This window comes from Chionomys nivalis, chromosome 21, assembly GCF_950005125.1.
Source record: "Chionomys nivalis chromosome 21, mChiNiv1.1, whole genome shotgun sequence".
NCBI classification, from domain to species: domain Eukaryota; kingdom Metazoa; phylum Chordata; class Mammalia; order Rodentia; family Cricetidae; genus Chionomys; species Chionomys nivalis.
Genome location: NC_080106.1, coordinates 24069550 through 24126996, shown reverse-complemented (window position 1 = coordinate 24126996; position 57447 = coordinate 24069550). Strand labels below are relative to the sequence as shown.

Below are 57447 nucleotides of genomic sequence, written 5' to 3'. Positions count from 1 at the left end.
ATGTACGTACAGGCAAAACAAACACGTAAAAAATAAAAATAGAATTTCATTAAATTAAAAATGAACATACAAGGCAGACATAATGGCTCATGTTATAATCTTAGCACCCAGAAGGCTGAGGCAAAAAGACTACTGAGAGGTCAAGGCCAGCCTGGGCTATGTAGGAAATGTGAAGCCAATCTGGGCTATACAGTAAGACTCTACAGTAAGACTCTACAGTAAGACTATGCAGTAAGACTCTACAGTAAGACTCTACAGTAAGACTCTGATTCAAAAAAGAAAAGAAAATGAAAGAGAAAACTAACATCGGGTTTAGATGTAGAATTTATTGGCTGCCACAGAACAAAAAAAAAAAAAATCACATTTCTCTCCAAAACAAGTATTCTGATTGAGCAGAGGGGCAGGTGCTGGACTGTTCATTTGCAAACTAAAGATGTCCCCACGCCAGGACTGCTGGCACAAGGGTTCCTGCCTCTCGGGTTTATGCTTTATCCCCGTTGGACTGTAAGTACTGATGGATGGTCCCCTTAGCTGCTATCTCTCGTACTACAGAAAGGGCCCAAGAATTGGCCCAAACAGGAGGGATCATCAGCTGGACTCTTGGCCCTCTCTGCGGCCGACTGGCATTCCAGGCACCCACAGAGAGGCGAGGCAGAGCAGGACCATCTGCCACTCACTCGTCGGCAGCCCACCATGCTGCATTTCTCCAGAGTACACGGTAACCGTTCCGAGTCAGCACCCAGTCTTCTCCAGATGCACCCCACCAACTCCAGTGCAATCCCACTCTCCCCAGAGGAATGGTCTTCCTTTCTCTTGGTCTCGACTGGTTCAAGCAGCAGCTGTATCTTTTGTGTGCAGTGACGGCCCAGCAAAGCTAAGGTATTTTCTGATCCACTGAGATGTCTTCATGCTCTGTGGTCCAAGACATCCGCTCAGATGGAAACACACTTTAAGATTAAGGCCACTATGTCTCTCCCCCTGGGGCACAAACACTCAGTAATTCCAAAGGCCCTGCTCTTCACACAAAGGATGGAGAGTGATGGGGACTTAGGAGCCCAGCTCGCTGCCCTTGGCCTCACTCAGCACAGGGCAAAGGGTCCAAGTCCCAAAAGTCTTTTTTCTGACACAGAACGGCATGAAACTGGCAGCAGTCTGGGGAGGGCCTTCATCCTCAGAGACACTGGCACTGTCCAAGGCCAATGCAGATTCCCCTGTGGACACTGAGGGGCAGATGACAAACGGGAAGAGGCTTCAGCTCCTTCGTGCCAAGAAACTCTGGGCTCTGGCCAAATTACAGAGGTGTGCCAAAGACTAGTCTTGTTGGTTCTCCTTGAAACTTGCCCAGGAGTTAAATGGGATGGAATCCATACTGCCAGCTCTTCTCACAAAGAGGAGGGGTGGGGGGCTGGAGCTCAAAGAAGTAGGACTCAGGGGAACAGCTCAGGAGGAGGCAACCTAAGCCAGGTGTCTGAATGGTGCCAGCTCCACTGGGCACTGGCTATATGACCTTGAAGAGTCCCCACACCTATCCGAGCTTTAAATCCTTGCCTGGGTGGAAGGAGGGCTCCCTTGCCCCACTGGCGGCCTGATGCACAGCAGCTAAAACAACACCAGAACGTAGCAAGTGTTTTTCCAAAGGCCTTCAGCCTCAGGAAGCCACCAGGAGGGGCACCTGGGGGAATGTGTACTGCAAGGATCTGACGACAAAAGCCATTTGTCCCATAATGAAAAAACCATAAAGAAAATAGATTTGACCATGTAACAGACCCTCCTGAGAGTAGACGCTTTCAAATGCTCCTAACAGCTAGCCTGGCCCTGTTAGGCTATTCCTGGCACCGTCTTCTAGACTGAGGCCATGTCCAGTCCTACGGGCCATGCTTCCAATTCTCTGGAGTTAATATCCGGGACCGGTTTTGTTCAAAGAGTTCTAACATTTTCTCCAAGTCGTGGTCCGCCTCAATTACCTGGAAATAAAGCAAATAGGTCACAGGCTACACTGAGCAACTCCTTCCTCCCTGGGGAAGAGCAAGAGGCTGAAAGGTCACAAGGGTCAAAACCACATAGCTCCAAGTCCAGGACTCTACACTCTCAGCTGAATTTTCACCCAAGAATCCATCCCGGCATCAGTGCCTTTTCTCTTCATTGGAACTGGGTGTTGGGGCTGTGCTGGGAACTAAACCAGGGAATCAAACATCTAGAAAGCCTTCTGACCCCTTGCTAGTTCCTTAACCCCCTCAGGTTTTCTTTTCACAGGGAAGGAAAACAAACTCTGAACGTTCCCACGGTGCAGGTGTCCCTTGCTGCAGCCCTGCCACCTGCTTCTCAGGGCCAGAACATCTATGTGGCCCACAGCCTGCGGCCATAAACAGAAGCTCAGCGTTCCCTTCTGGACATGTGACTGCTTCAAGTGGTAACTGTCTGCCTAAGGAAGCAGGAAGAGCAAACTGAACACAAGGCAGAAGCAGTAGGACCTATGATAGGAGGACACTGTCACCCCACTGTGCAGTCACAGAGTTTGGAGTCAGTGGCAGTGGGGCCCTTCCACACCCTCAGCCCCTCCCGAGCCGTCACTGTCAGACCTTCTGAAGACGACGAGTCACCTAACCATCAGGAATGGGCTCTGTGTCACCCACCAGCAAACCAGGTCCAGAGGCAGCTCAGGCACTCCTGTGCAGCGAGGCTGGCTGTGTGGGTGACATGTTACTAAGGTAACCAGTCTTTTCTCAAGTCTGAGCAAGTCCCTCTGAGACCTGTCCAGAAACGGGGCAGAGAGAGAAAGAGCTCTTTTCCATGGTATGGGCGACATTCTCTGGGCTTTCTCCCCGTAGGAAAGTCTCCATTCCTGGAGGGACACTGACTTACCAGAACAGGGGCTGCAGCTGGGAAAAGGCTACCAGTGACCAGCCACTCCTCATAGAGGCGGTGAATAGCTCTCAGGTATTCCTGCCACAGAAACACAAAGGCTGTGGGGAGTGGGAAGGGAGAAAAGCCCACCCACCAAAGGTCTCGCAGGCCTACAAGGCAGGTGAGAATTCTTAAGGACTATTAGGAAGTGAATGAACAAAGGACCCTGTAACAACCAACATGGCTGTATGAAAAGCCTGCGGCTTAAGTGGCCAGTGCATCCCCACCACCCACTGGCCTTCCCTAGTCGAGTGTTAAGGCACACCTCCCCACCTGGCACCCCGCTTCTTGCCACTTCTCTAGTGGGAGACCTAGGTCCACCATGAAGTATAAAGCTACCAATGATAAGGTGTACCACCACTGAGCGCCACTATACCTTCCAGCTGGCTTATCACCAAGAGGACTGAATCAAACCTCTCCCCTTACTCAGCTCTCCCTGCCGACCACTCATTACAGAGACTGTCCAGTCCGTAAGGACCACTCCTGTGGGCAGCACAAGGGGGAGGAGATAGAGGCCTCCAAGCCCTTGTTACCTCCATGCTGGGAAGCCCTGCCCACTTACACTCTCAAGCATTCAGCCTGTGTATGCTAGCTGCCCGGGCACCTTCTCCAGCAACTTCTGCCCTCCATCCCAGAAGCTGGCCTACAAACCATGCTGTCGCCTTCTCATACGCACTGGTCTCCCCCTGGGTACTAGGAGGCCAGCTTGTCCTAAAGACCTTGTCAAAACCATTAGTTCAGCTCCTTGCACAGTGGCTTGGAAGGACGCCAGACATGACATTTCTTGGGAGAGCACAGAAATGCCAAGTCCATCACAGCACGGCCTAGGCTGTGGCTGTGGGTGGGCCAAGGCAAAACTCAGCTGGGATTTAGGGATTAGACAGGCCTTTCAGTCCCCCAGCCCAGCGGATCTTGAGTCTAGAGCACCACGGTGTCCCAAAAGAGCTTCAAGGAGAGCCATACACATAAGGTGTGCAGTCCAATGTTACCCAAGCAACTCCTAGGTGCCCGGCCAGGAAACATGTTGAAGGACAGAGGAAGTAAGACCAATCTAAAAGTGCTCACAATGTAAAGAAAATTGGGAACAAATATTGTCAGCATGCTGCAGGTGTCACTGTGAGAGGCCTAGGGGCAAGAGAAAGGCAGTGGAAGGAAGGTCGGGGAAGTGACATCACAGCTAAAGAGGAACTCCTGTACAAAGGCAAATGTGCATATCCATGGTGTGTGTGTGTGTGCGCGCGTGCGCGCGTGTGTGTGTGCCTGTGTGTGTGTACACTATGTGAAGACAAACTACTGTACAAGGGCAAATGTACATATCCATGGTGTGTGTATCCATCCATGTGTGCATGTGTGTACATGCATGTGTAGAGTTTGCCCTCAGCTCTACTTCCTACTTTTTGCTATAGATAACCTTGATGATGTTATGGTGGGCAAGGAGGGGAGGGCCAGCAGAAGAGGGGAAGTGGCTCTAGCCTCTTACCAGCGGAATGACTTTCTCCTCTTCCCTGCACCTCATCTTTAATCTCTGGTAGCAGATTTCAGGAGTGGTTCGGAGATAAACTAAGATTTAAAAACACAAGTGGCTCTGACTGCCGTGCTCCTGGTCCTGAGCGAAGACAAGGACAGCACAGGGCTGGGTGGAGAGGCTATTAGTAAGAGCAGGGGCCTTGGCCCAAGCCTGCTCAGTCTCCAATCCCCTTTATCATGAAGCTTAAAGGAGTTCCATTCCTAGACAGGGTCCAGCAAGCCACTGGCATCGGTCACTCTCCAGTTTCTGTCCCTGCCACACAACACAGAAAAGCCATCAGATCAGAACATATCAGGGGCCTGGACATAGTTGGCCCAGGGGAAGAAAGTTTAAGGAACCATGGCCAGAGTTCCTTCACAGGGAGAAGAAATTCTGCTTGCCTTTGGGAAACTGTGATGGAGAAAGAATCATGATGGTGGAACCTCACAGATAGACTCCAGCTAGACCCAGGGATCCTCCAGGGAAGGGACAGGGAGAGCCTGCCTTACCTATCAGATCAATGGAGACATCAATGTTCCTGATGATCCAATCAAACCACTCAGACAGAATCACATAGTCAACCTCGGGCATCTTTCCGCTGCAAGGAGAATACAGAGGTTTTTATTTAGCCATGTGCTGTGTCATTTCCCCAGAGGACCCAGGGGTGGCTTCTCTTTGCAAGGGCACCGCCAAGAGCACACTGCACAAATGATGACCACGTAGTACTGGCAAGCCCCTCAGCATGTGTCTGATCTTCCACCACCATGCGCTGGCTGTAGTACTGACTGATGGAGAACGCTTTTGGAATTGAACTCCAAGCAGATTAGAGTACTTTAGTCTGTTCTCTGAGCAATGAGGCAGAAGGTTCTGGAAGGATATACTTTCATAACTATTTTGTCATTGTAACCGTTCCTAAGGAGAAAGGGAGTAAGTAAGAGCATGGGACGTACAGAGTCAGAGCCTGAGTGTGCTGAGGAATTTTATGTCGACTTGACAAGACCTAGAGTTATCTGAAAGGAGGGAACCTCCATTGAGAAAATCCTCCATAAGATCCGGCTGTAGGACATTTTTTCAATTAGTGATTGATGGGGGAGGGTCCAGACACCGTAGGTGGTTCCATCCCTGGGCTGGCAGTCGTTGGTTCTATAAGCAAGCAGGCTGAGCAAGCCATGGGGAGCAAGCCAGGAAGCAGCACTCCTCCATGGCCTCTGCATCAGCTCCTGCCTCCAGGTTCCTGCCCTGCTTCAGTTCCTGCCCTCACTGATTTCAATGATGAACTGTTATACAGAACTGAGAGTGAAATAAACTCTTTCTTCCCCATGTTGCTTTTGGTCATGATGTCCACCACAGCAACAGTGACCCTAACCAAAACACAGAGACACTCAATCACCTCATCATGGGAGCCAGCGACGGTTCCACAGTTCACAGTTCAGCTGAAAGTACCTAATGCTCCAAAAACAAAATCACAGGCTGTGTGCTGTGGCACCTGCCTGTTAGCCTAGCACTTAAAAGGCCGAGGCAGGAGCATCTCGTGATTAACAACAACCTGGGCTACGTAAAACTTCAAAGTTCCAGACTAGCCTAGGCTGCATGAGACACATTAAAACAAACCTGATACTTAACTATATTGTTTCCTATTGTTCTGATAGGGCCTTATGGGGCCGATTCCAGCCCCAGCTTCACCCTCAGTCCCACCTGCTCTGTTAATTGTGAGGCTAACCTGGATCCCAGTGTTTCTGTGGCCTAACCACCTCAGGGGAGGTGGGAGGACCTGCCTGTTGTTCCCATGTGCCGGGCGAGTCAATGCCACAACCCCAGCTGAGCCTCACTCCCTTCCTCTCTTCCTGACCTTGAGAAAGGAGGACCAGGCAGTGTGGTAAGATCTTTGCAGTCAATGTCTCAGCCCACGGGGCTTACTACTCAACGGCCTGTCTTAGGATGCTTCCGCACCGCCTCCAGCTTGGCATTACAGCCCAGTGCCCAGTTTCAGAAATTCCTGTTTCTGAGGCTCACATAAAACCCCAATGTTCCTCTTCCACAATTTACACAAAGCTCTCAGGCTGCTGTTGGCACAATTGCACTCACTCTGCCTCCCACCCTCACTGGAAGAGGTGGGCTTCTCCTTTGGGGTGCTCTTCACTTCTTCAAAACCTCAAAGGCAAGAACACTTAGAAATTTTGCTTTGAGGCAGTGGTGGCGCACGCCTTTAATCCCAGCACTTGGGAGGCAGAGGCAGGCAGATCTCTGTGAGTTCGAGACCAGCCTGGTCTACAAGAGCTAGTTCCAGGACAGGCTCCAAAACCAGAGAAACCCTGTCTCGAAAAACCAAAAAAAAAAAAAAAAAAAGAAAGAAAGAAAAGAAAAAGAAATTTTGCTTTGAGGAGATGTAGAGCCCCAATGCATGTCTGTGGGCTTTTCCAGAAATACAAACCTTCGATTACAGACTGCAAAGCCAGGTCCCCACCCCGAGGTCCTCAGGAAAGGATCCAAGGATTCCTAGGGAAACGATCAACCCAGCACTGCCACGTCAGTCATGAGTAGACCCCATCTGTGGAAGGGCTTCCCACTACCACCATTAGCAAGTCTCTCCCTTGGGCATCTCAGGAAGTGGGGAAACACAAACTTCTGGCCTACAGTTGATACCCATACATGTCAGTACCCAACTGAGCTCCCACAGGTAAGAACCTAGTTCTATATTACATGTGGTATAGGCCAGAAAAAAACAGATTGACAATTCAGACATCTTAGTTATAACTGTATTATCCACCATGTGAAACTGGCATGTATTCTTAAAGAGCAAATGAAGACATTCAGATAGTCATATGGGATGATATATAAGCTGGTCACTGACGCCCAAACTGTTTCCTAACTGACACAGGACACATTTACAGTTTTTTATTTGCCTGTTTGATTGGTTGGTTGTTTTTTTCTGAGACAGGATTTTTCTGTGTAGCTCTGACTGTCCTAGAACTCACTCTGTAGACCAAGCTGGCCCCAAACCTGGAGATAAACCTGTCTCTGCCTCCCAAGTGCTAGGATTAAAGGTGTGCCACTTTGCACAAATCTGGATCTATCTGCATCTTTGTTTTTTCAGCACCTTCTGCCTTCAGTGACTACTTCTCATACAGCAGGATGAGATGGGGTGAAGGGCAGAAAGCCCTAAACAATCTCCTCTCTCAATAGCACCCCACTATGACAACCCAGTGTACTGGGCATGTCGGAATTGCAAGAAGAGTGATCTTATAGGAACCCCAAATTCCCTTCTTCCTCCCATTGGTTCTCTGTAGCCCTGGTCCAAAAAACTTTGGTGTGGGAGGTCTTCTGTCTATGTGTTGCTTTTATTGGTTAATGAATAAAGAAGCTGCTTTGGGCCTGTTGACAGGGCAGAGCTTGGGTGGGCAGGGAAGACTAAGCTGAATGCTGGGAGAGAGAAGTGCAGAGTCAGGGAGAAGCCATGAAGCCACAGGAGACAGACGTGCCGGAACTTTGCTGGTAGGCCACGACCTTGTGGTGATGCACACATTAATAAAAATGGGTTAAATTAAGATGTAAGAGTTAGCCAATAAGAAGTTAGAGCTAATGGGTCAAGCAGTGTTTTAATTAATACAGTTTCTGTGTGGTTAGTTTGGAGCTGGGCAGCTGAGATGAATAAGTGGCCTCCTTGCAACAAAACTTTTCTCCATGAAAACAGAAAGCCTTTGGCTGACAGCTGCCCCACTTTCTGCCTGGAAATAAACCTAGGAACCTTTACAACAAAGATAGTGCAAAACCCCAACCAGCAAACCAGAGGCAGCATGTATGAAGGAAACCATAGGCTGGGTGCAGGAAAGAAGAAATCTTGCACCATAAACCCTGTCCTAAGGACAACTCTCAGAACTCAATCTTTTTTTCCATAACAGAAGGTCTACTCCCCAGGGAAAGGGCCAAGGTATAGGAATGGTGGACTCCTTCAACACGTAGTGGCTGGCATTTGCTGGACCTCATTCCTTACATCATGCTCCTCAACCAGAAGGTGGCTGACAAATCCAGAGATTCCCAGGCCCGGCCCAGCAGGACTAAGGAAACTTGTGTATCAGTAGGTTGCCCAGGAAGAGATGGAGAGACATAGCAGACTCAACCACACAATACATGGGAGCTCAGGACCAGCAGGAGCACTGCCCCCTGAAAAATACGTGTATGAAAGAGAGCAGGCACTAAGGAACAAATTGGCTGGAGACCAAAACCATCTACCAGGAGTGAACAAGCAGTAAGCAAGGTCCTCCCGACTTGTTTAGATTAGGGCACTAAAGAACAGACTGTATCTGCCCTCAAAAAGCATAAGATCCATCTGGGGACAAGTAACAGCAATAAAACCATCATGTTAAGTTGAACCACATGAAACTGCCACTTTTATATATTAAAATTAGACAATGTTAGCAATGCAAATAAATGTCTTAAATACTACAAAGGAAATCATTATTAAAAGTAGCAGGGGGGGAAGGGCTGTGTAGCTTAGCGGTAAAGTATTTATCTGTATATACGACAACCTGGGTTTGATCCACAGCACTACACAAAAAGCAAAACCAAGGAGCCTCTACCCATTTATACAAGATCAGGGAGCTGGAGAGATGGCTCAGCAATTAGGAGTAGATGTTCTTGCAGAGGACAGGTTTCGATTCCCAACACCCACATGGCGGCTCACAGCTGTTCACAGCTCTAGTCCATGGGGATCCAATGCCTTGTTCTGACCTCTGTGGGCACCACAGATAGACACACATAAAAAATAAAAATAAATAAATAGTTTTAAAAAGAGAGAGATGGTCAGGAAGGGCTGGTGCGGACCAATAAGGACAGCTGTGGACGGGAGGGAGGGCTCTGGGGAGCCAGGAACATCCTGCACAGGATCAGGACCAGCTCTCAGGAGGTGTCCACATCACTGGGAGCTGGGGCACTGATAAGGACAGGGAACCACGCACACACTTGACGCCAAAGCATTGGATGGTCCCCTAGAAGCCTTCCAACTATCAAAAGACTGTGCCCATGAGGACAGAAGCCAACTCTGAGTGAAAAGTCACAAACTGCATAAACACTGGGCAGGCTGACTACTCTAGTCTTCCCAAATCTTCATCCTCCCAGTAGCCTTGCACTGTGCCAGGGGCTCCTGTGAGCACAGGACCGTGGAGTATCAGCAAGGGCGGAGCAGCTGTGCAGTGCTGGTCTATCTCCACTTTTGCTCTACGTACCGCAGGCAATGAAAAGCCCATGCTTGCTTCTGGTCCCAAAGGGGATGGCAGGCAAGAGGAAGAGAAATGCGCTCCCCTGGTTACCCTAGCCAAACCCATTCTAACCAAGCCCATTCTAGTCTAGCTCATTCCCAGACATTTTACTAAGCTCAGCCAAGGTAAAGGGAGCCACCTGGAGGACCTCCCAAGTGATCTGGCAATAAAGGAAGGTGGCTATCACTACTGGGTTTTGTGGTTGTTATATAATATTATAAAGCAACAGAAACTCATCAGTACTGTCGGTACCATATCTATCAGGTGAATAGGCAAACTCCAACATCAATGGTATAAGGCTGGGGAGATAGCTCTGTTGGTCAACTGTCTGTGTAAGCATGAGGACCCGAGTTCAACTCCCAGATCCCATGTAAAAAGCTCAGGCATGATGGTATCTGCTTGCAAACCCAGCACTGGGCAGTAGAAACAGGCAGATCCCCGGGGTATGCTGGCCAGCCAACCTAGCCTACTCAGTAATAACCAAGCCAGTGAGTGACCCTGTCTCAAAAAAGCAAGGCAGAGGACTAGAGAGATGGCTCAATGATTGAGAATATCTATTGCTACTGCAAAGGACCTGGTTGGTTCCCAGCACCCAAATGGTGGCTCACTACCATCTATAACCCCAGTTCCACAGGCCCAACACCCTTTCCTGACCTTTGTGAATATTAGGCACACACATGGTTCACATGCATACATGTAAGCAAAAAACCACTCATACACTTATAGAATTAAATAAATCTAAAAAAAAATAAAGCAATATAGATAGCTCCTGAGGACCAACACCCACGGTTGGCCTTTGGCCTCCACACACACACACACACACACACACACACAAAATCAGAGGTTTCATAAATGATAGACTATATAAACTACAGTACCTTCTATACAGGTTTTCTACAAAAATGTATCTTGCGCTGTAAATTGACCTTTCCATCAACCGTACAGGCGACATCTAAAGGAATGGAAAAAGTGATTTACTCTCAGGTGAAGCAGAGGAGGCTTCAGGAAGCCCTGAAACCGTGCCCCACCCCTCTTGCCCTTGCCTGTGTCCCTCCCATCTTTGCTGACCATCAGGCTGTGAGGAGAGGACAACAGGATGGCAGAAGACATCATGTGCCATGAGGCTCAGTGTGTCTCCCTGCACCCTGACCTGACCCATGCTGAAGTTTAGAGGACAAAGGACAGCAAAGGTGGCAGTGTGGGGGAGGGGGTGGGGTGCTGCCAGCAGCACTGCTGCACCTCTGTCACAGGAGGGGAGACTCAGCTAGGATACGGAACATGCTAGCAAAGCTGACAAGTACTATCCAATTGACGCAGCCTGGTGAGTGGAGCCCTGAGACAGGGAACTTGTTTACTTGAGGACCAGAGTGTCTGAGGCAACCCCAGAAGGCTAGGGTTGGGGAAGCATTCTGGAGACTCTGCCTGCTGAAGCTGGGCAGTTCTCTGCCCAGCAGGGAAGAGGATGACTGGACATCACCTTTCTGCAAGTTGCTCACACCCTTCATGAATCTCTTTCCTTCAGCTACAACGCCCTTTGGGAAGCAGAACGGACTTCTACCCTGACACCTGTGGGCAGACACAGTGTGGCCCACAGCAGCACAGGTATTCAAACCTACAGCCCACTCTCTGCCCACCTGTCTGCTGCCCAGGATCTGTGCACCTGTCGTTCCTTCTGTCCTTTCACTGCATGCTGCTCCTATCGTTCTTTGCCTGTTTTTTCTGGCTCCCTCTTCAGCCACCCTCTCTCCTGCTCAGTCCAATCAGCTCTGTCTCTGCCTCCTTAGCAGGTGTCAGCTGTATCCCATGATATTCACACCATTAGCTATAACTCAGAGTGCCCACTTAGGCAAGGCAGGGCAAACCAGGGGGAACGATGCTAACTGTAGGTGTTCTGCTCTCTATCACTGAAGGAAACATCTGGGGAAGGAGAAACTCATTTACATCTGTCGATCTGAAAAGACTGGTATCAACAGAAGAATGGTAACTGCAGTTGTAGGTAACCAGACTTGGCTCCAACCGCTCAGCCTAATGACGATGCCAATGTCTTGTTTCCTACATGGAAAGGCTCTGGCTGTGTATAAAGCTTTGCCCACAGGTGTCTGTCACTCATGGTCCACCTCATCTCCTAAGACACTCTGCTCCTGCCGACACAAGGGCCTCAGCAGCCCTGTATGTCCTGTCCTGCCTCAACACCTGGCTGAACAGCGCTGGCCATCTGTTACCCAAGGTGAATCAGATTCTTTCAAGAATGTGAAAGCCAGACTCCACGGCGGTCTGATCAACAGTTCTCAAACATGCATTCAGGAGTCCTGGACAGCTGGATAAAGCACAAACTGCAAGACCTCAGCCCTAGATTTTCTGACTCAGTAGATCTGGAGAGGGGCTAGGAAATGTGTAAGTCCCCAGGTGACAGTGCTGCTACACCCTGATTAGATGATGCTAAGTCTACCGGTGGTCAAATCACAAAAACACGAGCTCAGGAGGCATCAGGAGACTGGCTGTAGTCAGAGAAGACTGTATGGAATGAAATACCAACAAATTTTGTCAGGAGACTTCCCTCTCAGACAACATCCTGAACTTGAAGGATGCTTTGCTTTGTTTGATAAGTTTGGAAGTTAGGTCTGTCTGTACCTGAGGACAAGTGTGCTGGTCCAGCATGGTGAGTTGCACGTAGGTCTGCAGTGTGAGGCCCCATCGACTGGCATTGTGGTACATTAGGCCCTGCAGAACAAAAGGCAAGGCACTTTGCATCCAAGTGGCAAATGCAGGCCCCAGGTCTACCAGTAACTGAAAGCCATTTCCAGAAACCTACATGGGCAAGGCTGGGGCCAGAGGTGGAATCAGGACAGATGAAGGGCTCTCAGAATAGGGTGACAGAGACACTTGTGAATGCAGTTACAACAGCCAGACAGAGATGCACTGTGCTCCCCAAGGAAGAAGCACTCAGATATTCACAGAGTTGACTTTGAGTTTCCCTGTGATCTACTCTCCATCCAGCAGTCAAAGTGAGCTTGTTAATGTCTCCCTCTGCTCCAACCCTTCTAGGGACTTTGCATGGTATTCAAATCAAATCCAAACCTCCATCCTGGTCCACAGGCCCTAGAAATCCGCAGCCATCCTCTTGTCTCTTACCCTTCTTCCTCTGGCCAATCAGCTTATAGCCACATGTGCCTCCTTAGTGTTCTACAAACATGCCAAGCAGGGCATTTGAACCTGCCTCTTTACTCTTCCTCCTGATGTCTGCAGGACTCCCTCCCTCATGCGTGGGTCTCTGCCCAGATGCTACCTTAACAGAGAAGCGTTCTCCTGCTACCCTACGTAAACAGAGGCAGCCTGCAATCCTGTCACCTACACACACACTTGGACTCCGGTCGGCTCACTAAGAACTCTCTGCTCCTCCCTCTGCAGTGTGATATATAGTCATCAAAAAAGATGCTTCCTTTGGACTCCCACCTTAAGCTTTATGGGGCACATAAGGAAAATTAAATCAGCCTTTGATCACTCAACAGTCACCAAATCTCTAAGGACAAAATTAGAGGAAATCTGTCCAAGCTCTTTCTATACTAGACACGTCTCTCCTGGGCTGAAGAGCGCTGTGCGAGACATGAAATGAAGGCCCAGGTTAGTTGATTCTGTGGGTTCTCTCTGGAAAGCTTTCGCAATCTTGTGGTGTCCTAGATCCCTCTGGCTCTTACAATCCCTCCTCCCCCTCTGCCTCAGGGTTCTCAGAGCTTCACATAAGATTTGGCTGTAGGTCTCTGCATCTGTTTCCATCCGTTGCTGGGTGAAGCCTCTCTGATGACAATTCACCCACATTCAGCCATCCCATTCTTCTTTCTAACTGTCTCCTCCATCCTCACACTGATATTAGTGCCAGCAGACCAGAGGCTTCACGTTGCTCAGTGCCCTTGTATGCAGAGCAGTGTGTGCCATGTAGAGGGCAGGTGATGAGTGCTCGCTGACTGAATGAGCAAGCCGACACGAAAGGCTGGGCAGTGCAGCTGCATCCTACCAAACAGCAGCAAGCACAGTAGACGCAGGTGCTGCTGCTGTGGAAGTGAGTCTAATGAACTCCAGGAGGTGCTGTCTGTCAGAGGACTGCAAGGCACTGCTCAAACTGCAGTTGTCTTAGCTGGGAGACACTAAGCACACCTAGAACATGGGATGGAGCCCAGATCCAAGACCCCTTTCTTCATCCCCTCTGCTAGTGTCTGCTTTCTGTCCATCATTTTCAAGCAGGCCACATGGGGCTTTCTGGGCGGAGGGGAGAGAAGAGGCACAGCACAGCCCTGGCGTCCAGGCCCTACTTGGGAGGGAAGATAGGTGGCTTCAGGGTAAACAACGGGGGATCCATTACTAGATAATAAAGCCCAAAGCCAAATCAGAGGCTTATCTAGAAACACGATGACCTAGAACTAGGTTCAAGGAAAGCTGAGCCACTTGGAATTGTTAAAGACAGCTGACAGAATTCCTGGTTTTGTGCACGCCCACCCAAGCCTTAGAAATCTCTGACTTGCTATTCTCCTTTCTTGCGAATCAGCTAACAGTGGAGACAAAGAGCGGGTGTGCTTGGACTCGGGTTCCAGCACCGCCACTCCTAGGTACTCACAGGGAAGCTGGCAGTTTGCACAAGAAGCAAAGCACTCACCAGGGGATTGTGGCCTCGGACATTTCTCCACTTGAGCACAGGCTCCATTAACACCTGCGAGGAAAGAACACACACTAACAGCGCGCCATGTTTAGAAGACAGACAGACGGGCAGGCACTACTGTCTGGGTGCCAAGGGTGGGCCAAATGAGCTAGGCCTCTGAAAGGCCACAGCTCCCTCTAGGTGGGGTCTTCCTGTGACTTCCAGAAGTGACCCTGTAAATAACTGAGAACCAGCTCAGTCTGCAGTGGGGCGGGCTTACCAAGGTCAGCCGAGTTCTTCCCAGCTTGGAGACAAACAAGGGTGGCGTCCCTGGAATTCACAGCCTGAGCTGGAACCTGGCCCCATGTGCACTACTGTATGGGTCAGGGCTTTCTACGGCACAGATCCAATTATATAAATGTAGAAATTGACATACAAGAAGAAATTCATTAGCAAAATTGGCTCATGTAATTATGGAGGCTAAGAACTCTGCCTTGTGACAGGTTGTCTAAAGCTGGGATCCCAGGGACGCAAGCAGCACAGCTCAGTCTAGATCCAGGGAAGTTATTGGTGTAATGTTAGGTATGAAGCTGAAAGCCTGGGACCTGGGGCTAAGTCCCAAAGTCCCAAGGCTGGGAAGCCTGAAGTTTTGATGTCCCACAGCAGAAAGAAGAGAAAGGAAATTCTTTTCTTTCCTTTTTTGTTCTATCCAGGTCCTGTAGCCAATTATAAGTCCTCATGCATATTCCCTACTTAAAAATCCACCAATTGACTATCAGTCTCCCCTGGAAACACCCTCTAAATGTGCGCAGAAATCACGCTTCAGTAGTCCTCCAGCCTCCTTATTCACGGGGGAGTGCACAAGATCACCAGTGCACGCCTGAAGCATCACATACAGCAAGCCTGGTACCTGCCGTCTTTCTCCTATGCTAGACAGAGTGACGATTCACACGGGACAGAGTAAGATGGCACGAGGTTTCACAGGGCACATCCAACTACAACGCATAATTTAAATTTTATAAATTGTTTAAATCTAGAATGTTATATTTAATATTTTTACATCCTAGTTGATATTGGGTAACGGAAACCACATCTGAGTGTGGAGGCTGCTGTAGTCTTTAATGTAGTCAGGCTGCTACCTAAAATTAACTATCACCCCATATAAATTTTAAACGCCGATTATCTTTGCTTTCCTCCTCTCAACAGAGGTAACAATGCTGACCTCAGAGAGGTTTTGCATATAAAGCATGCTAACATGGTGCATTGGATGGATATTAGCTTTTGCTGCTGCTTCTGTTGTTAATTGGCCCCAAGGTCGATAGTGAGAACATAAGCACTTTGCAAGTTCTACTGAGAGGTTCACTACTCAAGACAAGGGCTGTGATCCTACGTGCTGGTCTGATGATTGATGAGAGACATCAGCCAACACTGACAGCTACTATTAACTGCTGAGAGGACACAGCCCCAAACCAGCAAAGAGGAAATATACCTGAGGAAACTGGCAAACCTCCCAAGTCTCCTTGCCCAGTGGAGTCACACAGGACACAATTTTCCCAGCAATAAGTTCTAACAGCTCGTGCAAATGCTGTCTACCAGGGAAGCTGGCCTAGACATGGGGGTTCAGGGACATCACAGGTACACATTAGGACCTTGACATTCAGCCACAGATGTTCCTCTAGTTACAGTGGGGCTATGTCCTGACCTGAAAACAGAGCAGGCTGAAAATGCATTAACTATACTAATCTACTGGGTATCACGGTACATCACAGTATGGCGTCTACTGAATGTATTCTGCTTTTGCAGCACTGTATAGCAAAAACTAAAAATAAATAAATAAAATCCGAGGTTGACAAATCATGACTTGAGAACTATCTGAGGTCCAAATTGAGAATGCTGTGATAAATAAATGCCCCAATCCCAAGGACTTAGTATGAAACATACAATGTAAGCAGTTCATTTATCACATTAACACTGACTTCCTGTTGACACACTAATATCTGGGGTGTCTCAGGGTGCTCTTTTTGCTCCACTCCACGAGGCTTTTAAAAACGCTAGATCACACGTGCGGACTGCACTGGCGGCTGACAGCATCCTTCTGTTTGACGGGGCTATCTGTGCCCTGCATAACTTATCCCACTGAGGCATTTCAGGTTTCTTCAAGCCCAGTGTGGGTGCCGTACCTCGACATCTGCTGTATTGGAGAAGAACTCCAGGCATGTTGTCTTCCCACTTGCAATATTGCCCTCCACACAAACCTGGCAGAAGACAGATGTGCATTAGGAATGGAAATCAAGCACCCCGAGAACAGGAAGGAACCACTAGATTAGGGTAAACAGCCCAGTTGGTCCAGTCTAGGAATCCCCCAAAGTTCCACTCAGCAGTTACAGAAAAAGCATCCCCCGTCCTGCCCTCTACTGAAAAATCAGGCGATCCATCCACACCAGAGCCAGTCCCTCTCTTTTTGTTAACAAGCTGGGAGTCGACCCCAGAGCCTCACACGTGCCGATCAAGCTGTCTACCACTGAACTACATCCTCAACCCGATCCAACGTGCCTTCCCTTATATCACCTGAGCCCACACACAGCTTGTCTGCCCAGTCCAGTCCTGAGCCTTTCCCTAGTCTCACCCTTCAGATTGCAGTATGTCAGCTACAAAAATGACTCTGTAACCCGAGTCTTATCAATGGCTCTGAGGTTGAAAAGCATGTGTATGCTGTCTAGGATCCAACCCACTGACTTGTACAGAGAAGCCGCTCTCAATCACTGACTGGTATCAGCAAAGAAGAGAAGAAAAATAGGAGCAGAGACTTTTACCAGAGGTGTGCAGCCTCTGCCACTATGTTTAACCTCCCTAGACACTGGGAAGGGGATCCAAATGTTTTTCACAGAACAGAAAACTGAAACTCGCAAAAGGGGTTCAATAAGTGAAACCAGACTGAGCCTACACCCTAGACATAATGGCTGCCACCTAGGGAGGCATGCCCAACAATTCCAAGGCTCAGCCTGGCACTCCCGGTGATACAGACCGAGTGGTGTTGGCTCCAGCAGATCACAAGAGGTGCACAGTTCAGCATAAGACAAACTGGTCCTTACGAACATTCTTACACATCCTCTGGGTCACTCAGAGAAGTGCGGACTCTATCAGACAGTGATACACACAGCCTACACACACAGGCTGGAAGTACCCATAGATATGTGATGATCTGCAAAGGCAGTCATCCTGGCAGGTGGGTGGAATTTATACCCAAGCCCACAGGCCCCTTTTCAGGACCTTAGGTGGCCCCTGTCACATTCTACCTGTGACACCTATCACAACAGGCCCCCACACCCAATATAAAACTCTCCCTAGTAAGTACACTGTTGATTGGCAGAAAAGGTCTCCAGCCTTGAACCTAGCAAGTACCCAGAAATGGACCATGACACTTCCCACAGATGCCAGGCCACCCTCTAATCCCACGTCCATGCCAGTTCATCCCTTTAGGACCCAGAGTAAATACAAAAATGAACCCAAGGTAGTAGGGGGCAGGCAAGAAGAAACTCTGCAGGGCACCACCGGGCCTTCTGTTGCTGTTCTTCCCCGGAAACTACTTTTCCTCTCCCCTCGAAACCCAAAAGGAACTCGAGCTGGACATCATTCATTCATTACAAGGACTCCAGTGTTTCAGAGACCATTGGAAAACAATTGCCCCTATCCCCACCAGAAAACCCCAAAAAGATGGTAAATGTAGGCTTCACATGTGCTCAGCCAGCACCCCACCCGCTCCTACAATCCTTCACAATAGAGCAAGCAATATATAAACAGGAACACAGAAGGAAAAAACATCAGGCAAAGGAAGGCTTCTATTTTCATTTGTTTGTTTGTTTATTTATTTAAACGAGAGCTCACTCTGTAGAGACTGGCCTGGAACTTGTAATCCCCCTGCATCAGCCTTCTGAGTAGGATTACAGGCATACGCCACCACACCCAGCCCAGGCCCTTCTTTTATGGATGTACAATGTGTGGGCAAGTACATGCACTCACGAATGTGCACCCAGAAAGCAGACTTCGGGTACCCTCCTCTATCATTCTCCACCTTAACTGCTGAGGCAGGTCTCTCTGAAACTGAACCATATCAAACAGCCACACTATGGCCAGTGAATCCTTGGGAGTTTCCTGTCCCTGCTTCCCAGCGCCGGGATGGCAGGCACATGCCTTGCTTTTTATTCAAGGGCTGGGGTCCCCACGCTTACACAACAAGCACTTTTCCCATTGAACACCCCCCCCCCCAAGTCTCTGCCTGGGTCCCTTTTATTTGTTTGTTTTGTTTTTCGAGACAGGGTTTCTTTATGCTGTCCTGGTTATCCTGGAACTCACTCTGTAGACTAGGCTGGCCTCAAATTCAGAGATCCGTCTGCCTTTGCCTTCCGAGTACTGGGATTAAAGGTGTGCACCACCACCTCCTGTGCCTAGGTCCTTCTTAAAGTAATGTCTAAAAACATTTTATTAGGGGTGTATGACCACAGAAAAAATTTAAGTCATCACATAGAAAATATCACCCATAATTTCAATGCAAAGATACAAACACCATTTCCTCCTGGCTTGTTTCCCACATGAGGCCTGCTATGTGTCTAGCAATTCATAAGCTAAACCTAGTCCCAAGCTCACAAGGGAGGGTAGGAAGGAAAGGAATAGGATTACAAAAAACAGAAGGGCGTGCTGTCAAAGTACACAGACAGTCTCCAGCCACATCTGACTAGGATGCGCGCCTACCCCACGTCTCAGTCTGGTGCTGAGAAAGGAATTTACCTCCTGCTCGCTAAGCACACGCTACTAACTGAAATCCGCCCCCACTCTCATCCTCGCTTTTTTAGTTATTTAGAGATGGATAGCGTCTCGTACTTGTTTCTTCATGTGGGCACATAATGCTTTCCTCTCCGGCTCAAAAGATGAAGACATTCTTCTACACTGGAGAAGGCATGCAAAGAGGAACTTACCACTGCTTTTTTCTCTTTATCATTTTCTCTATCTTTATCTAAAAAAGAAAGGAAATTCGTGTTTCAATTATCCATTCTTCTCTGTGCTAATCTGATAAATAACCACAGTCATGTTTAGATTTGTTTCTTCTCGACTTAAAAAATGTTTTACCATTCTCGGGATCCTCTATGGTTGGGTCTTGAATGTGATATCGTGCACTATTTGGGCTTGCGTACTTTCCTTCGCTTGGTATATTCTACTTTCCGTTCTCCCCTGTATCATGTGCCTAGGATCTCCACACTGGACACAAGGAATGACCTACACTCAAGAGATTCCGAAGGGCGGCTGGTGGGCTTAGGCTCAGAGCTGCGACCCAGGCTGTCTGTTCTCTTGGCCAAGGCTGGCGACACTGCCAACTCTCGGAAGAGGAGGAGTCCCACTGCCAGCAAGAGTGGAAGAAATTCAGAAGCATGAACCCGCCCTCTAGGTCGGCAGGCACCTGTATCCACAGAGAGCTGGTAAAAGGCAGCTCCGCCCCTTCTCCTCCCAAGGCCTAAAGAATCTGACCAGGAAACCGGACGGACGAGAAGCCGCGCTGGAGCCCCAAGTGCGGGTCCTCACAGTTCCTTCGGGCACCGGGGAAGTCCGGGGACTTGCAGGGGAGGGGGAGGGGACCAGCGTGGCTTCTACGAGGCGGCAAAAAACTACTAGTTACCCGGAGGCCAGGCGCGGTGAGGTGCCCACAGCGGCCCGGTGCCCGAAACGAGGCTCCCGGGGCTTCCGGGGCTTGCGCTACGCAGCGACCGGGCAGCCCAGGCACCTAGGGGCCGCAGCAGCATAGCCCCTTGTTGATGTGTTAGCCCGACTTCCTTCCGGTGCTCATTAGAGCCCCGCCCCACCCCTCTCCAGGCCCCGCCCCTTAAAAGGGTCCTCGCGTTTTTCTCCTAGGTTTGCCGGGAGAGATTCAAAGTGAAGATTACACAGTTTACAGCCGGTAGAATGCACCCCTTACCTAGCTAGAATTAGAGAATGGATGGATAATAACTCCAGGAGCTGACATTAGCATGCCAGATTATTTCATTGATTGCCTGCTCCATGCACACCTGGCACGCGCCTACTAGGGTTGTCCTGTATTTTCCTTCTAAGAATTCTGCAGGAAGACGTTGTCATTCCCATTTCCCAAGCGCGTCCTCGAAGAATTGGGCTTGCTTCAAAGGACCCTAGGTTTAATCCCCCCCAAAAAAAAAGCAGAGTGAAGAACGTAAGGAGAACTGGGATGTAAGCCACTGTTTCCCAAGCTCGCAGTCGTTGACCTTGCCAACATTGGGACTGTAATGTTGACCTCGGGAAGACACAACCAATATCTCCACTGAACGGACTCAAAAGGATAAGAAGAAAGCATGAGACAACCCTCACTTGTAAAAAGGTAGCAAAAATAAGCCATAATTAGGTGCCCCTTGCATCTGTCCCCAACCAATAAGCCCCGCTGTCACCACCTTGTATGTGACAGTTACAATGTGTGGGTAAAGAAGCTTCCCACTTCTTCCAGGTTGCAAGATATTGTCCTCTTGGACGACAGTTTCAATTTTTATCTTACTTTTTAGATCTGTCCCCAGAAGCCATCACCCTAACTGGACTTCCTGTTTACTTGCTAGGCACCTAGCAAAGGCAACTAGAATCTTGAAAATCAAAGTCAGCGGGTTTTTTTGGGTTTTGTGTGTGTGTGTGTGTGTGTGTGTGTGAGAGAGAGAGAGAGAGAGAGAGAGAGAGAGAGAGAGAGAGAGAGAGAGAGAGAGAGAGAGAGAGAGCGTGTTGGGGTGAGGTTGTTGGTAACTGCCGATCAGATTCAGCGGAATGAACTGGTCTTAGTTGGGCAGGGTCCAGTGAGGGAAAATGGACTGGGGTGGTGTGCTGGTTCATTCTTATCAACTCAACACAAACTGGAAACTCTTGGGAAGAGGGAACCTTGGTTGAGGAACTGACTGCATCAGACCGGCCTGTGGGCACGTCTATGGGGCATCTTCTTGTTGCTAGTAGATGAAGGAGGGGTTACCTACCCACTGTGAGTCATGCTGTCCCCGGGCAACTGGGCCTGAGCTGTTTGCGAAAGAGGAAGCCAGTAAACATCTTTAGTTCCTGTGTCACTGGTGTCTGCTTCAGTTTCCTTGCATTCCTGCTTTGTCTTCACTTGGTGACAGGCTGTAGGCTGTAAGTCCAATAACCCTTTCTTCCCCGAGTGGCGTTTGGTCAGTGTTTGTTTTATCACAGCAATTATACAAGACAAATCACATAAGCGACACATACTTCCTGCGTCTTAAAAATGACCCAGCATGGTGCCATCCTGGCTGCGCTGGAGCTCCTTAGCTAGAAGGCTGTTCTAACTGGGGGACAACTAACAGCAGCAAGACACAAAGGTACTCCAGAGATATACTTGCATCTCTAGAGCAACGCCAGACTAGGAAGACCAGACCTTAAGTTTAGGCTACATAGTAGTCTATAGCTATTGATGCTGGGCCCCAGTCTGGGAACTCTGCAGGAAAAGAAGCAGACAGATCCTTGCTTTGTAGAATTTCTATTTTTATTTTAACTGATACATATTTACAGGGTACCATGTGGTGTTTCGTTACTTGTGCACGTTGTGTAATGTTCATATTAAGGTAACTCTATGTCTTTTGGGAATAATTTGTGCTGAAAGAATTCAAAACAATACATTCTGGTTACCCATAATCAATTGGGCTGTCAAACAGAACGCCGGAACCTCTTTCTCCTAAATCTAACTTATTAACAGTGAATCAGCGTTTTCTGGCAGGATATATTTGTAATCTAGCCGAGCTACCAAAAAAAAAAAAAAATACAGAGGAATGACTGGCCGCTCTAGACAAGGTGGCCAAGGGAAACCCTAAGGGGGTGGCATTTGAGTTGTTCAAAGGACAAGAAGATGGGGCTGCCATTCTTGGGTCTTCCTCCCCCTACTCCAATAGTGCTTCTCCACAAAAGAAGCTCCTGGACAGAGAGCAGTGGTGGCGCTGGCCCGTGGATGCTCTACGACTGCGCCCCGGAGTTTAGAGATGGGCGGAGCAAGAGCCGGAGGCCTGCACTAGTGCGCACGCGCGGTGCCGGGGCTTGCAACAGAGAGAGGTACCGCTGGCTCCGCAGCGGCAGTTAAGAATGTGGCGCGAGTCCTGGAGAGAGCAATTAACTGAGAAGGCTTGAAAGAGAAGCGTGACTGTTGGATCTGTGGGAGAGATGGAGTCTAAAGAGCAGGACGTGGAACGGTCCTTCTGCTTGAGCGTGAAAGGCCTTGTGAAGATGCTGCGGATGGTGAGGACCAGGGCGGGAACGCAGGGCGGTGGTTAGGTTACTCCGGAGTGGCGAAGACTGGGTTAGGAAGTCTGGGGCAGCATTTGCGCGGTCACCTTGTTTCCAGCCACGCCTTTCCAGTTGCAAAGCATTGCTCTGTTGCTCTACACGCTGGGAGAAGTACCATAGGGTAGAGTGACTTCCTCTTCAGATGGTGTAGCAACACACCCATGAATCTACCTGAATACCCCGCATATGGACTCACAAACTTGGCGGTAGCCTATCAGACAAGGAAGCTTCGGTCTTGTGGTGACTCAGAACCCAACAAGATTAAAATAATAATAGAATAAAATAAAAGGCTGATGATCTTTAACTGTAAGTCGGACTTTAGGTGTTGCCCAGCTCAGAACTGGTTCAACCCGGGGCAAGGGCAAAGATTCCTCTGCGGGATAACGGGGAGTTGCGGTCAGTTCTGGACAGAGCTTTGTAGAAAGATGAGAGTACAAACTGTCGTGACGGTCCCAAACCCGGGACAGGGTTCACTCTGTACTTCCTCCCAGCACTTCTCCTCGGGTCCCCTACCCTAAACCTATTCAGCCCAGGGGCCGGACTTCCCTTCCATCCCACCCCCTACCTTCTCCTTTCTATATAAACAGGCCATTTCAGCCTGCTCTCTTGATCCTCAACTGCTCTCTTGGACCTTCTGTCCTCTCTCCTCTCTCTCTCTTCCTCTCTCGCTCCCCACCCCCGCTTCTCATGATTCAGTTCAGTCTAGTCTCTTCCGGATGCCTCTAACTGTACTTGCCCTCAGATCTACAATAAAATCCTTCTCCTGAATCATACCTAGAAGGGACTATGTCCTCATTTTCATTCATAAACTACCATAGTTGAAGGAATGTATGAAAACTGAGAGGGAAGGGGAAAAGAAGCCCTTTAAAATTTGAAGAGTTGACATGACATAGTTAAAGATTACAACGGGGAACATTTCCACAAAACAGGAAGAAGAGTTTTATATTTAAAAAAGCATGCCAAAACTAAATGACCACCAGAGAAGGCAGTGTTTCCCAGGCAACAGACCGCACAGATGGGCACTGGTAAGGCTTGTGCAAAGGAGATTTAAACTTGAGGTGAACGAGTAAACTAAATTCCATTTGAAATCTTCCCCATGCCAGAAATCTGTGACTCTAAGAAATCGCTACAAGCTATGATTCACGAGAGATATGTAGAAAAGTACTCAGGTGCCAAGAGAGAGGCTACATCTGGTTTCTTTAACTAAGAAAGTGACTGACGGCCTGGAGTTTGACATTAGGTTCCATAAGTTCTAGAACACTCTTTCTAGAAGAGAAAGATGGTTGTGTGTGTGTGTGTGTGTGTGTGTGTGTGTGTGTGTGGTGGGGTGGGGTGGGGTTAAGTTGGATATTCCTTCTTTTGTGTTGTTCTGTTTTGTTTTTGATAGGGTCTGTCCACCTGTCACTGACACCCAAATGCTGGAGTTAAAGGTACTCCCATCGGCTATTATTTCTTCTTTAACAGTGTGTGTGTGTGTGTGTGTGTGCACCTGCGTGTATTTATGTGCACCACGTTAGTGCTTGGTGCCTTCGGAAGGCAGAAGAGGGTGTCGGATCTCCTGGCCCTGGAGCTATGGATGATTGTGAACCTGCACATAGGTGCTGGAAAGCAAATCCAAGTCCTCTGCCAGAACAGGATGTGCTCTTAGCTACTGAGCCATCTCTCCAGCCCCCTCTATTATGTCTATATACAGTGTGAGGGGCTGGAGAGATGGCTCCGCGCTTACAGGAAGAAACTGCTTTTACAGAGAAGTGGGGTTCAGTGCTGGTATTCATGTTGAGTGTCCCACAGCCACCTCCGGCTCCAGGGCCTGTGCTGCCCTCTTCTGGCCTCCCTGGACACTGCACACATGAGGCCTAAACATAAATAAATATTTATAATTTTGGTTGTGAGCCTAGCCTTTAACTGCTGAGCCATCTCTCCAGCCCATAAGTAAATATTTAAGCAGTGTGTTCCAGCTTCTGGACTAGTAGCTGGAACAAAGAGGAACCAAGACAAGAGTGGATTCCTAACTCAGAGAATTCTTTCATTTAGTCACCAACATAAAAGTCCTGAATCATAAAACTTTTGTATCTAGTCACCAAAAGGTCAGCCTCTGGTGGTCGTCTTCAGGAGCCACCCACCTTGGCTTTTGAGACAGGGTCTCTTCATTGACCTCAGGTTTGCCAATCCGGTTAGGCTGGCTGACCCACAAGCACCAGGGTCTCCACCTCCCCAGTGCTAGAATTTCAGACAGATTATAGTGTGTTCTACCATGTCCAGCTTTGTTTTTTGTTTGCTTAAATATAAGTGCTGTACAACAAGTATTCTATTTTACCACTAAAGACTCGGGAGTCAGATACTGGGGTGAAAACCTGCTAGCTCAGAGAGGCCAGGAAGCAACCAACAGACCTTCCTCCTTAGCCAGCAACCCAACAAGAGAGCTTCCCTTTCACCAAAAAGGCTACCAGACTCAAAAGTCCCTCCTCACTACTTCCTGTCTGTTTCTCTATCCTTTTTCTGACTCTCTCTAGCTCCCTATGGCTATTTCCTGTCAACTAGTTGCTGGTTCCACCTCTTGACCCAAGGTTGATTTTATTTAATTAGCACAGTCTCGGGGTTCACAGTGTGATCAACTGTCCTGTAACAAGAACTGTCTTGGATTTTGTAATATCTATGTATATGTAATGAGATATCTTAGAGATGGAGTCCAAATCTAAATGCAGAAATCATTTATGTTTTATGTATACCTTTTATACACACCTTTAATCTCAGTATTTTGGAGGCAGAGGCAGGCAGATCCTTGTGAGTTTGAGGCCAGCCTGGTCTACAGACTGAATTCTAGGTGATTCTGGAGATTAACAGAGGCCTTCACATATGCTAGGTTAGTAACCTCATACCTCTCATTGAGCTGTATCCCAGCTCTGATCACGTGTTCTTTATCCATTCACTAATTGGCATCACTGAGGTTGTTTCCAGTCTTTAGCTGTCCCTCAATTCTAATGGCTTTGTATTTATTAAGGGGAATTATATAAAAATTTACATTGTACATTAAGTAGTAAGTCTTAAACATCAGATTTTTGTTTCCTCTGACAGTATGTTTAAACCCACATCCTCCACCTCCTGCATTCGCCTCCCCTTCATCTTTACCCTCATGGCAACGTTCAGCTCAAGTTAGCATATTGCAAATTACTAATAGTTATGGAATGATGAGGGAATGAGTGATGAAGAACTCTAAGCAGCCAGATGTAGATGTAACAAGGAGCATGGGGCGGGGGACAGAAGAGGGTTTTTCTGGAGAAGATGAGAGGAAAAGACTTGGGGAGGGGTGTCTTAAGAGAAGACAACTTAGGTATGCTTATAGGAAAGAGCTGGCAGAGGAGATATTTGGGGGGAAAGGATCCCGAGAAGATGTGTGGGAAATGACCGGAGAAGCACTTACTCCTCTAAAACACAAACTGAAGTGAATGCCCACATGTGTAGTCCTATCTCTCATGCCCACGGTGTCTTACAGAAACCTTACGTAGTTGTTTTTAGACATCATTTTGGGGTTACGGGTGTATGTAACTCAATGGTTCAGCACTCACATCCATGAGACCCTGTAGTCGATCACCAGTGTGTATACGTGCACACATGCACCCCACAATAAGTAAACCCATTGTTCCTATAGCTTAGGCTTGTATGGTCAATGACTAAATCATTGTCTTCTTCTTCTAGGTAGTAACTGTGGCATCTATGACCTTTTTCATCATCGCACAAGCCCCTGAACCATACATCGTTATCACTGGATTTGAATTCTCCATTATTTTATTTTTCATAGCTTTGTATATGTGCAGACTTGACAAACTGATGAGATGGTTGTTTTGGCCTTTGCTTGTAAGTGATCCGTTCCAACCCTAAACTCTTTCCTGCTATAGGAAGACACTGTAGTTAATCACTTGGTTCTCTTAAGTCCTTAAGGTGATCTCTGCTTACTGCTAAGGGCTCCATGTGGTCTTTGGGGAAGGCTCTCAGGGATCCAGGGCAACCACAGAACATAAATTCTCTTTACTGCACCTACCAATAGATGTGGCTGTTGACCTATTTGTTTGGAGAATTTTCTTAAGTATAAATGTCCTAAAGAAATTTACATTTAGAACTGTGCTAATAAATTAGAGCATATTCTTAACTTTTGTCTCCTTTCTATTTTCCCTTTTATTGAAAATAGATTCTTTTCTTATGCAGTATATCCTGATAATAGTTTCTCCTTCTTCTACTCTTCGCAGTTCCTCCCCACCTCCTCTCCCCTCCCAAACCACTCTTTCTGTCTCTCATTAGAAAAGAACAGGTTTCTAAGAGAAAACAACCAAACATGACAAAATAAAATATATTAAGATGAAGCAAAGGGTATCATATCAAAGTTGGACATAGCAACCCAACGGGAAGAAAAGAGTTCCAAGAGCAGGCAAAAGAATCAGAAACTCACTCATTTTCACAGTCAGGAATCCCATAAAAAAAATACTAAGATAATAGGTATAATATATACACAGAGGAGCTGGTGTAGCCCCGTGTAGGCCCTGTGCTTGTTTCTTCAGTCTCTGTGAGTTCATATGAGCCTTGTTTAGTTATTTTGAGGGCCTTGTTCTCCTGGTGTCCTCCATTCCCTCCGACTCCTACGGTCTGCCTCCTCTTCCTTGGGATTGTCTGAGGAGAGGGATTTGATGGAAACTTCCAATTTAGAGTCTCTCTTTGTGTAATGCAGAGACATGGCCATGGATCTCTGCATCTGTTTCCATCTGCCCCTGGAGGAAGCCACCTCTCTGATGATGACTGGATAAGGCAATGGTTTTTGTTGTTGTTGTTGTTTGGTTTTTGTTTGTTTGTTTGCTTTAAGACAAGTAGTGTTTGTTAGAGACCATAGGTCTCTGGGCTATCTAGTCTGAGGTCACCCAAGCAGTGTGGGGTATGGGTTCCTTCTCATAGAGTGGGCCTTAAATCAAATCAGACATTGGTTGGCTACTCCCAAACAGTCTGTGCCACCATTGCCCTAGCATATTTTGCAGGCAGGACAGATTGCAGGTCAAAGGTTTTGTGGGTGGGTTAGTGTTACATTCCTCTTTCAGTAGCCTGCAGAGGACCTTCCCACACCAAAGAGACTATGACATAAAGGGCGAAGGCATTAGCTGTACTTATCCATATTCAGTGAGTGTGTGGATGTTTTTCTCAGCAGTGAGGGCTTGCTGTCAGTTTGGAGAGAGCAGCCTTTAGTCTTAGCAACACCCTGGGTTGTTCAGGGATTTCCATGGGACACCCCCCCCCCCTTGACCAACAACTCAATTGAATGCACCCTAGTCCTACCACTGGAAGCCTCTCCTGGCAACAAGAGATGGCCAGTGAGACTCAGTGTCCCCCATTTCTAAGGGGGATCCTCATTAGGCTCACTTTTATAGATTCCAGGAAGTTTCCACTGTGTTAGGTTTCCATACCACCCCGCATGTTCCAGTCAACTTTTCCAACCCATCTCCCCCAGCAGCTAACACTCTTCCCTTTCCTGTCCCCCCAGACCCCTTCCCTTTACTCAACATCTCTGGGTATACAGATTGTGACTTGGTTATCATTTACTTAATGACTAATATCCACTTATAAGTGAATACATATCATATTTATCTTTCTGGGTTATCTCACTCAGAGTGATTTTTTTTTCAAGTTCCAGCCATTGCCTATAAGTTTCATGGTGTAATTTTTTTTAACAGCTGAGTAGTTCTCCATCATGCAAATGTACCACATTGTCTTTATCTATTCTTCTGTTGAGGGACATCTAGGTCATTTCCAGTTTCTGACTATTATAATAAAACAACAATGAACATGATTGAACAAGTGTCCTTGTATTAGGATAGAGTGTCCTTTGGGTATATGCCCGGGAGCGGTATTAGCTGGATCTTCATGTAGATCTGCCCTATTGATTGCCAGAGTGGCTCTATACAAGTTTGCACTCCCAAACAGTTGAGGGGTGTTTCCCTTGCTCCACATCCTCCACCAGCATGAGCTGTCACTTGTGGTTTTTATCTTAGCCATTCTAATAGGTGTCAGATGGAATCTCAAAGTAGTTTTGATTTGCATTTCCCTGATGACTAAGGACATTAAACATTTTTTAAGTGTTTTTCAGCCATTTGAGATTCCTCTATTGAGAATTCTCTGTTTAAATCTGTTCCTTGTTTTTTAATTGAATTATTTGGGTTTTTTATTTCTAATTTCTTGAATTCTTTATATATTTGGATATTAGTCCTCTATCACAAGTGGAGTTGGTAAAATTATTTTCCGGTTCTGTAGGCTGTCACTTTGTCCAATGGATGGTGTCCTTTGCCTTACAGAAGCTTGTCCGTTTCATGAGGTTCCATTTGTTAATTGTTGATCTTAGTGCCTGTGCTATCAGTGTTCTGTTCTGAAATTCGTGTCCTGTGCCAATTAGTTCAAGGCCATTCCCTGCTTTCTCCTCTGTCAGGTTCAGTGTATCTGGTTTTATGTTGGACATGAGTTTTGTGCAGGGTGTACATGCTAGTCTGTTGCATTCTTCCACATGCTAATGTCCAGTGTGACCAGCACCATTAGGTGCAGATGCTGATGTCTTTTCTCCAGTATGCATTTCTGGCTTCTTTATGGAAAGATCAGACATCCATAGGTGTATGATTTTATGTCTGGGTCTTCACTTTAATTCCATTGATCAACTTGTCTATGTTTATGCCCGTACCATGTGATTTTTATTACTATAGCTCTGTAGTACAACTTGATATCAGGGATAGTGGTCCCTCCAGCAGTTCTTTTATTGTTCATGATTGTTTTAGCTGTCCTAAGTATTTGGTTTTTCCACGTGGAGTTGAGCATTGTCCTTTCAAGATCTGTAAAGAATTGGGTTGGGATTTTGATGGGGATTGTATTGAATCTGTAGATTGCTTTTGGTGGCCAAATTTTAGATAGCCACTTTACTATGTTAATACCACTGATTCATGGGTATAGTAGATCTTTCCATCTTCTGATATCTTCTTCAATCACTGTCTTTAAAGGCTTGAAGATTTTATCAACAGTTCTTTCACTTACTTGATTAAAGTGGCTGCCAAGATATTTTATATTGTTTGAGGCTATGGTGAAAGTTGTTGTTTCCTTGATTTCTCTCTCTGTCCCATTTGTTATTTGTAATTAGTCAATCTTTCATCCAGTCACTTTGCTAAAAGTGTCTATGAGTAGAAGTTTTAGGGTCACTATGTATACTGTCATATCATCTGCAAATAACTATCCTTTGATTTCTTCCTTTCCTATTTGTATCCCTTGGTCTTCCAGTTGTCTTATTGCTCTAGCTAAAACACTGAGTACTATGTTGAATAGATATGGAGCAAACAAGCTTATCTTGTTCCTGGTTTTGGTGGAATTGCTTTGAGTTTTCTCCGTTTCTGATGTCTTGCCTCATTTTTAAATGCATGTGAATATAGTTTCAGACTAACAGGCAGGTACAACAAGAAACTATCTTTTCCCATCCCTCATCACAAACTGGAAAAGTCAAACTATTTAAGTCAAACACTCAATAAAAAACTATTTGATCATACTTGGAAATTCTGTAGGTGTTTGTAATAATTCCAACTGATCTTGCTGAGCCATGTTTTGTAACATTAGACATTAGCTGCCAGACTCAGAGCATGAGGAATGTTGTCTGGTCAAGAGCCGCCATGGCTCCCAGAGCTGTCACAATAGACAGTAATAATGGAAATTATTAGTGGAGGTCTATATGACCCTTTAGTCAGGCACTACAAAACCAGTTCTAGCGAAAACCCATCAACTGTTACCTCTCTCTTCTCTCCCAAGTTACAACCCAACATCCTGTCTCCGTGGGTATCCCCTTACCCCCCAACACTTCTTTTGCTAGGCAGGTGGCTGCCACCAGCTCTTCTGCCAAACTTGTCATGTCTTCTTGTGTTCTGAAATGCTTATATCCAAGCTGCTAACTACTACTTAGGGAAGAGGACTTCAGAGCTGTTCTCAAACCAGAAGCGTGCTTTTAAGTGGTATCTTCTGGAACCTTCTTTGGAAGCCAGTGATGAGCATTACAGGCTGGACCTTGCACGCATGAACAAAGCCTTGGATTTGATCCCCTACATAGCATAACCCAGATGTGTTAGCACACACCTATAATCAACATTTCAGGAGGTGGAGTTGGGACGATCAGAAGTTAAAGCTCATTCTTGGCTACATAGAAAGTTGGGGGCCAGACCTATCTCAAAATAATAATAAAATAATAAAAATTGAAAATAAACCCCAAACTAGAAGTAGTTCTCAGAGACCATTTAATCTGTTCACACCAGTCATAAAAATGGTAGAGAGGTGGAGTAAGGTTATGGAGACAGGAGATAAGAAAGGAGTTCTCCAGTGGGGTTCCTAGTACTAGTGATTGAATGTGACATCTGCTTTCTACACAACTCTCACCATTGGTGCTCTACTGAGGACGGTTTTCATGGACTCCTACACGCTAGGCAAGTCCTGTACTGCTGAGCTATGTCTCCTCTGACTTTATTTTGAGACAAGGTCTCACCACTGTTGCCCAAACTGGCCTTGAACTCACCCCGTGGCCAGGCTGGCCTTCAGCTTTCCCCCAAGTATGAATTACCCACCTTGGAAGACTACCGAGGTGGGAGAACAGAATAAGACAGGCAGAGTAAAGAGTTAAACGGCCAAATGGTAGGCTCTTCAGGTGGAAACACTGATGACATCCGCAGACTAGGAGAAGCTAGAGCTCAGACTAGGAGAAGGTAACGAGCTCAGAGAGAAGGTAGGGAGTGGAGAGAAGTGGCCAGGAAAAGGTAGGAGAGGACCCAAGGGGGCCCAGTGTCACAGACAGCAGACAGGAGACAGTTTCCTGAAGAAAGAAACGGTGGATGATGTCACATAGAAAGAGAAGTACTGACATACATAACCCCGCTCCCCAGCAGCTGTGCTCATTGATGATCCCGGAGGACTTTCTCCAGAGTGGCTTGCCGTCAGTGGCAGGTATCAGGAAGATCATGAGCCCAAGCACAGAAGGAGAGGCTGCTTAAACGAGGAAGCCACCACTGGCCTAACCTCCTATTTCCTAAGGAAATCCGAAAGACAAGGGTAGTAATAATGGGGCTCCTACCGCGGGGAGAAATAGAGCTGCCAGAGGCTTCTACCTCAAAGTGAAGGAGACAGCGGCTGAGGACCACAGCTACTCCGTAAGGGGCAGAAGGGGATGATAAGCACTGATAGCCTCCAGCCAGTGCCCCCTGACTAAAAGAAACTAGTCATCTGTCTGCCCTCAGATCTGCCGTCCGTATCCAGGCCCTGACACAGTCTGTAAACCAGGCCTCTGTTCCTCTCCAGTGCTCCTTGACAGATTATAAAGGAAGGAGCTAACCCAGGGCCCCAGGCTCAAAATTACTATAAAATCTCCATTTTATTGCAATTAAATTTGCATCCCACTTATCAGCATATTGAGGGTTTGGAGTTTCATGTTTTTGCTCTGTGACAGGGTCTCTCTCAATAGCCCTGGATGTGCTAGAACTCGCTATGTAGACCAGGCTGCTTCAAACTCAGAGAAATCTGCACGCCTCTGTCTCCTGAGCGCTGCAATTAAAGGCCTGTGCCATCATGCCCGGCTGCATGTTGAGCTTTCAATACAGACGGTGTTTTAGGTTGGGTGTAGTGGCTCATACCTACGATCTTGCATGCAGAAGGCTGAAACAGGTCTTTGATTTAGAGATCACTGTGGGCTACATGCTGCATACAGGACCAGCTTGGGCTGTAGCCTGAAAGCAAACAAACACAATGGTCTAAGTTTCCACTAGGGAGCGTAAATGTTCTGAGATCCGCATCCGCCGCATCCGTCCCGTCCCTCCCCTCCCCAGCACGTCCTCGGCTCCTGACCCCTCACTGTTCCACCACTCCCTAAAATGCTGCTTTTGTACAAAGCCATTGATAGCGTAATTCCAGTTATTTACAGCTGCCTGACTAGGGTAGTGGGGCCTGTTGTCTGGAAGCAGAGCAAAGTATCCAGCCAAAGGGGAGTTAACTCGAGACAACCATCTCATTGCCTGCTGCAACTTTGTTTTCCTTCTGCAAAGTCAAACCTCTTTTTCTTTTATCAACTGCTTTTCTTCCTAAGTCTGGTATTTCTTCATTGATCTCTTCCTGCCTCCTCACTGCAAGTCTGCCAAGACCATTCCATGATAAGGACAATTTATTTTGCCACAATACACATCCCTCTAAAAATGTAAATTGCTTCACTTGTGGGACATTATTATGAAGTAACATACTTTGGCAAGCCGCTGTATTACAAATGGGGGTGGGGTTCATCCTGGAGATTACCACTCTAAATATGTGCTGTTTTCAGTTTGGGGCTGGGTCTTTTATAGGGTCTCACTGTGTGGCCCTGGCTGGCCTGGAACAAGCTGACCTCAAACTCCTGAATACTGGAATTAGAAGCGTGACCCGCCATGCCTGACAGATTTCTTCATTGCATTTTAGTAACAGATATTTGATAGCCGATTGTTCCACATTTTCTATTAAAAAACAAGTATTCCAGCTTCCTTAGGGATCCTTTGTACTCTAAAACTTCGGCATAATTTTCTACTTTCGAAACCAGATGAGTTCTCCTTCTAGCTATATCTATGTTTATAAATTTATATATATATAAATGCATATATATATATATATATATAAATGATTCTTGTGTTAGAAGAAACTTGCTGGTAGTTGGAGAGCATTATTTTACTATAGCATTTTAGTTTCTCAAGAGACATTGATGCGTGCTAAATTGAATAAAACATGGCTTTAAAAACTTTTAGGGAACTGCCCCCACCTTTTTCTAGCACTACTTGTTGGTCTTGTCTCCCCCCCCCCCACCCACACACACACCAACCCAACAATGCTAGGGATAGAACCCAGGACCTAGAGTCATGCTAGATCTGAGCTGTATTCCCAGCTTTGCTGGTCTTTGATAGCAAGCTGACTTTTCTGTTCTGTGTTTTTAGGATATCATCAACTCAATGGTAACAGTACTGTTCATGCTTATCGTGTCTGTGTTGGCACTGATACCAGAAACTTCAACAATGACAGTCCTTGGAGGGGTAAGCAGAAAGGGGGGAGGGGTCATTCAGGTTTCTTCAGGTTTGACCAAGATGCAAAGTCATTTAGAAATATGTTACAAGCACAGCAAGCTGCACTGTATTCATGCCAGGGGCTTGAACTGGCTGGCATACAGTAACCGGCCTTATAGTTTGTGTGAGCAGATACATTCCCTGATTCGCATAAGTAGACAAGGTTTCAGATTGGAGTTAGCCAAATAAAGAGCTTCTCACCGGGCTGTACCAGACTGAGAGAAGCTGCTAGAATCAGTTACAACCCTTAGCTCCCAGAAACCTGATGTTAAACAAAAAGAAAGAAACATGGTGGATGGGTTTCTGAGTTTTTCTTTTAAAGGATTCATATCACCATAGGTGAGATCATATATTCTCATAAGGCTTCAGATACAATAGAAGCGAGTTCCTTCCTGCAAGGGATGTAGGAAGAAGCCTTGCAGCTAAAGGGTTTTCTGAGTACTGCTTACAGAGATGCAAGTCAGTTTAGTCAGACTTGATCCTGAGAAGCAAACCAAAATGGAAGAGTTCAATATTTTTATTATCCCTCCCCCTGGTATTTTTCTGGGATTTGGTCATTTGACTTTTCTAGGCTCTACTCTAGAGAACTGACTTAGAAAGTTCTTCCTTCTTTCTTGTTCTTTCTTAGCAAGGGCTCTATAGAACTGACCATGCTCAGCCATGTCTGCCAGAACCCTAGATTTTAACTCCTTTAGGCGCTAAGCAACTTCATAAGAGATTATATATTTTTTCTAGAAATGAGGTATGCCGAAATATCAATCTCCCCCAATTGTAAAGATAATTTTATCTGTCTTGTATGAAAAAAGATGAAGCAGTCAAAGGACTCAGATACATTTACTGGTTTCTCTCATTTGCTCATTGCTTAAATGCTGAGAACATAGAGCTGTTAGCCAGCACAGCAGCCAGGAGCCGTGTAGCTACCGAACACAGGAAATGGGGCTAGTATGACTTGAGATAAGCTATGAATATGAAATATGCATTGAATATCAGAGATTGTATTATCTCTGCAAAAGAGCATAGAATATGTCATCAATCGCTTTTATTATAGCAATAGTCTATAAAGGGATAATATTTTGGATATGTTGAGCTAAATAAATGCATTTAAAATATTTCAGGTTTTTTTTTTTCTTTTTAAATGAAACTCTTGGAAATCTTAATTGTGTGGCTCACAATGGAGACTATGTATTCCTTCAGGATGGTACTGGGCTGGCGCATGAGGGCCAATTAACCTCAAGTTGCTTAGAGCCTAGCACAAGAGAAGCAGCGCAGCCAGCAGTAGAGAAGCCATTAACGGAGTGCTGCCCAGCCCAGAAGAGAAGAAATGGCTCTGTCTCTCTGGCAGTGGGACTGCAGCTTGCTCCATTTCCCTTTAGCTCAGTTTTATTTTCCTCGGGCCTGTCTGGACTCCTGTGCCTTGTGTGGACATTGCCCGGGCTCTGAGAGTTCCCTGTGGAGCAGTGCAAAACTCGTATCACAACTATGGTCCCCGGGACTTAATCTGTTGCCAGCACCAACTAACTCTTCCCCCAGCCAACCGTGCTGATAGAAAAACCAAACAGCTCACTGTGGAGAGAGAAATGTCGGTTGGTAGCTAAATACAGTCAGGAGGGCTTTAAAGAATGCATGGCATAGCAGAGGAAATCAAGGAGAGGGGACTTCCGTTCCACCTCAGGGGGAGTTCTAGGTACCACGGTTATCCTTTTCTTTACTGTGGGTAGGCGTGGGGAAAACTTAGCAATGAGCTCTAAAGTCCCTTCCACTTTAGGGTGGTGTGGTAGGTAGCACAGAGCAAGCCCCATACCCTGGCAGGAAAGGAATCTAGCGGGCAGCTCCCTGAGGGTTCGTGTGACAGAAGCTGATGACCCTGTCTCTGTTTGCAGGTGTTTGGTCTGCTGACAATAGTGTGTGCTATTGCTGATTGTGCCCTCATGTACCGGAAACTTCTCTTCAATCCAAGTGGACCTTACCAGAAAAATTCTCCTAATCGTAGCAGAGATGACGAGAGTCAATAATTTGTATTCCTTTGTACTATTAAACTTATTTCTTTATTCTTCCGTATATTTTCTGCAGTTTTCATTTTTTAATTTCAATGTGCGCGCCGGCTAATTGTATGTCAGTCTGACCCAAGCTAGAGAGTCCTTTGGAAAGACGGAACGTCAACTGAGAAAATGTTCCGGATTTGGCCTGCCTGTGGTGCGTTTCCTGGATTGATGATTGATGTGGGAGGAGCTAGCTCTCTATCCTGGGTACCTTAAACAAGCAGACTGAGAAAGCCATGGGGAACAACCCAGGAAGCAGCACTCCTCCACGGCCTCTGCATCGGCTACTGCCTCCAGGTTCCAGCCTTGAGTTCTCACCCTGACTTCCCTGCATAAAGGACCTCAAGCTGTAAGATGAAATAAACCCTTTCCTCCCCCATGTTGCTTTTGGTGGTGCTGTTTTATCACAAACCCTTAGCTGGGTGATGTGGGAGCTTAACAGATTTTTGGACCTTGCTTTCTGCCGGTAGCCTTACTGTTTATAGCGCAGAACTGGCGCCTGGCCGGACATACCCCCTAAAATGACTCCAGAACCCCTTTCCTCTGGATTTGCTGGCAGCAGCTCCTGCAGGAGTGGTTGCTGGATTTTGGGTTTCCAGGTTAGACAAAGTACCTTTCCCCCAGATCACCACAAGGATATCAGACTGCGAGGTTGGGTGGCCGCCATCAAGTGCTGGTGCACGCGGGTAGGCTGCCCGCAGCCGTTGACGCTGGTTCCCCAAGGGGACAGGCGCCGACTGGCGCCCCACGGCCAGCCTGACATAATCAGGCTTGGGATGCCCCATGAATCCTGCAAATTCCAGGCGTGAGTCCCGACGTGAGTCCAGCCACCCTTCCAGCGGCACAACATCTCAATCTCAATTCTTGGATGCTCCCTCACACTCCGAGTCAAAGGAGTCTATCGCCTCTGTTACGTCTCACAAGGGATTTCCACTTAGCACCACACCATCCAGTAAATCTATACATACTGTTCAGAAAGAACAGCGTGCCAGCAAGTTACCACCAAAGAAGCCCACAGAGAGTCAGAAGATGCCAACTCGCCAGCTATCTAAGAAGATCAAGTTACATGCATCCATCAAAAAACGCGCTGAGGGCCGGACCAAGGTCCCAGAAAGATTCAGAGACAGCTTCCAGCTTTTTGTCTTCTCAACTACTGGAATGTTGAAAGTCTTGAGGATGGTGAGCAGAAGCTGCCTAGTTGCCTGGGTGGGTGGAGGGAAGGTGGTGGCCTCCAGGGTTAAGTGCGACGCTGTTGGAGCAAAGGCTCCACAGTTTTTTTGTTTTTGTTTTGTTTTGTTTTGTTTTGTTGAGTTCACTACATCAGGGCGGCCTTGAACGCATACAGATCCGCCTGCCTCTATCTCCAGAGTGCTGGGAGTAAATGCTGGTGCCACCATAAACCCAAGATCACACAATTTTCAGTACTAAATTGGTGGGGCTTCCCCTTTTCCCTCCTCCTTGAGGGTTTCCCCTCACAAATGAAAGTAGAAAATTAGTGAGTAAACAGCAGAAAGTTGTAAACTAGCAAGCACAACTGGTAAGAACCTCCATCTTTAAAAGACCTACTCAAGCAGTACACAGCAGGCAACAGTCTGGGGGAACGGAAGGGAACACTAATGAGAATGGGGGAAATGCTCCTGAACGCCATTGAAAATGAAAGGACTTGCAGACGGGACCACGCAACTTCTGGGAGGGAAAGTTTAATGACCCGAACTGATCCCAAAATAGAGAGATTCAAACAGAACAACATCTAAAAGCAGAGGGGAAGCAAGGGGCCTCCTGTGTAAATGCTGCTATGGTCAGTCCTGAAGACCAGACTTCAGTCCGCAGAGCTCACACGGTGGAAGGAGAGGAACATCACCTGTGAACTGTCCTCTGTCCCATGCACTCGCTCCCCCACCTGACAAACAGAAGCAAAGGGATTTTTAATTATAGAAGTGAGTCAGACCAGACATGGTTAGTAAGGTCAGCTCTTTCAGATCAGGAAATATCATTTTGATGATGCTCAATCTTTTTGAAGAAACTAAAATTTCGGGATGATTTATGTTCTCTGATGACCGATCCAGGGCTCTGTGACTTGCCAGACACTCCATCAGGGAGCTGAATCCCTGTCCTTTTATGCGTGATTATTTTACAAAGTCAAACACTGACATCAAAACTTGATCGGGTTTAGCAAAAGCAAACAAAATAGAGGTCTCACAGTACCAATGAGAAGATTAAATAATGTTCAGGCTCCCGGTGCTTAACATGTGTAAGGTCCTGGGATGGATCCCCAGAACGGGAGAAAAAAGTGTTAATATATTAACAAAAAAGAATCCATCTGTATTTTTAAAACATATACCACAAAAAGGAAACACAAGGATGGTTTGCTATTGGAACTCTTAAAATAACCTATCCTATTAAAAGGGAAAGGTTATAAGATTCAATCAAATTGTGTTGGAGAACATGTGACAATCATGGGTATCATAAACGGTCTGAAAACGGAGAACTGAATCAAACAGTAATATGATACAAGTGAGCCACCCTACCATTTGAAAAGCACTCTGGAGGCCAGAGACACGGCACAGCAGTTACGAGCACTTGCTCTAACCAAGTTGTTTCCAGCAATCAGGTCAGTTGGACCACAATCCCCTTCAACTCCAGGTCCAGAGAACTGACACCCTCTTTGGCTTCTGTGGGAACACACATACACAATTTAAAAAAAAAAAAAAAAAAACATTTAAAATTGAAAACTCAATGGGAGAATAGACTCAAAAGAGACACAAATACATCTGAGAATTTAATATACGACAAAGATTGTATTCTTGGCTTGGTCATTGGGAGAAATCCTAGCATCTCCCAGTGAATGACTGATGTGATCAACTGGATAGAAAGAAAACTCAGGTTTCCCAATTCACAGTTTCTGCCCAAATCAACATTTATTTACTTAACCAATGTATACTTGGATTTCCTTCTAAAAATACAAACCAATAGTAGTTATTTCTTTTCAGAAGACAGAGTAGCTAGAGTGGTGGCGCACGCCTTTAATCCCAGCATTCAGGAGGCAAAGGCAGGTGGTTCTCTGTGAGTTTGAGGCCAGTTTGTAGTACTACGTAGTGAGTTTCAGGCCCGTGAAAGCTTCATAGTGAGATCCAATCCGAAAAACAAAACAGAGAGACTGGGTTTGGATAGAGAAGAAGAAAGAAATTTAAAAATATTTCTGTGTTCAATCTTTATTAGATATATTATTTAACTCATAAAAATAATATGTTTAAGTAGGGCTGGGAACGTAGCTCAGTAGTAGATTGTGTGCCTGGCATAATGAAGGCCCTGGGTTTGATCCCTAGCACTGAAAAATTAACTAGTTAATTAAAAATTGAAAAATGAAAGTAAGGAACGTCACTCAGTAGTAGTGTGCTCTGAACTCAATTCCCAGTACTACCAAAAAAAAAAATTAGTTAATTTAAAACAACGTTAAAAAGAAAATATCTGTGGAAAACAATACAGGCAGGGCCTGGAAAGATGACTCGGAACTAAAGAGCTTGCCACACAGGCCTGACGGCCTGAGTTCAGATCCTCAGAACCCATTCTGATGCTGGATGAGGTGGGATGCGGCCTGTCAACCCAGCATTCCTGCAGGGAGACAGGAAGCAGAGACAGGAGAGTAGCCCTGAGTATACGCCACAGCATAAACTTGTACACACACACACACACTTTTTAAAATACAGGCTACCACAGTATAATCAAATTAAATGTAACAGACGCTTCCAGTTAATATGTGCTATGGGTAAACAGTTGTATGCATTGAACAAACCTGTTCTTTTCTTGCAGTGTATTGTTGCGGCATCGGTGTTTTGTTTCGTCATTGGCGGCGCCCATGAGATGTTTATAGCAATCACGATTCAGGAAACCTGCATCGTCCTATTTTTTGTCATAATATATTTGGTAACCCTTCAACACTTGCTGATCTGTATCCACTGGCCTTTGCTTGTTAGTATTCGTTTTCATAATTTCAATGTAAGCTTTGCCCATAACCCCAAGAGTTAGCCTGTCCTCACTTTCCTCCAGGGAAGACAAAAGAGCTCTTTAGACTTTGACAGAGCACTGTCCTGTCCCAGGGGAGAACCCCACCCACCCACCCAGAAAGGTGCCTTATACTCCTGGGTCTTCAAACAGCCTTCAGGACTGCTTCCTGCTTGTAGCTGAGCATGCAGAGACCATTGCAAAGGGCTTGTCTGATTGAACACACAGCACGTTTTCCCCTAGTTGAAAACTAGAGTTGCTTGAAGAAGAGTGTATGCTCCTGCTTTTCACCCAAGCAGATTTACAACCCACCCCAGACCAGAGCGGGCGTAACAGAGACGTGAAAAAAGTTGGAAAAAACTCTTCCAGGTTAGAGGACCATCATATGGGTATGGGTTTAGAAGCCATAATCTTAAAGGGTGAGGTATCCAGGAAAGGATGCCGTGTGGCTTTTCCCACACTTTCTTTACCCATTGAGAATGCCTGAACTAGTCCTGGAGGCCCCTAGCTTGCTGGAGAGGCGCTATGTTTCCGTCCAGTGGTCAACAGAGGTCCAGTCCCTTGCCTGGAGGCCTTCTTTACTAGCTCTGTGACCTTTATATTGATATGAGGCTGTTTGGAACGGCTGAGACAAAGCTTTGCTAGACTTGAACTCACAAGGCAGCTTAGGCTGACTTTAAAAATAGCATCCTCCTGCCTTAGACTCCTGAGTACTGGGGTTACAGCATCTGTCATCAGACTCCTCAGACCTGGTAGTTTCAGTTTCCCTGTCTAGGACATGCAGAAAGGGGGGAGTGTGAGGAGGAGCCCCTCCTCGTAGGGTTTCTGTAACAGTAGCATGTGTAAAGAGACGGCACAGTACTTAGCAGCAAGTACACACTCTACACGGCATCCAGAAAAGAAAATCAAGCTGCCGTATCCCGTAAGGGATTTGGATTGCTTTGGCCATTCTCTCTTGTTCGGTGAACAACCCTGACATGGCTCCCGTCTCATCCACACCTCACTTCCTTTCTTTATGTGGTGATGGGAATTGAACCTAAGGTCTGTGTGTGCCAGGCAAGCACTCCACCACTGAGCTGTATTTCTCTCTTTTCAAACGCATGTCTCTGAGAATTTTTGCTTCCTGTATGAATGTGCACTACAAACATGCCTGGTGCCAGTAATCCAGAAGAGGGTGCCAGATCCCATGGAACTGGAATTATAGTCAGTGTAAGTTACCACATGGAGGCTCTGAACCCAACCCAGGTCCTCCACAAAGAGCAGGAAGTGCTGTTTACTGCTGAACCATCTCTCCAGCCCCACACTTTATGTGTGTGTGTGTATGTATGTGTATATATATATATATATATATATATATATATATATATATTCTTCATTTTAAAGATAAGGTCTTAGTTTTTTTTTCCCCAACTAGCTTTTGAAGCATGAGTCTAATCTTAATCAATAAAATCCAGGAGTTGGATATTGGGGTGGGTAAAGATCTGGAAGATCAGAGAACTGAAGCCGTTGCCAGTTGCTTCCTACCTGTCTCCTTCCTCCATCTCAAAGCGCTGAGATCCTGTCTCCATCCCCTGAGTGCTGGGATCAAAGGCATGGTTAACTAGTGGCTAGCTCCACCCTCCGATCTCAAAGCAGGGTTTATGTTGTAATAAGAGCGGCGGGGATGCGTCCCGCCACCCGGTTAGCTTTACCAGGAATAATTACACGGAAACTGTATTCTTTTAAACACTGCTTGGCCCATTAGTTCTAGCCTCTTATTGGCTAGCTCTTACATATTGATCTAACCCATTTCTAATATTCTGTGTAGCACCACGAGCTGGCTTACCAGGAAAGATCTTAACCTGTGTCTGTCTGAGTGGGAGAATCATGGTGACTGCCTGACTCTGCTTCTTTCTCCCAACATTCTGTTCTGTTTACTCCACCCACCTAAGGGTTGGCCTATCAAATGGGCCTAGGCAGTTTCTTTATTAATTAACCAATAAAATTAACACCAAACAAAAGACTCTCCCCCATCAGGTTTATTTGTCAGAACACAAACAAATTATCACACATTTCTCTCTTTTCATCTAAATGAAAAGTGAAGGTTTTAACTAACATAAAAAAACTATATACAATAAGTACAATTGTAGTAGGAGGCCACTTGTTCATTTCCCAGCTACCCAGACTCCCATAATAACCACATAGAGACTGTATTATTTAAATCACTGCTTGGCCAATCACTTAAGTGTGTTGCTAGCTAGCTCTTATAACTTTGGTTAACCCATTTCCATTAATTATCAGCATGTGGCTGCGGCTTACCAACAAGGTTCCTGCACGTCTGAGTCTGGTGTGGCTACATGGCTTCTCCCTGACTCCACCTTCTCCCTCCTAGAATTCAGTTCAGTCTTCTCCACCTAGCTCTATCCTGCCCTATCACAGGCCAAAACCACTTTTTTATTCATTAACTAATAAAAGCAGCACATATTCACCATTTCCCCTTTTGTTTAAATTTTTTAAAAAAGGTTTCAACTGTAACATAGTAAAATTACATACAACAAAACAGGTATCAAGCAATAATTAAAGTTATAATATTTATATCTACTTTATCTTTTATCATGACTAAGGAAAACTATAATTATATCTATCTATTCTTCAACTCCATCAAAGACTCCAGAAGGATATAATATTATCGAAGTAAACAGGAAGTGCATTATAAGCAACTTCCAAAACTCTAGAATTGATAGAGACATCTCGCTGCCTGGACAGTCACCCAAAGTTCTCCTGTAATGTTGGAGCATCCATCTTCAGCCTACTGGCCCATCCATATTCGTCAGACTTTTCCATGAAACAGGAAATTTCAAAGACAGTTCTGCCTATACTGGCAGTTTGTCAGTCACTTTCCTGTGTCCTGCGAAATGTCTGACAGACTCTTTTATGAAGCAGGAACCCCGATGGACTGTCTTACCTTCTTTAGTCAACTTCAGCAGTCATTTTTCTGTGGGTCCTGCAAGTTCAGTCAAGCAGTTCAGGCAACAGCAGTTTCTTGCCCAAATGGCTAACAAACTCCTTAAGGAGCCGCTTTGGTGCCCATCATCTGTTGAAGTAGATTGGCGTTACCAGGAGCAAATGTGTCTCATTGTCACGAAAAGTCCTAACTTCTTAAAAAATTTTAAATGCCATATTCTGTAGTCTTTCAAAGATGTGAAGAATACCTATCTAATTGAAATATATCTCTATATATCTAGAAAACCTAACTAACATGACTACAAGTTTGACAATTATAGATGACTATCTATTAACCTGTATTTCTTAATTATACATTACATTTTTAAATGAGCTGCACAAAACAATACATTAATCAAGAGCAGAAATATGCATATAGCAAAACTGACCTTAAATTTAAATCAATAAAACAAGATCCATATCAATGAAAAGTATCCATCTCTATAGCACATCCCCCTTTAAATGTAAACAAAAATTTATGGACAATATTTGGGAATATGGGCATTGTTCTCTAAACTGCTTCCTGCTGATTGGGATGCTGATAATCAGGTCTCTCATGGAGTATCCTGTGTGGCAGGCCCATCTCAGCCAGCTTCCCTGTTGGACCATCTGGACCACTGCTTCAAAGGATCTTGTTTGATCAAATCATATTAGTCATAAGGAATCCACAGCTTTCACTCTAAGGGAAACCCCTTCCATCCATGCTCACCCTTCCAGCACACAAAGGAGGAGGCTGATCTGTAGTTGAAGAGCGCTTCCAACCAAAATCCGGAACGAAGGACACAAGAACTTGATGATATTGGGCTGACTCTATTCTGGCCTTGTCTCAGACAAAAGAAAACAGCACAACCATTCATTCCAGAAGATTGAGTCTGCTCTTCAGATGGGTTTGTGGGTTCTCAGGACACATGAGCTCACAAAATAATAGAACCCAACTTTCAGAGCATTCATTTTGGATGTAGGGGATAAAGTAAATAAATGAACTATTAATATAAAAATTACCTCCCCAACACTTAATTTACATATATTAAAATAAATAAGTTATGAAAAAAATGAAGAATTCACATTAAAATATAAAACTTCAAAAAAAAACCATCATGTTATGGATGGCCACTTTTGGACAGTCCTAGAACACAGAATCTAGAACGGCTGTACCCTTTAAGAAAAGGTGGAAGAGGATGGAGGGATGGCTCAGTGGTTAAGAGTGGGTACTGTTCCCACAGAGGACCCAAGCTCAGATACCGCACACACATAGGACAGCTCACAACCACCTGGAAATCCAGCTCCAAGGGACCCAACACCTGCTTCTGGACTCTGGAAGCACCTGCACTCACTTGTGCACACACCCATTTTCTCTCTCTCCCTCCCTCCCTCCCTCCCTCCCTCTCTCTCTCTCTCTCTCTCTCTCTCTCTCTCTCTCTCTCTCTCTCTCCTCTCTCTCTCCTCTCTCTCATATATATGTGTGTGTGTGCATGCGTGTGTGTGTGTGTGTGTGTGAAAAATAAAATTATGCCCCTGAAGGTCCCTGTCAATCAAAGAGAAAGCATTCCAAAGGTATCCGCCCTTAGATGGGTAGTAGACCACTTTAAATATTTTAAAATTGCATTCTCATTTACAGTTGGCCCATTTCAACTCTGCATTGCAGGATTTTATCAACAGTTTAATCTCAGCTGTGTTCCTTGGAGTAGTTGCCCTGATAACAATTCAAGAAAAACAAAGAAGGCATTTGTGTTTTATTGGAGGGGTAAGTAGAGGCTTTCATGATTCTATTTAAGATCAGTGGTCTGGGGCCAGTGAAATGGCTAGGTGGGTAAAGTCTAGCAACCTATGTTCATTCCCAAGGCCCACATAATAGGAGAGACTGACTCACAATTTGTACTCCAGCCTCCACAAGTACACCAGGGCACATGTGTGCATATACATACACACACAAATAAATAATACAAACATTTTTAATGAAAAATAATATAAGCCGGGCAGTGGTGGTGCATGGTTTTAATACCAGTACCAGCAGGTGGAGGCAGGCAGATCTCTGTGAGTTCGAGGACAGCCTGGTCAGTCTACAAAGTGAGTTCTAGGACAGCCAATGCTACACAGAAAAACCCTGTCTTGACACCCCCTGAAAAAAGAGTATATGATGACCCTGAAAAAGAAAGGCCATCCTGATGTTATTAACGAACCGATAAGACTTACTTATTTTTAAGGTATGTACGTATGTATACATGCAAACAAGTACCAGTGGAGGTCGGAAGAGGACACTGGATCCTCTGGAACTGGAATTAAAGACAGTAGTGAGCCTCCACATGGGTCCTGGGAACCAAACCTGGCTCCTCTACAAGGACAGCAAGGGCTCTTAACCACTGAGACATCTCTCAGAACCCCCTTCTCTTTTGTGTAGTGACATCTTCAAATGATGTCAAGTGGCCCAAACCTGAAACTCAAAAACCTCACAAAATGTATTCTCCAAATAAGTTTATTAGTCTATGGAACAACTTTTAAAAATCATATACAATACATCTAAACACTGCGAGGAAAAAATTCCTTATAATTGTCTTAGTTACCATTGTGTTGCTGTGAAGAGACTATAAGACAAAGTATTCCATTGGGGTCTGGCTTACATTTGCAGAGGATGAGTCTGTGACTATCATAGTTGGGAGCACGGCAGTAGGTAGACAGGCACAGCACCGGAGCAGTAGCTGAGAGCTCACATCTGACCCACAGGCAGCCTGCAGAGAGTGAGACTAGGCATAGCTTGGACTTTTGAAACCACAAACCCCACCCCCAATGACATGCCTCTTTCACCAAAGTCATGCCTCTGAGTCCTTACTAAACAGTTCACCAACTGGAAACCAAACCTTATAGGGTCGGTTCTAATTCGAATTACCACACTGCAACTTTGGTTTTTCCTGGACTAGAGAACTATATTAAACAAAGATCTAAGGGGGCACTGTCAGAATGGTGTAACTTGGCTTGACCAAGGAGAAAGAGATCCTGCCTGTGTTGAAGGACCTTGTGTGTGTCCCGCACAGCCTAGGCACCTCCTTAATCTTGTTGTTTTATAAATAATGTTTCTAATCCAAGACAGTCTCTAACTTGCTCTGGGGATTGAGGATCAACTTGAACTTCTGATTGTCCTGCTTCTACACATTCCTCATCCCATACTGGATTACAGCTATGCACCACCATGCGTGGTTTCTGCAGTGCTGGGGATCAAACTCAGGGCCTTGTGCACACCAGGCCAACACTGCGCAAACAGCACCACTTCCGTGGTCCTGGACTTAGGTTTACAGACACATGGGTGTATCTTTAGACTGAGGTTAAAGGCATTGCCCTGGGTCACAAAGCTTAGATAAACTGAGCCTAAATTCAAATTGAATGAAAGAATGCAAGAAATAGCCAAATTTTTGGAGAATAGGAGAAGTAAGGAAATGGAACTTGATTTAAATATGTGGACAGAAAATAGCCAAGAAGAGAACAAAGTTAAGACAGGTATGATGTCCCAGTGGTACTTGCCGCTAAGCAACATAGCCCAAATTCAAGACCCAAAATCCACACAGTGGAAGGAGAGAGCTGACTCCTGCATGTTGTCTCTAACCTCTACACAGCTGAGAGATGCGCTTTTGAACGCTGTCTCTTTGACTGACAGGGACCTGCAGGGGCACAATTTTATTTTTCACAGATTTGAGTTCATGTGATTTTAAGGTCTTGAATAGGACTTACACGAAAACAAATGTGCACACACAAATGCATACATGCACACATACAAATGCAAACATGCACACACACAAATGCACACATGCACACACACACATTAAATAGAAATGCAGAAACTTTTGAAAAGGGCTTGAAGTCCATTCCATAATTGGTGAGTATTTGCCAACGGCACTGCATTGTGCCAAGCTGGAGCTGGGCGCTGGGAGCAGAACCCTTTCTACTAAGAAATTCACACAGGGGCTGAAACAAGGCCTCCTAAGAAGCTGTCATCAAGTAGCCCACAAAGACAAATATCCATGGCTGGAATACCAGCTGCTATCAACTCTGGTCCCAGTCTGACCACTCATCAACCAAGATTTCTCTTTCATGACCCCCCACACACACCTCCAGCCTTCCTCTCTTCTTGCCTGGACTGGCATCAGCTCACCTCCATGTCTTCCTGCCTTATCCAGGTTCACCCTCCCTTCACCTCATAGCCACTGCAGGAGGGTTTTCTGAATCTCAAACCTGTCCCCTCCTCAGAAACTCCAGACCACCCACCACCCAGGCTCAACTCGGCCAGGCATACGAGCTACAAAGGGCATTGACTAAATGCAGTGGTTTTCAACCTACTTGATGCTGGGGTTGTTTAACACAGTTCCTCGTGTTGTGGTGACATCCAACAATAAAATCATTTTCATTGGTTCTTCATAACTGTAATTTCAATATAATTAGGAATTGAAGTGTAAATATCTGTTTTCCCTTGGTGTTCGGGGAGCCCTGTGAAAGGATCATTAGGGCAAAGAGGTCGCAATCCACACGTTGAGAACCACTGGTCTAGTAGCTAGTGGGTCATATGATCAGGCCACTGTGGGCAGCAAACTCCACTGTTTCCCTTTTTCTTGGGAAAACAAACCTGGCTGACAGCAGCCAGGAGGGACCAGTTGTAGCTCTTCACATCATCAGAGAGGAACAGTAATGAGAGATGAACGCTGAGCTTGTTATTAAAGTAATCTGGCCTTTCCTTCCCAAATATATTGTGTCTGACAGATCCTGTGCCTCTCGGCAACAATCCTGTGTCTCATCGATGCGTTGTTGGTCTCCAATGAGATGAGGAAAAACAGGAAACAAGCCCTGAGACTGTAAACTAAGCCCTCCACCGCCCATTGAGACAGAAGCTATGATGAAGTCACCCAGCCCTTCCAGCATTTGACAGAGACTCGTGTCCGTGTATAATCACTCCCTCCAGGTCATCACAGAGCTCCAAAGCACACGTGTGTGTGTGTGTGTGTGGCGATAAAGACAGGACTGCTAAATCGTCAACACTTCTTCTTCCTCATGTAGCTTTATGTAAAAGTCACATTACACTCCCACTCCTCCACGAGGCTGTCCCAGGAGGACAGAAGGGACAGAAACCCAGGGCGCAACAGCCACAAACCTGGGACTCCTTTTCAAGGAAGGCCTCGCTAGGACCAGTGGGGCTCCGCGCACTCTGCCACGTGGAGGGTGGGATGTTCCGCATTCGCAGGGGTGGGGCGATCCTGTTGGTCCACGAGATGAGGCAGGCTCGCGCTGACCAAGCATAGGCGTTGGAAGTCTGCAGTCCCAACCGTCAGTTGAGCACCATCCTTGAACGGGTCTAAAGACACCAGGCTCTCTCTTGAGCTGGGCCTGTTCAGGGACTGCAGGCAGGGCTGAGCAGTGAGAAATTGAGAACTACTGCCAACCATGGCCGCGCCTGCACCTCCACCTGGGCCTGGGCCTGGGCCTGGGCCTGGGCCTGAGCCTGGGCCTGCGCCTGGGCCTGGGCCTGCGCCTGGGCCTGCACCTCCACCACAAAATCAGCCCAAGGATGATGTAGGCACAAGGAAAGGGTTTCGACGCTACAAGTGGGAATTCAAAGACAGCAATAAAGAGTTCTGGACAATGGGACACGCTGAGGTCAAGATCCTGTGTTTGGTAAGCTGGATTGGAATTCTAGGGGTGTCTATGGACGGGAGGGCCTTAGAAGTCGGGGAGAACCCTTGCAACAGCTCAGAAATATGTATTTTTCCACCCAGGGTTGCATGATCGCTGGAATAAAACTCTTCGAAACAGTGGCCACACACCCCATCCTGATCCTGATCCTCACTATGGAAGTGTCCTTCTTTGCTTTCTTCATATTCCTTTACAGCTTCGCCCTTAACAGATACATACTCTTTGTCTACTGGCCTATCACTGTAAGTAAAGAATGTAGGAAAGCTGCTGCCAGTCACCTTCTGAAAGCACCTGGGAAAAGACAGCCTCCTCTACTGGTGCTCAGGGTGGGAAGCTGGGTTAGAGAACCGAAGCCAGGCAGAAAATGCTCCCCCAAAACCTAACTGTGTTGGGTCAAAGAAGAGTAATCGAGGCTTTGCTGTCTCAGAAATGGGCAGGGTTTTAACAACCAGCCATTTTTGCTAATGCTTTTTGCTGGCATCCATCTCATTGGGATATCATTCCAGGATTCAATGCAGAAAATCAGACTCTGCATAAACCAGTAAGGTAGGGGGAAAGAAATGTCAAACAAGGCTAAACCATGTCAGGTCTCTAGTGAAGAGGAAGAAAGCTTCAGGAGCAAGGCCAACCTGAAACAGTCATCCAATGGGGTGAGGCTGAGCTTGGGAAGTCCCTCAAGCATCCATTCCTCTGGTCCCTTATCTGTGCCTCAGGGACTGCAACAATCCATACTGAGATTGACCTCACGTAAATTTCTTGCCATTGTGTCTTAGGTCTCAGGACTAGAATTCCCTCACCTCACTTACAGAATCACCAAACGTACCCAGCTAACTTCCTCCTAGCCAAGGAGCACCTCAACTTCCAGTTCCCTTTGTTCCATACCCACCTCTAGAGCCCTTGGTTCCCCAATTTCTTTCACTTCAAAAACCAGCAAATAACCTGCCCTTCAACTAAACTCAACTAGTAAATACCAAAAAAGAAAAAGGAAAAAGATCCAAACTTAATGGAATATTCTTCTGTTAGCTGTGACCACCTATCTATCTGCCCTTTTGTTAAAAGCTGTTAGTGGCCAAGTTGTGGTGGCACATGCCTTTAATCCCAGCACTCAGGCGGCAGAGACAGGTGGATCTCTGAGTTTGAGGTTAGCCTGGTCTGCAAAGCAAGTTTCAGGATAGCCAGAGCTGTTATACAAAGAAACACCGTCTCAAAAAACAAATTTAATTAATTAACTTTTAAAGAAAAGCTGTTAATGTCCAGGGTTCTGTCAGTTGTCATGAAGACCCCAGAACAGGAAGGAAGAAGAGGAAAACTAAACTGAAAAATTTTGGAAACAGAATGCACAGAAAAGAAAGCAAAAGGACAGAGACCACATGGCCAGTAAAGGAACTGAAAAGATTCAGTAAAATTAAGTCTGCCAAACCATGAAAGTCAATCCTCCTATTCTTAACCTAAAATAGTAATTGTAATGTAACCAATATTGCTTTCATTAAATAACTTAGCTGGAAAGAAGGAAGGAAGAGAAATTAGCAAAAAAAAAAGGGGGGGTGGGGGAGAAGACAAGAGAGGAGAGAAGAAAAAAGAGTTGAAAGGAGTGAAGAGGAGAGAAAGGGAGAAGAGGAGAGGAGAGGAGGGGAGAGGAGGGGAGGGGAGAGGAGGGGAGGGGAGGGGAGAGGAGGGGAGGGGAGAGGAGGGGAGGGGAGAGAAGAGAGGAGGGGAGGGGAGAGGAGGGGAGGGGAGAGAAGAGAGGAGAGGAGAGTAAGGGAGAAGAGGAGAGGAGGGGAGAGGAGAGGAGAGAAAAGGAGGGGAGAGGAGGGGAGAGGAGAGGAGAGGTGGGGAGAGGAGGAGAGGGGAGAGGAGGGGAGGGGAGAGGAGGGGAGAAGGGGGGAGGGGAGAGGAGAGAAGGAGGAAGAGAGGGGAGGGATAGAAGGAGGATGTAAGGTTTTTGAGATGGAAGACAGGAGTAGTGACAATACAAGCTGTGGATTGTTGGGAGTGACTCACGAGGCACCATCTCAGGAACTTGAGATAGGGATTTTCAAATACTCCCAGGAGATGAGGCCTGTCTTAGTTTGCGTCTCTATTCTTGAGATGAAACATCACGACCAAAGCAAGTTGGAAAAAGTTTATTTAGTTCAAACTTCTGCATCACAGTTCATCATCACGGGAAGTCAGGATAGGAACCTAAGCAGGGCAGGGACCTGGAGGGAGGCAGGAGCTGGTACAGAGGCCATGGAGGATGCTGCCTCTGTCTTGCTCCCTATGCTTTGCTCAGCCTGATTCCTGTAGAACCAAGGACCACCAGCACAGTGAAGGCACAACCCATAATGGGCTGGGCCTTCCACCCATCAAACACTAATTAGGAAAACACCCTCAGAAAAACCCTTTCTGAAGAGTAGATGGGGGATGGGTTGGGGAAGTGGGAGGGTGGTGAGAGGAGGAACTCTGGTTGGTATTTAAAATAAATTTTTAAAAAATAAAAATAAATAAATAAAGGAAAATGTCCTATAGCCGGATCTTATGGAGACATTTTCTCAACTGAGGTGCCCTCTTCTCTGATGACTCTAGTTCATGTCAAATTGACATCAAACTAGCCAGCACAAGGCCTTAAGCCAAAGCCAAAGCCAAGGAGAGGCTTAGGAAATCAAACCAGCACCCTGAGGATACTGCATCCATGGGGGAAAGATGGGGGAAAAAGACGTATACATTTTGCCAACACAGAGAAGCAAGAAACGTTGATCCATTCTTGTCCTGTGGGAGTGAGGAGGGGAGGGGTGGGTTTTCTTTAAGAATGAGAAAGTTAAAATCTTTCCCTTACACAGGTTTGGAACCTGAGTTTTTGTTGCCCAGAACCTAGAAGACTCATGCCTTATGCTGCTGATGTTCTAATTACATCCTCTGAGCTCATAACAGAAATAAATGCAGAACCTCAGCCAAGGCATGAAGAGATTTGTCTTTTAAAACTTCTCCAAACTAAGAATCAGATATTGGCAAACATGGTCAATGTTTTAATAACATATTAAATATGTCTATATTTATGATATAGCATATGTCTATAATCCTGAAACTCAAAAGCCAAAACAGGAAGACTGAGCTCAATGCCATTTTGGTCTCGTGGCAGGCAGTTCACAGCCATCTGTAACTCTACTTCCAGTGGTCTGACACCTTCTTCTGGACCCCACAGGCACCTGACACACATGTACACAGACATACACATAGCCAATACATGCACATAAAATGAAATAATAATTTTTTTAAAAAAAGAAATAATAGGAATGTATACTTAGCCCAAATCAAGTGGTATCCTAGGTTGCTAAACTATTCCCTAAGCTTGTCTGTCCCAACATGATACCTTTTTTCACAAGGAAAAAAATCCAGCATATACATGAAGAAAATACCAAAACAAACAAAAGAATTAAGAAAATTCCTGAGGCACAAAACACTGAGAATGCAGATGTTAGTAATGTTGCTTGCCTAGCATGTGCAAAGTTCTGGGTCTGAGCCTCATCGCTGCACAAACTGGGTGCAGTGGTATGTTTATGTAATCCTAAAACTCATAAGGGGAAGCAGGAACAAAAATTCAAAATCATCCTTGTCAACACAATGATTTTGAGGCTTTCCGGGGATGCATGAAACCCAATCTCAAACAAAAGAATAAGAAAAACAAAACAACAAATAACTATAAAATTGATAAAAGAAGAAACAAAGATCAATAGTGAAGATTCAGAAAATAAAAAATTTCCAGGTGTGGTAGGCCACACCTTTAATTCCAGAACCAGGAGGTGGAGGCAGATGGATCAGCCTCTTCTCCATCGTGAGTCCCAAAACAACCAGGTTACATAGAAAGACACTGTCAGAAAGGAAGACGAGGAACAGAACAAAAATCACACTCCTTGTGAAAAAAACAAAGGAATAAAATAGACAACCCATAAAAAGGAAAAAACAAAAATAGTGCAAAAATAAAAAATGGATCTTTAGAAGATCATGAGGAAAACATGAACGTTAATGCTAAAATTTAGGAAAGTTGAAATAAAATAATTTACTAGGAAAATATAGAATACCAGTTCAAATAAAGAGAAAGGTGAGTAAGTCCACATAAATGGATGTCTTCTCTGTTCACGTCATCTGGTAGCTTTATTTGTTGCATTTAAATCATTTGACCCATGCATTAGGGTACCCTGAGAAGCAACGCTTCTACCTCACTATCCTGGCCAGTAGTTAAATAATTTGTCAACACCATAACTCTGTTTATTATTTTATTGGTTAATCTTTTTTAGACTCATCTGAAGTGTCATTTTTGTCAATTTTTTTAAAAACAAGTGTGAAATTCAATTCTAGTCTTTACATTCTATTCCATTGGTCTTTTTCCTTTTTCTCTCTTTTGAAAGGTTGTGTGATATATTATATCTTCTGATATCTATTTCCATTTTGAAATCAGATATTAGATTAAGAATAAACATGGGTAGTAGTGGCCCATGTCTTTAATCCCAGCACTCCAGAGACAGGTGAATCATTATGACAGCTTTATTGACAGAACGAGTTCCAGAAAACCAGGGTTATATGGAGAAATCCTGTCCTGAAAAACAAAAATAACAACAACAACAAAGAGTAAACATAGACCTTCCTTAGCTGAAAGAAGAGACTAGACCCGGCTGTGGTGGCACAGGCCTTTAATCCCAGCACTCGGGAAAGAGGGGCAGGACGATCTCTGTGAGTTTGAGGCCAGTCTCATCTACAGAGTTAGTTCCAGGACAACAAGAACTACACACAAAGAAACCCTGTCTGAAAAAAAATTAAATATTAGCCCACCAATATAACAGTGTATTAGAAAGCAATGTATCACAGTGAAGCAGCATCCATGTCAGGACCGCAAATATGGTTTTGTCTTCAAATTTTAATAATACACTTTTACTCTATTGTATTTATAACAAAAAATATTTTAAGTTGTTAAAAAAACTATTTGGTAATAATGAATAGTAATTTTAAAAAGCTCTTACAAAATGAAGAATAAAGGACACATCCAATTTTAATAAATATCTACCCAAATCTTCAACAAACATTGCATTTCTTGGTGTTTCTAGGTGTTTGTTTAGAAATCCTCCCAATTCTTACATCTTTTAAATTGTAACCTGAGTAAAATGTAACAAGAAAACCCAGGTACATAGAGACTGGGATGGAGAAACAAGGATTGCTCCTTTGTAACATGAGCCTCCTTACAGAAAACACCCCAAAATGTGCAGCCTCAGTAAAACTAAGTGGGTGATTGAGATTCCCAGAGACCCAACATGAGCGTTCTTCTTGTCAGAAGCAGTGAGAACATGCAACCTTAGAACAGTGTAGAGACTCCTGGATGTCTAGGGATAAACCTACTGAAAGACAAGTTGACCTGGTGAATGAACACCAAAGGAAAACCAAAATGAATGTAGACTGAATTCCCAGGTATGAAATTATTACCGTAGCGATAGCAGCTCAATTCAGAATTGAGTTCTTGAATCTGCAAAAGGCATTGCAAGTGAACAGGGCTTTCTACGGAACTTTACAAGGTGATATAAAAGTCTTTGGTCAGCAGTGACTGCAGAGACTTTGTAACCAATCAAAGTACTGGAAATACTGGCCTGTTGAACACTCAGACACAAATGGCGCATCCTATGTCACCCTCGCCAAGGCTCAGCCAACATCTTGCAAAGGGTGATCTCTGGCTTCTAGACATGGTCCATGTGGCTGTTACGCTCTTGAACTCTCTACAGCTGTGATTACATAAACACAATTCGGTTCATTAATGCCCTTCGTGGAAGCGACAGATGCTCATGTCCCACAACCTGAAGATTTATATGTAGTCAAAGACTGATGCAGAAAGGGGAGACATTTTTCTTCAGTAGGGTAGCACTGGTAGGGTTCCTGTGCTTCTGTATACAAATTTTCACCCATGCACCTCAAAACAACCACAGTAAAACACAATGGGACACACACGCACACAAACGCACGCGCGCACACGCATACACATGCACACACACACGGGCAGGAAGGCGGGGAGAAGGCGGGGAGAAGGCAGAAATAGTTGTGAAGAAGTAGAATAGCCAAAGTGGGAAGAAAGACAAAGAGAAGGTAACGGGGGGGGGGAGGGGTTGGAGAGATGGCTCAGTGGTTAAGAGCACTGACTATTCTTCCAGAGGACCCACGTTCAATTCCCAGAACCTACACGGTATCTAACAACTGTAGCTCCAAGATATACCTTTAAACAGACATTCATGCAGGCAAAACACCAATGCAAATAAAATAAAAACAAATTATTAAATAAAATATAATCAGCCCATTATTAAGTATAAATAACATGTGCTAATAAAAACATTACAAATAAAATTATTTGGAAAAATGAAAAGAATTACAAAAATGGATTTGCCCAACCAAATGCAAGAGTTACCCTAAGTTTTGGTGCTAGATCATGGATTAACTAATGGAATTGTTACAAATGGAATGTTTGCGTCCTCCTCCCTGAGATGGGGCCTTTGAGGAAGCAACTAAGAATAAACAGAAAACGTAAGGATGGGACCCTGATCCAAAACCATTAGTATTATTACAGGAAGTGACAGGTCACTACTACCCATGTTTATTCTTAATCTAATATCTGATTTCCAATGGAAAGTCATATGAAGATAGAGAGGGAAGGGCAGCTGACTCCAGCCAGGGAGAGGGCTCTGGTGCCTCGCTCCTGGTCTTCCAGTCTCCAGAAGACCAGAGGATAAACATCTGTAGTTTAAGCCACCCAGCCTACTGTGTTCTATAATGAATGGTGTGCTAACATAGAGGTAGATCAGAGGATTCCAACTTACACTCATCGAGCGACTTACGTATGACAGAGGTAGCATTGAAAACACTGGGACTGCAGCTGGACAGTTGGCTAAGCAGTTAAGAGCACTGGCTATTCCTGCAGAGGACCCAGCTGGGTTCCCACACCCAAACACCCCACAAGCTGCTGTAACTCTAGTTCCAGGGAATCCAGTGCCCTCTCTGGCCTTCTCAGGCACTACACACATTTGGCAGATTACACACATACAGCCAACACACATTGACATAAAATGAAAATAAGCAAAACTTTTTTTGAAAGACAGTTGGACAAAATATTCAATGAGAGTACCAAGGAATATTGACAGGAGAGATTGTACATGCCACTAAAATTAAAAACAACTTAAAATTTAGACATTCTATAAAAAAATAACTAATAGAAAATGGGGAAAGAAAGTATTTATTCTAGGCATAAATACTTAGAATTTTGGTTGGCTTTATTCTCTGTTGGGAGAAGAGAGCTTGTTGTGGTAAAGGAATACCGAATCCCCAAGGAATAAAAGAAAAAAATTGACGAAGGAAGCAATCAGGGAAGGTGGTCCAAGTGGTAAGGCAGAGTTAGGTGAAGAGGGAACTTCAAGGCTCCCAGAGAGCAAGGACATCCTCCCAGCAATACTGCTCGTGGAAACTCTGGAGAGGACAGTACAGAAATGATGAGGGGAAGTACCTAACAGATACCTTGAAGTAGTCTGTTTATGCATTTATTTACATGATTATTGATAGGCACCAGACACCTAGTTTTATAGACAAGATGGCATCTCGTGTCTCACCTGGACTGACAGCAGTTAAGTTTGGACTCTGTCCTCTACTCGCAGAGGCCAGCAGGGAGCCATGGTTGATCTGCTTGGCCAGAAACATATTTACCTTTGTATATTTTGTTTTAAATTGTCAGGGTTGTGCAGGGGCATTTGATCATGGTTACGTGGAGTAAACTGTGCTGTGTCTGGAGTGGGTGGGGCACAACTATCTAAGACCAGCTTACCTCTCCCATTTTCAGGACCTCTTCAACGATCTCTTCGCCTGCGGGTTCCTCATAGGCGGCGTAGTCTTTGCTTTGAAGGCTAGAAGAACGATGCCAGAGGCCTACATTGCAGCTATGGTGAGGTTCTTCTGCTGAGCAGTGGATCTCCTCAAATCAGCATCACAAAAATCCTGGGATCAGGGCTGGGTTGCAGTGCTGAGTCTGTAGAGTGCTGGTCTAGCCTGATCTACGGCACTTCCAAAAGCTACTGTAGTTCCTCACCTGTCTATAATTGCTAGTAGTCAGGTGGTAGAGGCAGAGGATCCAAAGTCCAAAGCCATCCTTGACTCAATAGTGAGTTCAAGGCAGGCCTGGGGTACATGAGACAGTGTCTCAAACAAACAAAACTTGGGGGTGAAAGCAAATTTAAGACATTGGTCAATGTTTCTAATGGAGAAGACACGTTTTTAAAGGTGGTGTCTAGGAAGGCAGGAAAGTTACCTGTCACCCTCCTTCATGTTTGTCCAAAGGAAAAAAAATAATCCAGATGAGGGGCACTGGGCATGGAACCAGGGAAAACAGACTAAGGTTGGGTCTGGGAGGGAGAAATTTAGGGGTACACTGTGCATCACCTCCGAGGATAGATTTGGAAGGGAATCTGTGCCTTCCTTCTAGGTGTGTGATGAAAATCATGAACATCCATTTGTTTCCCTAGATCCTTATGGGAATTGCCGCATTTTTTGCTGTGGTTGACCTATGTCTTCAAAGGAGACATCTCAAAGGCAAGAAGATCCGAAAGTATGCTCTGCTTGCTCCAGACAAGAATGGTAAAATGCCGGACCCAAAACTACAAGCAATGCTGGAGGCCAAAGAGGAAGAGGAGGCACGGCAAAAGGAGAAAGAAGAGAAGGAGAAACTGGAAAAAGAAAAAGAAATGAAGGAGAAAGAAAAGAAGAAGAAGGAGAAGGAGAAGAAAAAGCAGCAGAAAAAGCAGAAGAAATGACTGGACATCAACACCTGTGGCAAGAATGGCAGCAAGTTTTGTGGCCAGGCCTTCCGACATGCTTCCCTGTTGGCGTCCTGCCCTACTTTTTTTTTCCATCAATAAACACCTCTTGGAAAGTAAATTTCCTCTTTAAACAAATTTTATACTAAAAGTTAGACAATATCTGTCCAGTGCATTTCATCCCACAGAAACTCCTGGAGATTTCAGTGCTG

General features: G+C 45.7%; 4 protein-coding genes across 5 annotated transcripts; 3 read left to right on the top strand and 1 right to left on the bottom strand.

The window, feature by feature from the left end:
* Nucleotides 1–306: 306 nt before the first annotated feature.
* Nucleotides 307–20103, bottom strand: Tk2 (thymidine kinase 2). Of its 2 annotated transcripts, XM_057754151.1 has the most exons (11): nt 19965–20013; nt 19421–19688; nt 19270–19307; nt 16477–16551; nt 14315–14368; nt 12298–12387; nt 10545–10618; nt 4921–5009; nt 4385–4464; nt 2863–2943; nt 307–1964 (listed from the first exon to the last, which is right to left on the bottom strand). In XM_057754151.1, the coding sequence occupies exons 5-11, from the start codon at nt 14360–14362 to the stop codon at nt 1866–1868; spliced, it is 561 nt and encodes a 186-aa protein (XP_057610134.1). In that variant the 5' UTR covers nt 14363–14368; nt 16477–16551; nt 19270–19307; nt 19421–19688; nt 19965–20013; the 3' UTR covers nt 307–1865. The 2 variants fall into 2 exon arrangements, with proteins under 2 accessions (XP_057610134.1, XP_057610133.1); XM_057754150.1 differs by lacking the exon at nt 19421–19688 and having other exon boundaries at nt 19965–20103.
* A 2259-nt stretch (nt 20104–22362) lies between these two features.
* Cklf (chemokine like factor) lies at nt 22363–35793 on the top strand. The gene is made up of 4 exons (XM_057753941.1): nt 22363–22570; nt 26315–26473; nt 33610–33705; nt 35616–35793. The coding sequence occupies exons 1-4, from the start codon at nt 22496–22498 to the stop codon at nt 35745–35747; spliced, it is 462 nt and encodes a 153-aa protein (XP_057609924.1). The 5' UTR covers nt 22363–22495; the 3' UTR covers nt 35748–35793.
* Nucleotides 35794–36557: 764 nt separating this feature from the next.
* On the top strand, nt 36558–47597 carry LOC130863966 (CKLF-like MARVEL transmembrane domain-containing protein 2). Its single transcript, XM_057754289.1, has 4 exons — nt 36558–36953; nt 39585–39743; nt 44404–44502; nt 47502–47597. Exons 1-4 carry the CDS (start codon nt 36558–36560, stop codon nt 47595–47597), a joined length of 750 nt encoding a protein of 249 aa, XP_057610272.1.
* Nucleotides 47598–48179: 582 nt separating this feature from the next.
* Nucleotides 48180–57121, top strand: LOC130863965 (CKLF-like MARVEL transmembrane domain-containing protein 2B; the record flags this gene model as incomplete). Its single annotated transcript, XM_057754288.1, has 4 exons — nt 48180–48410; nt 48512–48670; nt 56266–56367; nt 56945–57121. Coding segments are annotated over exons 1-4 (669 nt in total), but the record flags the coding sequence as incomplete, so codon positions are not given.
* Between the last annotated feature and the right edge of the window lie 326 nt (nt 57122–57447).

Coding starts and splice junctions, on each gene's coding strand:
- Tk2 (XM_057754150.1), bottom strand. CDS start 20,088: ATGCTGCTGCGGCCCCTAGGTGCCTGGGCTGCCCGGTCGCTGCGTAGC. Junction 4,465..4,920: donor TGTCTCCATTGATCTGATAG/GTAAGGCAGGCT, acceptor TTTAAATCTTAG/TTTATCTCCGAACCACTCCT. Junction 1,965..2,862: donor CAGCTGCAGCCCCTGTTCTG/GTAAGTCAGTGT, acceptor CTTTATTTCCAG/GTAATTGAGGCGGACCACGA.
- Cklf (XM_057753941.1), top strand. CDS start 22,496: ATGGAGTCTAAAGAGCAGGACGTGGAACGGTCCTTCTGCTTGAGCGTG. Junction 26,474..33,609: donor GGTTGTTTTGGCCTTTGCTT/GTAAGTGATCCG, acceptor CTGTGTTTTTAG/GATATCATCAACTCAATGGT. Junction 33,706..35,615: donor CAATGACAGTCCTTGGAGGG/GTAAGCAGAAAG, acceptor CTCTGTTTGCAG/GTGTTTGGTCTGCTGACAAT.
- LOC130863966 (XM_057754289.1), top strand. CDS start 36,558: ATGAATCCTGCAAATTCCAGGCGTGAGTCCCGACGTGAGTCCAGCCAC. Junction 36,954..39,584: donor TGTTGAAAGTCTTGAGGATG/GTGAGCAGAAGC, acceptor CTTTTCTTGCAG/TGTATTGTTGCGGCATCGGT. Junction 39,744..44,403: donor GTATCCACTGGCCTTTGCTT/GTTAGTATTCGT, acceptor TCTGCATTGCAG/GATTTTATCAACAGTTTAAT.